Source organism: Tachypleus tridentatus, chromosome 13 (assembly GCF_004210375.1).
Source record: "Tachypleus tridentatus isolate NWPU-2018 chromosome 13, ASM421037v1, whole genome shotgun sequence".
NCBI classification, from domain to species: Eukaryota; Metazoa; Arthropoda; class Merostomata; order Xiphosura; family Limulidae; genus Tachypleus; species Tachypleus tridentatus.
In genome coordinates, this window is record NC_134837.1 from 47019276 (window position 1) to 47091364 (window position 72089).

The window sequence follows — 72089 nt, forward strand, 5'->3', positions numbered from 1 at the left end:
AGTAATTTTATTATAGCGTGCACGAATATCTTTGCTAGAATGATTATAAAATATTAAAACGTATCTTTCAAATAATATATATATATATTGGTAGTACCGTCTAGTTCTATGGAAACAACAACAATCAAAAAAGGTATGCGTGGTAGAAAAATAGTAAATTTAAGAATTGTTGTCTTGTGGTTGACTGACTGAATAGAATTAAGCACAAAGCTACAGATTGGGCGATCTGTATTCTCTCCACCACGGTTATCGAAACCCGGTTTCTAACAGTGTGAGTCTCGCAGACATGCCGCTGTGCCACCGAGGATCTTGTCAGGTGTTATTTATCATTATTATAAAAATAAAAACGATTAAAAATAAATCAATTTTAGCAAATACATGAGTAGTAGAAGGTATATTTTGTGATCAAATTACAGCTTAAATTTCCTCGCATATTTCAAATAGATTGAGCAGAATAAGCTGTCAGTAGTTATCACGCATGAACAATGATGAAATGATGTCATTATGTGAAAGAAATGAAGAAATGATAAAAAGATGTCACTCAGCGGAAGTATTTTTGAGACCAGGAAGCCAGGTTACGTCTTAGTTACACAAAGTGGCGCCAGAGGGAGATTAACTTTAAAGTTTGCGACTTAGGGCAGTTAGTCCCAAATTTTGATACCAGGAGCAAATACCAGTTTTCAAATTTATCACTAGGTTGATTGATGATGAGCTCAAATATCCAGTGCTGGTGGATTCGTACTGTGATCCAGTGCTGGTGGATCCGTACTATGTAACATCTAGTGCTACTTTGTGTAACTGTAATGTCACATGACCTTCAGGGCTCAAGAGATGTTCTCCGCTAGGTTGCACTTTGTGATATTCATTCTCCTCATAAAAAAATTAAAGTTGTGATTAATAATTTTACATTTTGGAAATAAACTTTGCATTATATAAAAGCCCACCCAGAGGATGAATAATCGTAACTTGAATCTTTGAATGCTTTCGACGACTTTGAATATAGAACAAATCTAAGTTTTCGATTTTTCAAGAAATAGTATATGAAGATATTGTATTATATCTTTATAACAACCTACGTTATTTGCTCAATAAAAACAAGTTTAACGTTTCAAAATAACTTGCAAAATAATAATATTAACAGTTTATTCTAAATGGCGTCATACAACTAACCACAGTTGACTAAGAAAATTTAATCTAATCACCATACAATAATAAAAATCTTGGGTAAACGAAAATTATACGCAGTAGCTATCTCACTATTATATACGAGTAAGGTATACCTCTATGAATCGTGACAATGCAATTATGTTTGTTCTATGAAACTAAGCATATACTTAAATACTAGGAACAACTTTAACAGGCTTTTCAATATTTTTCAACAAAAGCAACTTTCTTGGTAAATCAAAAACGGTTTTCATACAAGATATTTATAATTAAACTAAATTGTACATCACATCATATACTAATTATTATTCTAAATGAGGCTATTCTATTCAAAATTATAAATCAATATTGTCATGTACTTAAAAAGTGACTTTAGAAAATTCATCTTTTTATCCACTAAATAAACTGTGCTATATAACCAATCATTTGTATTTTCTATCACAATATTTTGTTAGAATTGTTTACCAAAGCTAAATAAAAATCTAATTTATAACTAATTAGTAACTTTCATATGCCATTTAGTTGTTTTTAGTATCCTTTTTATGTAGTATTTAAGTGAAAACTTTTATTTGTTAAAATTATTATACACACAACAATTAATTTTACACAACGCGACACAGATTTCATCACAAGTACATCTACACTATTATCTACATATTTATTGTTGTTATTGAAATGTTATAAGTAATTGTAATTGTTTGTTTCGTGTTGTTTTCAATTATTCTTATGAACATCTTGAAATCGTAATAATCTTAACTAAACTATCTGACAGCCTATACTACGCAGTAAGATAAACCTCAAGAAGCAAAAATGCATATGTTTAATATTTCTTTATACATGTATAAGTAGTAGAAAATTTAGACTAGAAGCTTAGAGTACCAGTCTGCCTTCTAGCGGTAGATGCTGTTGATTAGTTCTCTCTGTCTGTCAGCATTTCTAAATTAGAGGTGGCTGAAGGCCATGCATGAATTTTGTAACAAGGTATTCCTATATATATGTTGGTTAGTTATTTTTCTCTTAATTATCCTTTTTGTATAATTTAAGTGAAAACGATTGATCCTTAAATATAGGATGACCACAACAATTAATTAGAAACAAAATACCCTATAACTTTATCACAAATATGTGCACACCATGGTATAGATATTTATTGTTCTTGTTGACTCTGAATTGGTTGCTTAGTTCATGTGTCGCATAAGTGTATGTAAATATAATTAATGTTTATATAATCAAGCAAAGTAAAATCAAAGGAACCACTGCTTTAAAAGTACCCAATCCAAACCTGGGATAAATGACGTTTAAATGAAAAGAAAAAAAAAACAACCAAACCGAAACAAAAATTTTGTTTGTTTGTTTTTGAATTTCGCACAAAGCTACTCGAGGGCTATCTGTGCTAGCTTTATGATATATATATATATATATAAACGTATGCTTCACTAGTTACAATATTTAGCTTAAACTACATTCTTATACTAACCTCCACGAGTGTGCTCTGTTTTCATTAGTATTTCTAATATAACAAATGGTTAATAAAGTCGGAAGTAAATCACGTTTCTCTAACTAATTGTGATAAATGAATGACTTACTCATGCCCCCTCTTGTCACAATGGCAAAGCTGCGGACTTACAACACTAGAAACCAAGTTGTGTAGCTTTATTCTCAGCTAAAAAAATAAAACAGATTTAATGTTTAATCAATCAACTTTACTGTAAATTTACTATAAATTATTTAATGTAATAACACCTACCATTTTATTATTTTCTAAAGAACATTTAGCTCAAGTACAAAACATAATATGCACTATACAATTAAAATTCTTAAACTTTGTGGTGTAAGAATACTACTTATAAATTTACTTTCTTTATGCGTAAATCAAACTTCCTGCAAAATGTTTTGTACAAATTTCTAATTCAAACTAATCTGTCTAAGAGTTTGTTTGTTTGTTTGTTTTTGAATTTCGCACAAAGCTACTCGAGGGCTATCTGTGCTAGCCGTCCCTAATTTAGCAGTGTAAGACTAGAGGGAAGGCAACTAGTCATCACCACCCACCGCCAACGCTTGGGCTACTCTTTTACCAACGAATAGTGGGATTGACCGTCACATTATAACGCCCCCACAGCTGAGAGGGCGAGCATGTTTGGCGCGACGCGGGCGTGAACCCGCGATCCTCGAATTACGAATCGCACGCCTTACGCGCTTGGTCATACCAGGCCCGAAGCAAAAATTAAACATAAACAAAATCAAATTAAAGACGTTGCATAAATTAAATAAATCCCCAATGTACAGGGTATAATGTGAGATATAAAATTTACCCTGTATTTTGGAGGTGACTGAGACATAAGTTAGGAGAGCGAGATGTGGGTGCTCAAGCCCAAAACGTCCCACATCTATATCACTCTTCACTGCCTATAAACAGTTATGGGAAGGTGACTGCTCTCTGAAGTAAAATTAAAAAAAAAATGAAATAAGCTAATACCATTCGAGAGCAAGTAAGAAAAACTTATCTCCTGAAGTTGGCATTTCAGCCTCATTATAGCAATAAACGTATTTAACAGCAGAGTAGATAAATTATACTAGTAAAGAGTTATAAAAGTCCAACCCAGTTATCTAAATTACCTAATATAATTTCCAACCATCACCCATTAAGTCCATTGTAACTACCAATTCTCAAGCTTTACATAAGCCTTTATATGCGATAAAGTGTTCATACGAATAAAAGTAGTACCTAGTTATTTAAACAACCTGATTAAAAATTGAAAATTCTTATCAGAAACTTTCAGCAAAATCTCTTTAATTTATATTTATTTATGTTTAGTTACTATACTGTTATAGTTTTCACAAAATATTTTGATAATTTTATTTAGAGTCACTTTATTCAATACTTTTAATATTTAGTTTTCCGTAAATATTTCAACACCAATAATGAAATATTGTAATTTATTACAAATTTCACAAAATTTCAGTAATTGTGCGTCTTTGATTTAATTTTATTTGAACTGGTACTTTTCGTTTAAATATAAAATGTATATATGTGTGTTAAGCTTCACATTTTTCAACAGTCAGCCGGCAATATAATTCAATATAATATTTGTAAGCAAAATGCCTTCAATAGTGTGGCATAAATAAATTTATCTAGCAGTTACATTGTACCACACTAAATACAGATTTGTAGCAGGATCTGACAGATCATTAGCTAGTATAGAAATATTTAATTCTTAATGTTATTAACCATCAAATTACATTATTTATTTCTGTGTTCAGCTGCTGCAGATATTGAAACCCGATCTGTAATGCTATAGGTCTTCAGACTTAACTGATGAGCCATAGAGGGAAGGTATAGAAACGATATGATTATCATAAAATGTGTGGTAACAGTGTATTAAATATAGAAATAACAAAGCATTGAAGCCAATCTTTAGAAGTGCTTGTTTGTTCGTTTTTTGCGGCCCGGCATGGCCAAGCGTGTTAAGGCTTGCGACTTGTAATCTGAGGGTCGCGGGTTCGCATCCCCATTGTGTCAAACATGTTCGCCCTTTCAGCCGTGGGGGCATTATAATGTTACGGTCAATCCCACTATTCGTTGGTAAAAGAATAGCCAAAGAGTTGGCGGTGGGTGGTGATGACTAGCTGCCTTCCCTCTAGTCTTCCACTGCTAAATTAGGGACGGCTAGCACAGATAGCCCTCGAGTAGCTTTGTGCGAAATTTAAAAACAAACATCGTTTTTTGTTTTGAATTTCGCGCAAAAGATACAAGAGGATGCAACAGATTTATGGATTTAAGTGACGTACATAGTTGAATGTGTATTGCACAAATTCCGCCTGTTCTCTCTATTTATAGAAGATTATCGATAGTTAGAATGAACGTTGTATGTTTTGCGAAAACAGTAGCGTTTCTTCGAATATTGTTGAGCGTTCGAGAATCTCTTCTAATTGATATAAAGTTAGCCGAGAAACGGTAATAGAATATTGTTAGGTCGATACAGTGAATGTATTATAAGCTTCGAAAACTATAACTGTGATTAACACTTATTAATCGGAAAACTGCAGAATTTGACCTGAAACGTTTATAGATTTCGAACATTAAAAACCATTTAACTTCAGTAAATTAACTTCGGATGTTAGTATTTCTACGAGGCCACTAGATATTATAGTTGGAGAAAAATTTAAGTGTGCTTCAAGCTAACTTGCTGTCGAGAGAAATGTGCGGATGTGACAACAAAGAATTAATTCGTTCTCCGTGAATGTTTATAAAAGATTCAGTTCCAGATCAGATATAAGACCCGGTATTGCTTGTAATTTTGTAAAACAACAATGTAATTTATTATTACGATTATTACAAACAATGGCTTATTAAAATTTCCGGTTATTTGAAAGCGTAACACGTAACTTACGTAACATAATAAATCGGATATTCGTCTGAGACAAATTATTATTATAATTTGCGTTATCTGCGCTAGCCGTCCCGAATTTAGCAGTGTAATACTGAAGGGAAGGTAGTTAGTAATTACTACCTACCGCCAATTATTTGGCTACTCTTTCACCTACCAATAGTGGGATTGGCTGACACATTGTAACACTCCCACGGCAAAAAGAACGATCATATTTGGTGTGATGAAGATTCTAACGAGAGACCCTTAGATTACGAGTCGATCGCTCTAACCATCTGGTTATGCCGAGTCTGAGGAATGTTTATCTTTTTCTCGTTGTAAGTTGAGTAAAAAAGCAAAAACTAAACAAAATGTATTTTTAATAGGTGTGTGTATAATTTCCATGTTTAAAACATGATAATACAATCAGAAGTTCCTTTGAGATCTCCCTTCCTTTCCCAACGGCACATAAATATCTCTGCGGACTTATACTGTTATAAACCTGGTTTTGATGCCTGTACTGGGTGAAGCAAAAATAGACTTTTGTGTAGCTTTGTGTTTAGTAACAAACAACAACATCCTTTTAGTAAAAAAATGACTCTTGAGAATCACTTGGTCAGCTTTAACGCTTTTAACAGTATTACCAAAAATGATTTGAATTTTTAAAATAAATCATTACTATTGTGCGAAAAAATCATAGTTAATATTTTAGTTTAACTATAAAATAATTCAGTAAAATGTTTTAAGATTATTTTTGCTTGTCATTATCTGTACATATTTGATATTCTAAATTTTTAGAAATTTAAATAGTCTCTTTTAGAATACACAAAAATCTGAGCTCAGACATATCGTGTGATACAAAACAAATCAAGTTTGGTAATTTGACTCTATATTTCTTTTGAAAGTCAGGAGCAAATGATAAACTACATTTGTCAAAGTTTATTTCAAATTTACTTAAATACGTTATTAATAACAAGCTTTAATTAAACATTGTAAAAAGTTGTCAAATGTGCGAAAGGGATATGCCCAAATGCGAAGGGCTATATAAAATGACTTTTGGATAATTTTAAGTAAAGAAAAAAAGGTATTTTTACACCTTCCTAATGTTCTCGCAAGAATGTGAAAGCATAGTACAAGAGGTAAGGAACATAAAATGTCTTAACTTTGAAATACCCTTTCTGAATAACGCCGCTCTTATTTCTCATACTAAAAGTATTTTTTTTATAAAGAACACATTTCTGGAATGGAGGACTGTTGAATATCGATTCCAAAAGAATGTCGCAAAAGTCAAAACTTCAAAGCAAAAGACAATTTATAGGACCAAGAATCTCAAAGGTTCCAAACAGAATATTACGAATAAAACATGAACGCCAGCTTAAGGCAGCAGAAACTAATATATATTCGTAGTTTCTATATTCGGCTTTGAAGTATACATGACGAAAAGAAGTGAAAAGGGATTTTGCAGAAACTTTTTAAGCTAGAACTTCTCTTTTCCGAATACATTTTGCTGTATAATAAACTATACGCAATGACTTATTGACTTATATGGTTAATATTGACAAACTCACCAGGTGTCTCGTTAACTTGTACTCTTCTCACGTGAATCAGTGAAGATCGTAATGAAGTAATGACACTTTAAAATACTTTCTATTTTTTCTTTTTTTAACCCCTTCTAGTTTCTAGTTTAGAATAACTCATATTATTGAAGATTAAGCGTTACATTAATCATTATATTATAGCGTTGCATGCTTTTTCCAAAGTGGAATAAACTTTTGATGAAAAATTCATCAATAAATACTGAATTAAGTATTTCACAATATGATGGGTCTTCAAGTGACTTTATGTAATGTTGTTGTTTATTATTAAGTACAAAGTTAAGCAGAGGTCTACATGTGCTGTGCCCACTACGGGTATCGCAACTTGATTTCTATTAATATAAATTCGTAGACATACCGCTGTGCTAGTAGGGAGTGATTTATGTAGTAATATTCATAACTGAATTATAAGCCCACAAACATATCGCTGTGCCACTGAGAACGGTAATGGTAAATAACAAGTCATAACGTGTTTTAATTTGCTTTTAACATATTCGTATTGAAGAAAACATTACCAATTTAATAAGATGAAAAGTGATAATTTAACGTGACGTCGCTGTACTTTTTATTAAATATTTTACATTCGAAAGAAACAAAACAAAAATAAGAGTATACTAAAAACGATTGTAGATTATTTATAGCTAATGTTTGATGATGATTTTGAATTTATTTGTTTCTCAATAAATACTTAATTAGCTATTCAAATTTTTATTCACTATTAGTAATAGCTTTTTTGAAAGGTTTTACTCATGCCTAAATTTCGATTATCTCGATTATTTATTCTTGTATTAAAATAGAATTACAATATGACGAATTAGTATGCATTCAAGATAGAGCTTACAAATGACGTATAAATTCTGAAAATATCTCATTAAACTAAAATTACCAGGGTAATTACTTTTTTAAACTTTATGGAAGCTATTAACGATAAACCTTGGTTATTTTCGGATCATATTTAAAGTTTTTATACATATTAATAAATCTCGACCAATTGTTCAGGATTATGGTTCAGTTCAGAACCTAAATTACCAGTCATTTTTTTCTGTATATTTTTAAATTTGTTTAAATGTACTTGGTATGTTCATGTCCTTGGTTTTTAGATAATTTGCAAGTATTTAAAATACCAGATAGAGCAAAATTCGTTACAGCACGGATATTTATAAACCTTAAAGTTTACCAGTGAATGTGTTTTAGAAGATTTTTTAATGAAGCTTAAACGAACTGTATAAAATCATTATGCATTTAGGGGAGATAATATTTTTACAGACAGATTGTTAAATAAATGACATAGATTTTCGAAGACGATTTTAGGTGCTTCTCAGGGAAGCAGATAAACCTGACTTGCACAGTTTTGGATTACCAATATGTTACTAAGCTAAGTGTTAGAGGCATCTGTTGAAATTGAAGGAGGTCTGTCTTTAAGGAGTTTAAGTATTACAATACTCCATCTTAGTCATTGGAAAATAACTGTAGTGAGCAGATGTAGCCACTTTTATAAGTTCAGAGAGCCCCCTTTGGTTATGAAACATCATATACAGGTAAAATGTGCTAGATGAGAAAAAAAACGATTCAGTTTAGCGTGAGTTTGAGAAAGGAATATAAATGATAGGAGCTCAAAGAAATAAAAAGAGATACCTTGTGATGTGAAAAAAGAAACGAATAAACCAATAGAGGCGAAGGAAGAAAGTAATATGTTGCCAGTAAGAAGCAATTTATAAATATGTGTTGTTGTTTAGGAGTAACAAACAGCAATTTGTGTTTATGTTGGTAAGGTAGTTTTCTTATAGAGTTAAGTACAATCTAAATAATGTTGATGGATATAAGAAGGAAAAGTGCGAGAAAAGCATGATCGCAACGAAATGAGCTTCGAAATTACATATACCACAAAGTAATCCAAAGGAAATAAAAAAACTATCGTTAGTAAACAAACACAACCTCCAACCAAAAACAAGTCATTGTATATCTCCATGTACCATTAAAATAATAAAGTAAAAATAATGAAATTGTGCATAAATAGCATCGGTTGAAGTTGATGATGTGAAAAAGCGGTCGGCTTTTGGTGGGTTTTTAAATGATTTGGATATTACAACACTCCAAGCCATCAGAAAACTATTGTAGTAGACGACCACCTTTCTTACTCAGTTTGTGTGAGTATTATGAGATAATGTATGATTATTAAACGTTATAACCTGACATATGAGGAACAGGTGTAAGGTAAAAAAAATGGACTTATTTGTCGTGAGTTGAGAAAAAAATACAGGATTTCATCGAATGAAAAAAAAAATGAACACTAGAAGATGTAAGAAAGGACGAACAAACACGATATAAGAAGGTACAAAGTAATATCCTTCTACTAAAAATATAACCTAATTTCAAATCTATGTGTTATCAATTATTGTAATAAACATCAATCTGTTATGCTTGCTTTAATATGAGTCACTTTCTGATAGGTACTACCTAAATTTAAGTTAATGCACGTAAAAGAGACATCGCAAGAACAGCGCGATCATAGCACAGAAAGCAAAGAAGTTTCAACACACGCTTTGAACTTAACTGATATTTTCATAAGAAAGCTGGTCAAATAAGCTGCAACACTGTTATTCCAATAATATAAGTTTCAAAATACCCGTTGTAACTTGTACAGAGGTTTATGCATCTGGTGTGCTTAAACGCGGTATAACTCTAAAAAACGGGTTTCAATACCCGTGGTAGGCGCAACACAGACAACCCATTGTGTACCTTTGTATTAACATCAAACAAACAATCAAAGAGTCAGGTGACTTATATAATTTTTATTAGGAAATATTATTATTTTCAGAGTCATCTTCCTGCTTTTATCTTTATATACGTATAAGCATAAATTTAGCATCTGTGTTATTTTAAGAAACGTTTGAGTATGGTTCAAATTATAGCGTTAAATATTTTAGGTTTCTTTGAACGTTTCGTTTTATAGACTTCCTGGGACAGCGATAAATCTTCGGATTTACATCGTTAAAATCATGGGTTCGATTCCTCTTAGTGGATACAGCAGATATCCTGGTGTGGCTTTGCTATAAGAAAAACAAACACACAAACACACCTTAAGTAGTCTCATAAAATTGCTGTCAGTTTTCATAAGATTATCTCATGTTGAATTAACCGAAATCTGTTCTATTGTGCACATGATGTTATGCATTAGTTATTTTTATACATAAGACTACTAATTTATAAATATAAAATAGACACTCTACAGCATTATGTTACCTCACACATTGATACTGAAACATCATTATTATTTAAAAAAATTGACATGCAATTACAATTCTCTAAAAGCTCTGTGACTAATAAGTAGCTTTGGAATAAAGTAGTACAAAAATGTTTTACTCCTTTATTGATTTTATTAAATTAAATAATAAACAATTCGATTTATAGTCTCCATCTGGTACAGCGGTACGTATACAGATTTACCACGCTAAACTCATGGGTTCAATTCCCTTTGATGGACTCAGCAAATAGCCCGATGTGACTTTGCTACAAAAAAAAAAACACATTATATTTATAAATGCTTACAGATTCAAGAACGTTGTTAATTAGTCTGATAATGTTTTCACTTTACTCTAATTCCTATTACTAGAGATGATTTAAATAACAAACAATTAGATCTCTAAGTGCTTACAAGTACATTCGTCCCTTATTCAAGAATGTTGAGGACCCGCCATGGCTAGGTGGGTTAAGGCGTGCGACTCGTAATCTGAGGGTCGCGGGTTCGAATCCCCGTTGCATTAAACATGCTCGCCTTTTCAGCCGTTTGAGCGTTATAATGTAACGGTCAATCCACTATTCGTTGGTAAAAGAGTAGCCAAAGAGTTGGCGGTGGGTGGTGATGACTAGCTGCCTTCCCTCTAGTCTTACACTGCTAACTTAGGGACAGCTAGCGCAGATAGCCCTACAGTAGCTTTGCGCGAAGTACAAAGAAACAAGAATGTTGGTAATTGATCTGATAATGTTTTCATTTTACTGTGATTCCTATATTTAGACAGGATTTATTCGCAAATCAAAGCATTTTCAGAAAGGTGGAAAAGAAGTAAGAGAAACCTAAAACAGACAAACTATATCAGGCGTACTACTAGCTTTATATTAAAGCAAACCAGAAGTTTATTCTCGTAAATAAATCATATAATGTTTCATGTGCCATATAGTAGATATTTACGATCGCTGTTGACTTGATAAAATATACAGAAAATAGTACAAATAACAATAACACGCATTCACAAGAACGATGACGATTTTTAGAACATTTTGAATTACCGTTGAATTAGAATTTAACTTTATATCAGCCTTTTAATAGAATTTTTTTTGAATTTTTACATCATATATTCGTTGTTGGAAATACATCTTATTTTAAAATTATTTCCGTGCATAGTCTTATCACATTCGTGGTCTAGACATTTGTATGTGTTTGAAGATTTACCAGCATTAGACTTCAGATACTCTCTTATATGCTTTTCTGAACGATGTATGGTGATCTTCCTTAATCTTTTCCACATCGAGAACAAAGATTTCCTACATAATAGTGAATTGCCTGTAAGTGCAGGGCACAGATAGTCTTAAACTTACTTTGCTGTGTTTTCTGAATTTTTGTTCATATGTTTACTTTAAAATTGATTATACAGTCTTGCCCATAGCAAAATCTTACTTTATAGGTGTGTTCATTTTTTGTTGTCTTCGTATGTCTTAGCAAGAAGAATTTGCCCCAAAAGCCCTACATTGGAGTAAGGCATTGTGGTTGCATCGACGTTAAAGAAATTTTATAAAGTAAGCTAAAATATTCCTTTACAAAAATTCAACTGAAGCTGTGACAACAGATTGAAATATTTCTCTTAAAGAAAGTTATTATGTTTATATGCAATATTCCAGATGAACTGATGATTAAACGTGGTCATAACATTCTTCTTTTAAAAAGATATAAGAAGTAAGTTTTCAGAAGTTTTATATACAATCAATGATATTTCAGTAATTTTTTCATAACAATGCAATATGTTCCTTATAATCAGCGTTAATTTTACAATAAATATAACAAAAATCTGTGAAATATACATTTCTTTTACTTTAGATGACTAACATTTTTAAACAATATACATATATTGAAAATTCCAAACATATATTTGCCATTTAATTTAAGAATTTTTTATGCCACAAAAAATATGTTTACTATATTTTTAAACTGTATATTTTCCTTACGTTTAGATTTTAGAATTATTTATAATTTTTTGAAACATAACAACAACTCTTTTTAAAATATTTTTTATATTTTCGCCTTTTCTTTCTACAAAAATACTATCGTCTGGCGCAGATTGCTGAAATTTCATTGTACTTTAATATATGGCGCTTTATAACCTTTTTGTAAGCTGTGTCGATTATTAATAATTAGAAAGAGTCACACACGAAATATATTTGGACACTATGTTAATTATAATGATAAGTTAATTAATACGTAGCTTTTAAATTAATTTACTTTTAATTAACAATTTTTCTAATTAACCATTAGATCGTGAATCTTGACATGATACGTTTTCAAGTTTTTCCTTACATATTTAACATTACTCCCTACTTAAATAATTATCATAGAATTAAATTTATAACTTTGGTACATTAGCAAGTTAAAGCTTGATGCATGCAAATTTCATGACCCAAACCTGCTGAACTAAATCAAGTAATTTTTAATAATAGTTTGAAGTATAAAAAAATCTCATATGCTTAAAAGTGTATCCTACTAACCCTTGAAAGTAGTATTATAAATATAAAGAAAATAAAGTTTCATTTGATAACATATTTCTAAATGTATGTTGACTTTTAATTAAAAAATATTTGATAAATGATAAAAATATTATTTTCATACGTTATTAACTTTTAAAATAAAATTAAAGTATTTAATTATTCTAGTAATCGTCTAATTTGAGTATGAACTCGATTAAAAATCACATAAAGTTAATTATGTTATTTCAAATAAAATATCTTAACGTACTCGAGAGTAACATTTTCTGGATAACATAATATGCTTTCGTTTAGAGCTAATCACGAATTCTACGAGTCTTTGGTCTGTTGTTCGTATAAACGAATTAAATGATTAGAAAGAAAGGAGAGCAAATGGAAAAATAGTCTCCGAACATTGCTATTTCCAAAAGCATCAACTGCAACCTAATTTACACATACAAGTCATTTTCAACTGATTTCTTATTAATAAGAAAAATATTAACCTTATTACAAATTTCACTAGACCAAAACAATAAGAATAATTTCTTTCAATGCTTTAATTATATCATAGATTATTTTAACGATTCAAAATTACCCCATATTTTAATCATATGTCAATTATATCATTATAAAAACATTTTGTCTTTGTTCTTAATTAGTCAAAGTCAGTAACTATCAGATTTTACTTTATAAAGACTGAGATAACTTCAAAGTAAATTGTTTTCGAAAGAATAAATAAAACGAAAAAAGTGTTTGTTAACATCATTTTTCATCAAAGTTTATACTTTTTCCCTTCTAATTACCTGTATTTTTGAACGCCAGCAATAACAAAGCATGAGGCACAAGAGTGCCCGATTCAATTTTACTACTAATCAGAATCTCTACCACCTTACTCTCAAATTGAAATAAATTAATCTATCGGATCTTGGGCGTGTTCAAATGTATCAATGGAAAATGTTTGACCTCCTGATTCCAAAACTGTAGTTGGAGCTAAATTCGGTTAAGAGATGATGGAGCTAGGTGCTAAAAGTTTGTACTTAAAAAAAAGAAAGAAAGAAGGGAAAACAGAGACGTTCTATGAACTGCTATCCCTCTGCTAATAAAGTTGTAATGTTGGCATAATAAGATCCTAGTACTTTTCCTTAAGTTCGTTTATTTTTGTACTTGGTGAAACAAAATCGGAAGAAAAAGCGTTTGATTTAACTCCGAAACTCTCTTAAATATATACTTAATTTTCTTTTCTCCTTACAAATTTATTCTGACAAACGAGTTTATTTGCCGTTTCTAACTTAACAATATTTTATTCTTGCTTCTTGATCTTGACAATTTTTAAAAAAAATTTAATTTAGATATTCGAGAAAGTCCTGTACTAAGAAGAGACGCATTTTCTATTTCCTTGTCTGCAATCCTGGTTAATAACGTATAATTCAATTTATGAAAAGTATTTTAGCTTTAAAATACTTTAAACATTACACAAAGTTATTGCTTCGTTGTATACGTTTCGCGATAATCAATGTCCTTGATCTCTACTATTTTGTTATGTTGAGAGGCAAGTGACCAGAAAAGTTTCTGAAATGGGAAATTGTAAATAATCAGCTTCATTACCTGAATTTATGTTATTCTAATGATACCAAATTACTTAAAGAAACATGACTGGTTATGAAATTCAAAATAAACGTGCACATAATTCATTACACTTATCTGTTGGAATTAAAACTAGTTACAAAGGCATCCGTAACTCTTAAAATATGTGGAGGATCTTCAGTCGGTGTCGATACAATTATGCATGAGATGGGAAATCTGCATTTTACGAGATTACATTAATTTACGAAACGAAATAAAATAATGAAAAATAGAATAAATATTTAATTTATTATCTGTTGGCATTTCACTGCCAAAGACAACAACTTTTGTTCAATGAAAAATGTGCCATTTTATCTTTGGTAACAAAAAAAAATGTAACAGCTATTATGAAAGGGTAAAACCGTCATATTAGACCATATCAATTAAAATTATTTTCACCTGTCGCATAAGTATACGCAAACAAAAAGTAAAACAAGAAGAATTTTTTGCATCACGTGGAACCCAAATTTTCCACATTTCTAACTTAAAATTTTTCAATCACGAACACAAATAAACATGAAGTGTTTATCCACGTCGTTTTAAAATAGTCAGAAATAGCCTCTTACGTTACAAATTTACTGCAGGATGTATTCTTAATCACACTGGTTCTTTTCAAAGAAGTGAAGAATGGATTACAACTTAATGATAGATGTTGATTAATATGCTTACCATCACAGACTCATCACTCATTTATGTTACGTATTATAATTTAACTCAGATCAGTCTCTGATTTACGTTAGTAAGTTACATATTATGATTTCAAATAGCCGGAAATTTTACTTTCAGCTTAGAAGTTAACTAGCTCTCAATATGTGCTAAATTTATGAAATTTGCTTACAAGATTGAAACACAATTTTCTCTCTTAACACAAGCATATTTTAATATACAAAAACAATACAACTTATAATAACGGTTATTACAAATAAGCGGCCCGGCATGGCCAGGTGGGTTAAGGAGTTCGACTCGTAATCTTAGGGTTGCAGGTTCGAATTCACGTCGCTCCAAACATGCTCGCTCTTTCAGCCGTGGAGGCGTTATTATGTGACGGTCAATCCCACTATTTGTTGGTAAAAGAGTAGCCCAAACGTTGACGGTGAGTGATTATGACTAGCTGTCTTCCCTTTAGTCTTTCGCTGCTAAATTAGAGACGGTTAGTGCAGATAGCCCTCGTGTAGCTTTGAGCGAAATTCAAAAACAAAACAAAAAACAAATATTACACATAGTTTTTACAAGTAATAATTTATGTACAAGGGTCTTACAAACTCTTGGTCCTGAACTGACTCTCTTATCGATGTTCACGGAAAGCGTATTAATTCTATGTTGATACGCCTGTACACTTCTCTTGTCGGCTAAGTAGCTTCAAGCGCACGTAAGTTTTCAACGACGACAATATCTGATGCTCTCGAAGAACTGCTAACGTCCGGAGTAAATTCACTGGAGTTAAACGGTTTTTTAATTTTCGAAATCTATAAATGTTCCTGATCAAAATCTGTAGTTTTCTAATTACTAAATGTCAAATACGCTTATCGCTTCCAAAGCTTTTAGTGTACTGACTATAGCGACAAAACGATATTCCCTTAACGTCTTTTGGTGTCTTATGTGGCTTCCTCTTATATAATTATTAGGCAAGATTCTTGAATATTCAACAATATTTGAAGATATGCTAGAGTTTTGTAAAACATATAATGTTGATCCTTACTCTCAAGAATCTTTTACAAATACAAAGAACAGGTGAGACTTGCGCATTAAACATCCAGCAATATACGTGTATAAAAATGTTCAGACAAATTAAAGAAACTAACCCAACTCCACTTTTAACCCTTATGAAGATGGATGTGTCTGAGTAGCACATTAAGCATATAATGCTTTACGAGTTTAAAAAAAACAAAAAACATTAGTGCAGCAGAAACTACACGAAACATTCAAGGTGTTTATGGTGCAGAGCCTCTCAACGAAAGAAAATTTCGAAGGTGGTTTTCAGATCAGGTGACTAGAGCTTAAGTGATGCGCCACGTTCAGGTCGTCCTGTTGAGTTTAATGATGACTTGCTGCTGGCTGCACTTGATGAAGATTGTGTTCACTGTCATCTGCAATAGTTTGGAAAGGTGCCAAAACTTGGAAAATGGGTCCTCCATGATTCTACAGAAGCCAACTTAGAGCAAAAGTAGACATTTGCAGTTCTCTGAACTCTCGTAAACGTAACTCACCTTTTTTGGACAGGTTAGTGATTGGAAATGAAAATTATCTATTTTATAAAAAACGTCAAGCGCCGCAGATAATGACTCAGTGCAGGTAAACTGGCTAAAGCACAGCCCAAAATTGACCTTCACCATAGGAAAGTCTTGTTAAGCGTTTATAGGGATATTGTTAGTGTGATCCACTTTGAGTTGCTGCCATTCAATGTAACGATTACATCCGACTTCTATTGTCAAGAGTTAGAGCTGAAAGTTGCACTGAAAGAAAAGACGCCTGCTTTGATCAATCGTAAAAGTGGTGTGTTACACCAAGATAATGCACAGCCCTATACGGCAAGGATCATATCTACAAAGATTGAAGAGCTAGACTGAGAAACTTCTACATCCTCCTTATTCTCCAGATCTTGCCCCATCTGATTATCATCTGTTCCAAAGTTTGCAGAACTATCTTGATGGGAAAGAGCTTGGAACACATGAAGATGTCAAAAATATCCTCTCTACATTACTTTCCTCCAAACACCAATAACTGTATTGAAATGGCTTTCAGGAGCTTGTGAATCGTTGGCAGGAAGTAATTAATAATAATGGAACATACATTATTGATTAAATGCCATTAAACGCATTTGAAATCCTTTCTCTTTTTTCTTAACCTAAAATCGGATACTACTTAAGGGATGACCTGATACATAAGAAGATACTACATCTAGGATGAAATACAGAGTACCTTAACAATGCAGGAAATAGGTAAACGGTATATAACACTTGACTTGATAATAACTTTAGACATTTTCTATAATCTGCTATGTTCTAAAAAAAATCATGAGACATATTTAAATTTTATAGAGTTGGCATGATGTTTATTAAGCATAATCCTGATTATGCCGGATTGCAAGTGTCTTACCTCATTACATTAGGAATGACAATACTTTGCCTATCATCTAAAGCGAACCAACGTTACTCATAAACTATGCTATTGACTCAAATGAGGAAGCATCAGTAGTTAAAAGTGGATTTATATCTCTGCACTAAAATAAGACAACAAAATTAAGTATAATTCTCATTTAATATGAAGCTACGTTCAACTTATTCTTTCGATTAATCTCAGCTTGGCTATTGATCTTAATAATTTTAGTGAAGATTCACGTAGGGTGCAATACGAAATATTTATCGAAATGTAACAATTTTTCGGTTTTTTTAGCAGCAAAGTTTATGTTGAAAACTGTTATTGAAAGTTTGAAAACGAAATATATACAGTAAAATCTGTCTAAGACGGAATCGCACAGAACCGAGTAAAATTTCGGCTTAGACATAGTGAACATGCATTTTTTTAATTATATATAATTTTTGAACGGAACGTTATACTTGCTTGACTCAAGGGAAGTAAGACGTTTGCGAATAAAGTTATTATACTGTTTATGCTACATTTATTAGAATAAAAACGAAAATAGACACTGAAAATATGCATAAGTACACAAAATCTTAATGAAATTTTTTGAGAAAAGTGTCCAGTTTCAACTGTTTCCTTTCTTAATGAGCTTTCTCATGCGGTTAAAAGAGAAAGCCAATTCTACGGCCTTTTCATGAAGTTCATTTCCCCCTTCATTTTTGCATACAATTTGATAGCGTTAATATAACTTCATACTTGTGATGAAGTAAAAATTTCTATTTTCTCACTACTTTTTAAAATTAGGAAAGATAGGAAATTATTTTTTCGTGATAATTATTTAAATTTCGTGAAAATTATTTTGCGCTTAAAAGACAAATATATTTCTAGAAATCACGAATCTAATTTAACTGCGAAAATAATGATAGCAGAAAAAATAACAGAATATATTTAACCAATACTTATTGTAACGAAATTTCCAAGAATTTATTAATATTTAAAGAAATTATTAATCAGATAAGAAATTAATATTTAATCAAAAACATTTTTTCTGCCTTACTCAGGTTCTAATCCAACTTGTTGATAGATGAAGTTGGTGAAAGATAGTTATCCGTCCATGTTACGCATGTTACGCTATATAGGAGGCCTTTTATAAGAGAAATCTAAAGATAATGCCAGAAAATTTTGATGCAGCATTCGTGACAGAAAGAAATTTGTTACTGATCTCAGTATGAGATAAACGACCATGTACCAAACGACAGAAAAGTGTCCAGATCTACAAGTATCAAGAAACTTTAATGAAAATAGAATATTTGGCTGTGTAGCAGTTTAAAAAACACATTTACTTCAATCTCCAAATATTGTCAAGAGACGGAACGTTGCTAATAAATGCAAGACCTGGGCTGTTGACTATTGGAAAAGGGTGTTATGGACGGATGATATTTGTTCAAAGCGGAATAAAGTTTAAAAATATTTACCTCAATGCATAGTACTTATCTTAAAACATAGAGGAGGTAGTGTGATGGTTTGAGGGGGTTTCTGTTGAGGCGAAAGGAGGTATTTACAAAATACATAAAATAATGAACCATCTGATACTGATCCGTCATATTATACCCAGTGGTTTAAATATTATTGGTAAAAATTACCGAACTGAGGAAGAAGCTGATGGAGTCATTCATATGATGCAATGGTCTCCACAAAACCCCGATCTCAACCCAAGTGACCAAAGCTGGGATTTATAGATTAAAAACTTGACAAATTAAAAGTTATTTTCGAAGAAAATTTATGGGCGTGTATTAAGATTAGGGACATTTGGAGTAAAATCTAGAATGAAACTTTGATTAAGTATATTGCAACAATGTCTGGAAGACTGTCTGCAGTTATTAAAACAACAGGGGAACACACAAAATATTATCTGTTTGCTAAACTCAAACACTTCCACTGAATTTCTGTTGTACCAAATATGGATATTACTAAAATGTTGATTTTTTACCTCTGTTTTACCTTACATTGTTCTTTGAAAGTAGCCTGAAATCCAAATTCTGACTTTCTGTATTTTTTTCCACAGCACTATACGTTTATCTTTATACTAGTACCTCGAATAAAAAAAATATCAATGATATTAAATTCATGTTGCTCATAAAAAATAAGTTTTCTTCAAGTTTAAAACTTACTTTATATTATACTAATTCAATGCCATGTCGTATGAAATACTGCCCTAGAATAGCAAAATTATACGCCATTTTGTCAACTAGAAATTTTATGTACGATTGTGACTTTAGGTCATCTATATGTATCATAACTTCGATATCAAAAGATCTTTTATCTAACCAGAAAGGGAAAGAAAATGATTTGTTGAAGCTAATGGCTTGAGATATCGTTATTTGTTGTATCTTATTTGTTTATTTTAGTTTAAAACGAAATCTAGCTATTGAAACACGTAGCTACTGAGAATAAACTATTTATTTACATTTTCTGTTCCATCAGAAAGTGAAATATGGCGGAAGCCCAATGATGTGTGCAGTGCTTGTGTCCATTACAGTTGATTTGTTCACGAGAGAATTCAATTTCCAAGGAGCATAGTAGCCATTCAGAAATAGCTTCTACTGTACAACAACTCCATTGAACAAGTATTTGGAGGAATATTAGCACATGTGCAGTCCAAGGAAGATCTTAACCTCTGAATCAAGCTTACTGTTCACATAAATAATGGACTATCTAATCACTAGCGGATTTCAGTAGTTTCGTTGGTCAGTTACATGTGCCAAGGCTCTTCTGTAAAGTTACAGAACACACAATGTTTCACTTTTGACTTTTACTCTACTTTCCGATCGAATGACAACGATTAGAATATATAAACACAATTTCAGTGCGTACGTGGATACTGTATCTACTTTAAAGCTGTTAACTTGTACATTTAATCGGTTCCTATCGTTACTGGACAGTTACAAAGAATATAATGAGAAATACCGACTTCATTTATCAGACCTTCAAAACATGGTGAAAAAGTAGGTTTTTGTTTTGTGAAGCAATCTACCTTCCATTTGTTCCAAATTAATACTTTTGATACTTATTTGGTTTTAGAAAAAAATTAACATAGTTAATAGCCTAAGGAAAACATCACATGGGAAACAGAAGAAATAAGTTAAATTTAAATAGGCCCGGCATGGCCAAGCGTGTTAAGGCGTACGACTTGTCATCCGAGGGTCGCGGGTTCGAATCCCGGTCGCACCAAACATGCTTGCTCTTTCAGGCTTTGGGGCGTTATAAGTGACGGTCAATCCCACTTGGTAAAAAAAGTAGCCAAAGAGTTGGTGGTGGGTGGTGATGGCTAGCTGCCTTTCCTCTAATCTTACACTGCTAAATTAGGGACGGCTAGCACAGATAGTCCTCGAGTAGCTTTGTGTTTTAACTGGACTTGTAACTTGTATTTGTGACTCAACTCTGATTGACTAGTTGAACGACAGTTGAACAGGAAAAATAAATAATATATACTTCAATGGTTAAACAAGAATTAATTACAAATATTTAATTTTCAAAATAAATTTATTAATTAAAAGTTTATTCTGTTCTTGTTTTCGAGTTTTTTTTTGAAGAAGATATGAAGAAAATCCTGTACAGTCTGGTTGAAACCATGTTTTTAAATTCGTACGTTAAAAACATAAACATAAGTAATTGCTTGTTTTATTTTGCCTCTTGTGAAATCGTGTTTATACAGTTAATTGATTCAATTTAGCAATCCATCACAAACTGATTATTTAGGGTGATGATAAACATTGTTTTCGAAGTATTTATATCATAATTTTAGTCATTAAAACGTTGTTGTTTTGAATGATAAAGTTTCTAAAAAAAATGGATCAACATATACACCTTCTTAATAATTATTTGAAAGTAATGGTTTTGTCTGCTTTAATTTTGGTAATTATATTGTAGTTATTGATTTAAAATAAATGTTAAATGCATCTCCATGCTCGTGCTACGTACCAGAAAGAAAGAAAAAAGCTATATTTGTAGTACTCTCAACAATTTATTAGCAGTGATAATTTACGGTGATTATAATATATGTAATTAAGATTTTAAATTGAATGAAGCAAAAATTTAAAAACATTAATTTAGAAAACGTCTAATTTGGTTTTAACAAGACAGTTCATCTGAAAGTAAATCAAAATACTAGTAAGTATCAATATGATAAGGAATAATATAAGGAGCCTTTTCCACAGTTCTTTTGAAGATTAATAAAAATGTTGAATAAATTAATCTATACATATCAAATATAAAACAGCTATCTTTTCTAAGCAATAGGTAAGTGAAATTAATTTATTCAATAAGGGAGTGAATAATGCATTTTATCTTGGCAAATACGTATAATGTCATTAATATTTTGTTTTAGTACAAAAATCACCCTTAACAAAAACATCTTCAACTAAACCCGATGGTTTATTTAAAATTATATATATATTACAAACTATCCGCACCTTCATAGTCATTGTAAGGAAAAAAATATTTTAGATTCTTTCTATGTCTGCTTGAGAAGAAACTCAAATAACATAGCAGTAACATATAATTTTATAAATAAAACAACAGAAATAATACAGAACACGATTTTGCTTCCAAAACCGAATTATTTGATATTTGACATGTCAAAATGGAGCAAACCGTACACGACACATGACCTCACTGGCCAGATCAAAAACACCAATATCTAGACAGCTTTTCTAATTCAAAAATAATGACTATAAAGAGGATAATGAATAACCAGCGCCCACCGTCTAAATGTTGCTTTTTACCGAATAACTCAAATGACTGTCATTTCTAAAATATCTCAAAACTGAAAGATTTGTGGATGTTCAACTGAATTTCTCAAACCGGGTTATAAGACATTTCTTGAACACGTCAGTGAAAGTAGAAACAGAAGAAGCGATTTTCATAGGTAGGATTACATTATTATGATTATAAAAATTCAAAATGATAAGCAAGACCAACATGCTAGCAATGCAATGCGCTTTCAAAATAAATTATATTTTTATTTATTTTAAGGTGTATTCGCCTTCTGTAAAACGTAACCCTCCGCCAAAGACGTTGAAGTCTGTCAATTTGCTGCTGTCCTCGGACACATGACGCTCTTTTTCTCTATGATGGATTCATAATATCTTTTGTATCGTTTACCTCTTGATCTCTTCCCTATGAGAGGCTGCTATTCTGTGTTTCTTTTCGTCTAACTGCTGTCTTGTAATCGAGCGATATGTCCAACTCATTTCCATTTAGATTTTGCAATATACTTAGAGATGTCTGTTACCCTGGCATTTTTTTCTGATCTCTAGAGAGCACAGATGTTCATTATATTCTTTAATGGGAATTTGACCTATCGTAAACGCGCTGGCCGAGCATGTTGTTGGTGGGTTTCTTGGTAGGATTGTCTTTTTTTGTAAAGTGGGGGTATAAATAAATAAATATAGATTTTAGAGCGCCCCTAACTCGCCTCTAAAGTCCCTTCTCTTGAAATGAGGACATTTTATCAGGACATATACTCTACTAGAATGACCCATTTCGTTCTATATGATTTTACTATATTTGGTTCACGACTGATTATTCTAACAAGCCCTTATTCCAAGCTAACCTCATGAAAGGTTGTCCTAGTATCTGTCACCTTCTGGATGCGCTTGACAGGAAATACAAAAAAATTACGAGAGAAACGTGTGTGTGCAATATAACCGCTATTTGACATAAGGCAGTTAAAATATATTGGAAAACAATAGATCTTTACTTATTACTTTTATCATAAATACTTGTAAAATAGTAGTTGATTGAAATGCAGAATACACAGAATATCTCAGTTACAGAATAGTGATTCACACTAAAATCTTTTATTTATTAGTTTGTTCAGTATTAAAAATAACATCCAAAATTATATTTGTAATCCATAATAATTTAAACTCCACTTCTCAAAATAAGTACGTTTCATTGCAGTTTTATACATCAAAATCCAATGCTTTCAGAGATATAATGCCACTATTTCTGAGAAACCTCTTTATACTTATTTTTTTAGTTTCAATATCAAAATGACTCAGAAATATAAAAGTGATTTTTTTCTATTAAAGCAAATATGATTTACACTATCTTATTAACTTATTAATCAATTGGACATTCATCAGTACTTCTGCCCCTAAGGACATAATTTCATATATTATGCCTTTGAAACATTTTAAGGATCATGGTTTATAAAAGATAACAACAGAAATTGGCTACTCAATACTCTACCCTTCTTGTCTTGTACATGCTTATTAACCCTTAAACGGCGTCCATCATCAATTTTTGTTGCTAACTACAACATTCCCACTGTTTAATTGTGTCAAATACCATAGAGGATAAAATACCAGAGCCTTGATTAATACACTACTTTTATGGCATAATCGCCTCAAAATGAAAATAATTTATGCCTGAAATTCTTATGCATACAGACAAAACTTAAAATTTAACAAAATTAAAAAAAACTTTTATTATACACTGCAACTTGATTTGGTTCTCAAAATACAAACCGTTTTTAACAGCAGCTTTCCTAAAGAATCATGAAATTCGTAAATACTTTTCGTTACTTTACATATCCGACTTTCTTGACCTATTACAAAATTAATTCCATAAACAAAATTTTGTTATTAAAATAAATTATAATAATAAGTTTGGGAGAGGATTTTGCATTATTTCTATTGAGTCATGAAAATGGCTAAAAGTAGTGAAATAAAATAAACGAATTACTATTTAACGTAGTCTTTAGAGTTGTTTTTTTATAAATCGCAAGTTTGTATTATATTTGTAATTATTTCAATTTTAGAAATGTTGTTTAAAGGTTATTGAGTGAAGGTGTTTGAAAAATATTTGAAATTATACATTTAAATAACTAGATGAAAAATGAGAAATGTAGCTAGAAGTTGTCATCTGTAGAATTACTACATAGTTGAGACGATTTGTTATTGATTTAATTGTCTCACAGCTCAACATAAAATAATTTTGTAAATTTAATGTTTAAAACAAGATTTATATTACAGATTTATGAGATTCCTACTTTTCTTTGTACCTTTTTTGTAGACAATAACATCATGTTTCTATATTTATTCTTTCTTTGATTTTTTGCTATTTTAGAAGGCTTTATAGTTCGATTAGATATTTGATATTATATTTCAAATGCTTAAAAGCAGACATATTTCTATATCGTTTAAGAGCTCCAGAATCAAACTTAACGATTATTAGCTCAATATCAGTAATACAAGTTTAACTATATCTATTTGTATGATATGTCAATATGATATGCAATTGAGTATTGATGAGGTGTTTATATATATATATATATATATATGTACATATTTCCTTTTACATGTATAACCTTTTGTAAATCACATCTGTGATGTATTTCATCATTATGAAAATTCATATCACTGAGTAAAAATGAATAACCTATTTTAAAATTATTTAGATCACATTGCAAAACTGTATGAATAAAAACGTATTGTGGCATCATATTGTTATAATGCTATCACTGTTATTCATCTGCATCACAGCCTTTTACTATAAATTTTGAAAAAAAGAACAATGCACGAAATTAATTATATGAAATTGTGTACAAAAATGTTAACCCAATTAGTGTAGGTACAACTAAACATGTAGGTAATGTGGATAGATTTCCTGGAGGCACGCTTCCAGTTAGGATCCTAAATATTCAATCAAACTTTCTTTGTACTAATGCTAGAAACAAATTAAATCTCACGGCTCAGTTCTTTGTTCATAAGTCACGTTTCGTTTAATATTTCACTTAGTTGGCTCACTATATGTGCTCAAAATCTTCAGAAAATGAATTTCTGCAACTTTAATTAGATATTATAATACCATCTTGTCAAATATATATAAACCTTTCGTGAATTCGCTGATCTAAAATATGGAGAAAATCAGATTAAGAAAAAAAGCCTGACTATATCAGTGTGATTTTCAAATGGAATACTACTTTACATGTATAAAGCATTTTTATTAGAATAAGTAATTCATATTTATAAATCTTTCCTTGGAACACAAGAAATTGTCCGAGAAAATCAAGATCCTGCTGGAAACCTTTTGACTTCTTCATCAAATATTGACTACAGGAACTAAATTACTGTGTTATCGTTCTCGATATTTTTAATGGTCGTAAAGCAGTTTATATACATTAATTAATTGTGTATTATATTTATTTCACAGTCCTTTGCTGGATATTATTGTCAAATAAATATATAAAATATATTGTCTGTCCATTGAAACTAACATGTTTATGTAACCTTCACTAGTATATTTCGTATTTAATAAATTTATGAAATGATTGTTGTCAGCGTACAAAGAAGTTCATTCTGAAAAAATAACTAACTGATTGCTAAATTGATACATTTTTTATTAAGTTTGCTATTAATATCGCTGAATTCTCTATTGTATGTTCACAAACAGAATATGTCAAAAACACTTTACGTCAGCAATTTAATTACAATGCATATTAAAAGCCACTGCATCTACACAACTAACATATTATTTATGTTCTTTAAAAATAATGCAGTTTAGTTATACTTTTATTCAAATGCTTAAAAGTTAATTAGTTTTTGTCAAGAAATGTTAGACGATGACTTGCTGGTTTCTAAAACTTCACATTCCTCATGTTTAAAACTTCGATACTGATAAATTTTGTCTCACTTATTTGTGTCAAAAATACATTTATGATGTATGAATGATTATGGTACTTAAACAACCCCAAGGTTTACTATCAAGGCAGTCTTAAGTCGATTCTGTATTAAAGACCTCCTAAGCATACATATAAAGGTAACAAAAGTGTTAAGTTTAATGCAGTATTTTTAATGTAGTGTTTATATTGTTTTAGAAACATTTCTACTAGAAATATTACACATATTATCTAAATTTTTCAAGATAATGATACTTTAAACTAATATTCGCCATGAAAACTTCCACATTTTATCACAACAAATGTTTTATTTATTGTTTGAATTCCAGTTTTTGTAACGAATAAGTTATTTGTGGTGAATAATGTGAAGAACGGTTATTATAAGATATCTTTACACATTTTCACCAAGACTTAAAATATACTAGATGTACTTTAGCAGAGTTCCCGATAGGATTCAATTTCAAGAAAAAATAAAACCAAAGTTAAGAGTAATAAATATGTTTTTTTTTTTGAAGTTCATATGTCACGCCGTGTTGTAGCCTACAGTGTGGAAAATTATTCTCGCAATTTATGGTATGTGAGTTTATCGAACGTCACACAATATAAATTGCAGCGTTAAGCGTCACTTATGTGACGTCATTTTATAATATAATGACTGACTGACAGAAAACACTGTTTTTTGAATTTGGCGCAAAACTACACGAGGACTATCTGCCATAGCCGTCCCTAATTTAGCAGTGTAAGACTAGAGGAAAGGCAGCTAGTCATCACCACCCGCCGCCAACTCTTGGACTATTATTTTGTCAACGAATAGTGGGATCGATCGCTGAAAAGGCGAGTATGTTTATTGTGACAGGGATTCGAACCCGCGACCCTTAGATTATGAGTCGAGTGCCTTAACGAACTGGCCATGTCAGGCCCTTCTAAATATGTACATTTCATAAAATATTTTGTTCAGATTAAACATTTAGAAACCATTTCAACTACAATGCTGACAAAATTAAATAAAATAGATTTACTACTACACCAAAACGTCTACATAACTGGCAGAAAATGTTGGTCAATAAATTTCAGAAATTCGGGGTAATTTTAAACAGGTTGGATTCAACTCTTTGACAATATCTGTTGGACCAGTAAGATCCAAGAGTAAAACGGCGCTAATCACACGTTAATGATCACTTATTTGCAGATACATCCAGAATACACTGTATAGATTATTCATAGATGCAATTACAGTCACGCAAATCATACTTGCCTGAGTCATTATACACGTTACAGGTATTGAACGGGAAACATGCTTCATTCCCTCCTCCCCTTCAAAGCAATGTTACTTCTCTGTTTCTAGAACTTATTTACTTATGCTGAAAGAATCTAATATTATTTAACATTGTTATGAAGTGCTAAGGTTTGGTTTAACTTGTTTAAAATTTCGCGCTGAGTTACACAAAAGGCTATCCGCGCTAGCAGTCCCTAATTCAGCAATGAAAAAGTAAAGTAAAGGCAGGTACTCAATAATACCCATTGTCAACTCTTGGCCTTTTCTTTTACCAACGAATAATGGAAATGATCGACACATTAAAACGACGACACGGCTGAAATGGTGAGCACGTTCGGTAGAAATTTAGGGTTTCACTAAGAAATTTCCAAACAAATATGTTTGATCAATGAAAGTAAGAAAGAAGGTGGTATTGAAAAAAAAATCAGACCGATAAATATGGACTGTGTAGATTACTTATGAACATGCACATTGTTTTTAATAAAATGGTTGTAACGTTCTCTTATTCTATGATGTCCCTTACACACTAACAAAATCGCTATTTATATATATATATATATATATATACAATAATTCACTTCTGTAATCTTAACTCTTCTGGTTGGAAGTTCCAAACTTAATATTTCATATTTCCTAGTTTCTCTTGCGTTCTTCTTATTTTCGCCTTATATTACTTTTGAGTTTATTTTGTAATATTAGAGGTTTTCTCTATTTTGTTATTCTATCTAAACGTTCATACTTTAAGCGTTGTTTTGTTTTCAATTTCGCTCAAAGCTACACTAGGGAAAGGCAACTAGACATAACCACCCATCGCCAATTCTTGGGTACTCTTTCACCGACGAATAGTAGTATTAACTATCACATTATAATGCCCCCTCGGCTGAGAAGGAGAGCATGTTTGGTGCAATGGGGATTCGAGCCCGCGACCTTCAGATTATGAGTCGAGTGTCTTAACCATTCTTTAAGAAACACTGCACGTATTTTATAAAACAATTTTGTAGGTGGTTATTGTCGTGCACTTGAATAAGTTGACAGTTTTTAATACATAATACTAGTATTTTATATGGTGCAAGTCATTTGACTATTTCATGCATACCCGTATTAAATCTGTTTTGAAATATTTCAGAGAAGGTAATACAAAAGAAAAATGTAAAGGTAACGAATGATATTTTTTATTCGGTTTCCAAGTGTTTGAGTCAAATAACACAAATTCAGTTTCTTTATTTTAAATACTTAAGCGAAATACACTTTAAAACAAAATAACACATGCTTATTTCAATTCTACTTTGTTAATTGTTTCACCGTGCAGAACCAAAACTAACTACAATATCTAAATACATCAGGAATGGTCGTGTAATTTAGTGGCAATTACAACAGAAGCTGAATACTAGAAACATGTACAAGTTATTGTTCACTTGTTTGTTTTAGCACAAAACTACACAATAGGACATCTGTGCCATGTCAGACAAAGAGAATCTAACCCCGAAAAATTTAAATAAAAGCGTTGCTATCTCATATTCATATTCTATTCTCTCTATTATAGATCAAATAAAGAGAACAAACGACTTCTATATTTACAGGTAAGTTATTTCGTTATTACATGAAAAAGTTCTTTATATAACATTGCTTGCTACCGAGTAAGAACAAATTGCAGTTTAACCTAAAGCCTTTACCGTAATCATTATTTCTCGAACAATACACTTGCAATTCCTCTAATTGTCACGAGTCGTTCTTAGAAGAAAACAGAGCCAAATCACCTGTATACAATTCTCAGAAGAATGCTACTTTGCTGGTAATGTAACGATACACAACACGCAAAAACATAAATCTTTTACCTTGTTAGTGGCCTAACTCTCCCAAAGAATAAATAAATCATGTGAACGTAATTGAGTTTTCATTTCTGATGTAAAAGGCTACTCTCTCATCAATGCAAATAAACTTAAATTTAAGAGATATTATTTGGAAATTTGAAATTTTACTTCATCATTAAATTGATATTTTTTATTACGTTTGTAATATAACTCGTTGGGTTCTCTGTGGTTCACCATATTCTCAATGACAGAATAAGTCAAAAAACATCTTGACGTCATAATCATAAATTTAGTTATAATTAATATCAAAAGCCACTGCATCCACAAAGCTAACGCACTTTTTATGCTCAATAGGCTTATTTCTTTAAAAATAATGCAATTTAGTTATTCATTTATTCATATACTTAAAAGTGAATTAATCTTTGTCAACAAATGTTAGACGATGATTTACTGGCTTTTAAAACATTTCTTATGTTTAGAAACTTCGATATTAATAAATTATGTTTCATTTATTCGTACCAAAAATTCATTTATGATGTATGAATGGTTATGGAAAGGTTTACTATCAAGGCAGTCTTAAGTTATCTATCCTGTTTGAAGGAATAACAGAGCATACATTCAAATGTAACATTTACAAGAGGACAACATTTCTTCATCAACTTTAGAGTGTAACGTTTATATTGCATTGGAAACATTTCTTCTATAATTTTACATATATCATCAAAGTTTTTCAACTTGACGACACATTAAGTTATTTTTCACTTTGAAACTTCCACGTTTGATTACAACAAATGTTTTATGTGTTGTTTGAATCCACATTTTTGAAGAAATAAGTTATTTATTGTAAACAAAATGAAACCAGGATTAATAAATAAGATGACATTTTTGCGCATCTTCATCTGGATATGTCAAATATAGTTTATATATGAGGAAATATTTAAAGTGGTATAATATAAATCAGTTGACAAAACTTTTAAAAACCTCTACTTTTTATGTTACTTGTTATTCCATTTCACTTGGATTATTCAGTGAATCAATGACACAACAACTTTGTTGATCCACGGTATAGTTCTGCATCAGTGATATATTTGTCAAAGCTCAAGTTTGAGAATATAAAATTATCTATTAACATGGTAAAGTTTCACGGTTATGCCTCTCTTTTAAAAGAAAGCAACATAAACACTTGTTAAAATGTTGTGAAGAGGAAAAATAGACACTTCAGATTCCTTTTTAAGAGATAAAAAGCCAAAACCATTAATTTAGATCAGATAAAGAATAAACTATATGTTATGAAGAAATATGCCACATAATTATTAATATATTAAAATGGTTAAAATTTTCAATTTGGGAAGAAAAATTACAAATTTACATCTAAAAATTCCTATGATTTTTGAATATAGAATAGTATCAATATTTAGTTAAAACATTGACGCATGAAAGTTCTATACATATGTACTTGTTTGATAGTGGTTTACATGAAATATGAATTTTAAATTTACCTCCTTAATTTCACAGTCTTATTTATATATATGTATATCATTGAAGCATTCCAGAAACGTCCATACGCAATTATTCGAGAAATAATCTCCGTCTCTCTTCTGTTCTACTTCACTGTTCTAGGCTGGAAATCGTAAGTTCATATATTCTTGGTCTTTATTCATTTATGCAACCAGACATTTAAGCACAATACCATGACTCTTATGTTCGTATCTATATATATCACATATTAGTTTTAACCAGAGGGGGTTACAGGCTGATCGTAATAACGCAAAAGCATAGGGACATCTGAGTTTCGATGACCACTCACTAATTTATGAAATACTGTAAATTTAACTCATGTTGGATCTTAAGGGCTATTTGCGCTAACCGTCCCTTATTTAGCAGTAATACAGCAGAAGGAAAGCACTTGTTTGCTAATTCTTGAGTTAATTTTGTACCATTGAATAATGGTTCTGACAACACATTATAATGCCTTTACAGCTGAAAGGGCGAGCATGTTCAGTGACAGGGATTCGATCCCGCGAATCTTTTAGATTATGAGTCGATCTCTTTAACCATCAGGTTATGTTAGGACTGAAACATGAGTAAAATTACATCTCTTCATATTTTACTTTACTTACATGATAACAGGACATATTTACCTTACCGCTAAGTTAGTTTTGGGTGTTGAGTCTAGTTGACCTTTGTCTGAAAGTGATCATGTATGTTGTCTAGGCTTTGTCTCTATACCAACATGTTTTAATAAGTCTAATGAATGTATAATAATTCTACCACAGAATAAAACATCATTTTTTTAGCTTAGAGGACTTTTAATCATGTAAAAACCATAAAAGACAATATGATATCACAATCAACAAAATGCTCCTGTATCACTCACTATCTTTAACATGGCATTAATTGTCCCATTGGCTCTCTCACTCATCCAATTTTTTTGTTTCTAGTTTTATTTATTTTTAATCCTGTTGTATTCGATAATTGTATATTATTTAACAGCTGAAAACTGATAGTTAAACCCAACAAGAAATCTTCGGGAAATCTGTTCCTTGATAACATTACGAACCATTTTCGAAATATATATTTTCCTTTGCTCTGTTACTGGAGGTTTAGTGCTTTCTTTTCTGTCTCTTCTTACAGCTACCTTACAGTTCTTTACATAAGACTCTATATCTTTAAACATACGCCGCCACTAGTAGTAGTATTTTACTGATCTTGTCTTTTACTTAAGCTATGCCCAAATGTTCAGCCCACATTACCTCATACACGAACTCTAATACTGTCTGTCTACATTTCCTTAAGAGGACGAGTTGAATCCTGGTCTCTATTGTATTACTCCTGTAACGGATGTACCCTTATACGTTTGTTTCAGTATAATATTTTTTTATGCATGTGACATACAGTCACGTGAAAAATTTAGGACACCCTATGAAAGCTTGTGTATTTATGTGACATTTTTGGATATACAGATATTTAATCTCAATTTCAACAATACTGGAAGATTATAGGAATATTACTAAACAATTAAAATTGAAGAAAAGACTTCTCAAGATCTTCTGTAAATGTATTTCTACAAAAAAATACATATTCTAACTGAGGAAAAAGTTAAGACATCCTACCCTCTAATAGCTAGTGTTACCCGGTTTGGTTGACATAACTGCAGTGAAACGCTTCTTGTAGCCATCTACCAGTCTCTGACATCGGTCAGAAGAAAGTTTGCCCCACTCCTCAATGCAGAATTCTGTCAGCTGTGAGATGTTTGAGAGGTTTCTTGCATGTACAGCCCATTTTAAGTCACCCCACAGCATCTTAATGGGATTAAGATCTGGGCTTTGACTCGGCCATTTCAGGATACTCCATTTCTTAGTTTTCAGCCAGCTCTTGGTGGATTTACTGGTACGTTTTGGGTCATTGTCGTGTTGCAGGATCAGTTCCGCTTCAGCTTTAATTTTCTTACAAGTGGTCTCACATGATCCTCAAGCACCCTCTGATACACAGTAGAATTCATGGTGGATTCTATGATTGTGAGTTGTCCAGGTCCTACTGCAGCAAAGCAGCTTCAAACCATGACACTTCCACCTCCATGCTTCACCGTTGGTATGGGGTTCTTTTCCTGGAATGCTGTATTTGATTTACGCCAAACATGTCCTCTGTTCTCGGGTCCAAATAATTCAATTTTGGACTCATCTGTCAAAGAACATTATTCCAGAAGTCCTGGTCTTTGTCTACATTCTCTCTGGCAAACTTCAGTCTGGCCTTGATGTTTCTCTTAGAGAGCAAAGGTTTCCTCCTTGCACACCTCCCATGCAAGTTAAACTTGTGCAGTCTCTTTCCGATTGTAGAGGCATTCACTTTCACATCAACAGCAGCAAGAGCCTGCTGTAGGTCCGGCGATGACATTTTAGGGTTTTTGGAGAACTCTTTTAGCATCTTGCGGTCTGCTCTGGGGGTGAACTTGCTTGGACGACTAGACCTGGGTATGTTGGCGGTTGTTTTGAAAGCCCTCCACTTGTTGACTGTTTTCCGAACAATGGAATGGCTGATTTCAAAATCTTTTGGGATTTTGTTAAATCCTTTACCAGACTCATAAGCTGCTACAATTTTTTTTCTGAAAGCCTCAGAGAGCTCTTTTGTTTTCACCATAGTGCTCACTCTCACTACAACAGTCAGGAAAACAACAAACTAAATGTCTGAGGTTTAAATATGGCAAGCCTCATTCAAAATGCTGAGTAACGATCTTCTAATCATGTGCACCTGGTGTGATGCACCTGTGTGTGAGTTGAGCCATTTTAAGTGGAAATAAATGTGGGGGGTGTCCTAACTTTTTCCTCAGTTACAATATCCATTTTTGTATTACATTAAGAGAAGATCTTGAAAAGTCTTTTCTTCAGTTTTAATTGTTTAAATATATTCCTATAACCTCTCAGTATTGTTAAAATTGAGATTAAATATCTATATATACAAAAATGTTACAAAAATACACAGGTTTTTATAGGGTGTCTTAACTTTTTTACATGACTGTATATTGTTGAATGTGTATTGCGCAAGTCTTGACTGTTTTATAAGTTTGTAGAACATTCTCGAGAGTAACAATCAAAAATATTTGTTTTACGAAAACGTTAGCGTGTTTTCGAACATTGTTGAAAGTTCGAGAATCTCGCGTGATTGGTATATGAAACCGACGCGCCGAGAGACAGTTATTATTATTGTTCAGCTGCAGTCATTATATTATAAGCCTCAAAAGGTTTAGTTGTGATAAACACTTATTAATCAGAAACATTCTTCTAAATATTCATTTGAAATTTTCTCTCTCTCTTCATTCCTAAACATTTTATTGGATTTTGTAATTTATAATTTTCTTTCACAAAATTATTTCACAAAATAATAATACCCACTATTTCCTCGCCACTATATATTTATCTTCTATTGCTACTGTCTTATGCGCCTTTGCTAGCTTTCTATTTTCTAACATATTAATAACTGTGTTGGTAATACTGTCATAATTTACTCTTGCAACATAAAACAGCAATCATGTCAGCGTCTCCATGACAATTAAATCTTTCAAGCTATTTAAATAGTATCTTATACAGCATTGTTTTATATTCTACAAATGTTCCATGTATCATTATTTCTCTGATTTTTTTGTGTTCACGGTATTACTTTATCCTGGTTAACTCTTTCCAGACAGTGCATAAAATAGTGTCCTCTACATATCCTGTGGCTGCCATTGATTTGCTCTCCTTAATTTTCAAAATAAGGTTATGTTGCTTTTACAGAATTTAGGGTAGCGCGTTAAGACGTGCGCTTCGTAATCTGAGGGTCGCGGGTTCGCGCCCGAATCGCGCCAAACATGCTCGCCCTCCCAGCCGTGGGGGCGTTATAATGTGACAGTCAATCCCACTATTTGTTGGTAAAAGAGTAGCCCAAGAGTTGGCGGTGGGTGGTGATGACTAGTTGCCTTCCCTCTGGTCTTACACTGCTAAATCAGGGACAGATAGCCCTCGAGTAGCTTTGTGCGAAATTTCAAAAACAAAACAAACAAACAGAATTTAGGCAACTACACATGGTCGCTTCTTCATGTCTGCCTGTCCTATCACCTTCCATTTATCATCAAGTTAAACTTTATTTGCTTGTACCTATCTTTTAACTCTAGCTTAAATGATTTTTATAACTTCTGTTTTTTAGCATTTATGACTCAGGTTCTACGTCAAAACATTTCATTTCTATCTCAGTCTTAGTAAGTTGTAAATTGTTACCGTGATAACCTTTGGAAACACCAATCGCAATTTCAGCATTTTCAAAAAACTCAAGGTTAGAAAAATTAAAATTTCACGAACTTCATTCTTTTCCCAATTACTGTTACACGTCATACCTAATTTTCTATATTTATTTTACCAACTGACTTTTTGTCAGTCATTTATAAATCTCATCTATGTTAGTATTATTTCTTTGCTCTTAAATAATGAACTACATAATCTATAACGAGTCAAATTAATTAAACTGGGTCAAAACCAAACCAGACAGAATAACAACAAAATAAACAGAAGGCATATAGCCCATTGTATAGCTTTTGCGTTAAAACAACAAAATGAAATAATGTGTTATCTAATTAAATTCACAATAAGAGTCTTGCCTGAAAATATTAACAGTTTTATATCCTGAACACTAAAACTTCATTTTGTTCTTTATTCTAAACTATCATATAAAGTCTGAAGATAATATCGCAAAAAATTAGGTTTCGATATCCAAGAGAAGCACTACACAGATAAAACCTTTGTGCCTATCAACAAAACAAACACATGACAAATATATCTGTTTAATTGCTACAAAAACTTTGCGAAATTGAACTTGTAGTTCATATGTAAATTATACATTATGTTACAAAATATGACAGTGTACGGCTATAAAGTAAGTTTATAGTGTTAAAACATACACGTTTCACCTTAAATTACCCATCTACGGCTTGGCCCTGTTATTAACTTTCCGTACTGTGAATCTGAGGTTCTGTGGTTTGCATTCAATAAGTTCTAAAAACAAATAAAAATTGCTTTCCATACTTTGTGTCTGTGTGTGCACTATAAGAGTGACGGTCAAATCCCACACTCTAGCCTGAGATGACTAGCCCAAGAACTGGTGATGGGTATTGTTTATTAACTGTCTTTTTCTTAGCTTATCGCTTCAGATGTGTGGATGGCTAGCGCTGAAAGTCCTCGACTAGTTTTGAAAAAAAAAAATAATTCAAAGAGATCTATTTACTGAAATAGAAAATGTTAAGCCTAAATATGCCCATTTTAAGTTTTGATTTCGTGTGTAAGGCTTAGTTTTTGTTACACTTCATGATAAAATACGAGACATACATTTTCATTTAGTTTCTTTGGAACAATTATGTGAAAACATATGAAGTATATAGATTTGCCTGTGAATGATTAATTTTGATGTATATGCAGGTACATACATAAAAAAATATTTAAGGTATTTCTACAATTTTACGAAATTTAAACAGAGATTAAAATGATACTTTGTGAAACGCCTATCAAGATGTAGCGTATGCATAATGAACACACTCAACTAGGAATATAATTAGTAGTTTGTGGTGACTATCTTTCGTGTGTGTGTTCTTTTTTATAAGAAAACTACTTCGGGCTATCTTGCTGAGTCAACGAAGAGGAATCGAACCGCTGATTTTTGCGTTGTAAATCTGTAGACTTACCGCTATACTAGCGAAGGATTATTGTTTTGTATTCTATGTTTCCAGTGATAATGACTTAACATTGAAAGTAGAGACGTACTTTTAAGATTATTTTCTAACGTCTGTGTTTTAACGTTAAGTGATTTTGAAGTGTTAGACTAGAAGGGAAAAGGCAGCTAATAAACAGCCTAAAACTTCACGTCTTTGCTACGTTTCTCTGAGTGAATAGTGTAATTTGATATTACAGTCATAACTCAGCCTTGACCCCACGAGCTAGAGAGAGTTTTGTTTATGTGAGTAGTGAGAAACGAACTGGGTCAACAGATCCACAGTTCGGCACGTTATCATTGGGACGCTCTAGATTCGTCAGTGATGAAAGATTTGAATCAAACTGTGCGTTTTACTTGACAGAATATCAGTCGTTTATACCCCTATGTGTAATTTTGATTTATTTCATCATTATTAACTTTTCTGGTTTTGATATGTTGATTTGAATTTAAACACCTTGGACTATATTACTCACATACCACGTTGTATATTTTAGCTAATGCAGAATGTTTGACTCGTATCATGATACAAATACATTTGTAAATTATTTATGCAGAAAGCTCTATGGACTACAAACAAGCTCAAAAAATTAATATGATTCTGAAAAATAAACAGCAATGTGTTTGTTTCTCAAAATAATGTTTATTAGATCTTATTCAAAAAAACCTCATAATCCTATGAAGTACAAACCAAACTGTTTATAAATTACTTTGTTTCATTATTTTATACAGGTTATTTAAGAATTTTCTCAATAGAAAGAAAAATGAAAAACAGAAAAATGAGTTCCAACAAACAGTTTTCTGAACATATGTTCATATTTCCAAAAAATAATGAGCAAAAAAAACGATATCAAGAATGAAAATCAGACAAATCTCTCACTAATAAGACAACTCTTATGCTTAAATAAGTATCTATACGTAGTGATTTACTTAAACAATTATATTTTCTTTCTGTGTAATACGAGACCAAGTAAAGTAGATCTCGGAAGAGGTTCATTTGTGTATGCGTGGGTTTATCCAACGAAAGCAAATGCGCTCAGTAATATTTTGTGTGTTTATAAAAGATGATTGTTTTGTTTGTTTGTGTTTTAAAAATCGTGCAAAACTACACGAGGGTTATCTGCTCTAGGTGTCCCTGAGTTAGCGGTGTAAGACTAAAGGGAAGGCAGACCGACATCACCACCCACCGCCCACTCTTTTATCAAAGAATAGTGAGTTTGACCATCACATTATAACGCCCCTACGGCTAAAAAGAAGAGCATGTTTGGTGTGATTCGAACCCACGACCTTTAGATTACAAATCGAGTGTAATAACCATTTGACGATGCCGCATCACATGAAGAAAATTTGTTTGTTTGTTTTGGAATTTCGCGCAAAGCTACTCGAGGGCTATCTGCGCTAGCCGTCCCTAATTTAGCAGTGTAAGACTAGAGGGAAGGCAGCTAGTCATCACCACCCACCGCAAACTCTTGGGCTACTCTTTTACCAACGAATAGTGGAATTAACAGTCATATTATTACGCCCCACGGCTGAAAGGGCGAGCATGTTTGGTGTGATGGGGATTCAAACCCGCCACCCTCGGATTACAAGTCGCACGCCTTAACCCACCTGGCCATGCCGGGCCTACATGAAAAAGAGAGAGAAAAATAAAGGAAAATTTAGTATTTTCAATACGAGTGTAACAGAATAAATGTATATCGTAGTATAAAAATTAATATAATATGTAAATTAAATTTCATTAGTAATAACAAATCAAAAGTTTTACAAGTACAGTATTGTACAAACGATTAGCACATCTAATTTTCATACCAAATAAGATAACCTACATCAGATGGCAGCGAAATTCTACATATTCAATATACAAGACGTCATGACGAGGTTCGGTCGTAAAGATGTCACAATTTCACAACGTTTGTTACGTACAAATAATTAACTAGTTACACATTAATAGAACAATTTTATTCTTACATGCATTTTTCCAACACCCAAATCTTGTTCAACAAATTGTTCACATGACATGAATAAAAATTTTAAGATCAAATAAAAATGATATTCTCCAAAGTTCTGCTTCAACATAATATACTGTGTTCTGTGTTTGTGTGCTGTTGTTTTTTTCTTATAGCAAAGCCACATCAGGCTATCTGCTGAGTTCACCGTATTGCGTTCTAATAGAGCACGTGTTATTGCATTTTTTGCATGTTATTCAAATTCATGGTACAGCTTTTCATTTTATTTAGTAACAATAAACTCAATAATTTTATTTTTATTTGAAACAAAACATATTAAAGATAGTTATAAAAGCTAGATATATATTTTCGATTTTCATAATAATATGTTACGTGGAAACAAGATAAAATGTCGATGTCAAAACATAAAACCGTGTATAAACAGGAATTATAAAAATTACATTCAACTTATCTTACTCTACAGTTGACCGTTGCAAGTTCTTAAACCAAAATTTAGAATGATGGCGCAGTTTCTTTAAAATGTTGACTTGTTCTAGCAGCTACTTGTTTCTTATGGATGTTGTTATCATGCTTAGCTTACCGTCTCAACCACTGTAGTGAAGGGCTTACTCTCTTGATTGCTAAGACTGAAGGTATTGGTTATGGGCGTGTCTGGTAACAAGGGAAAAATAATGCGCTTGACAATGAAAACTTAGATAAGCTTAGAGTAAAATCATGATTTTTTTTTATTTTAAGTAGTGTTTAAAGCTACAATAACTCCAGTAATTATTTTTATCTTTATGTTATGTACAATGTGTTATATTTCTTTTATACAAATGAAAATTACTCTTTCATAGTAAGATATTGAAAAGCGCCATGACAGCAGTTCAGTTTGGTTTGTTTTGAATTTCGAGGAAAGCTACACGACGGCTATATGCGATGCCCTTTCCTAATTTAGCAGTGTAAGACTATAGGGAATGCAGCTAGTCATCACCACCCACCGCCAAAATTAGGTCTACTCTTTTACCAACGAATAGTGGGATTGACCGTTACATTATAAAGCCCCCATAGCTGAAAGGGCAAACATGTTAGGGGTGACGGGGATTCAAACCCTCGACCCACAAATTATGAGTCGAGTGCCTTAACCACCTGGCCATACTTGGCTGAAGGGATTGGGTGAAAAGTTTTACTTTTGTGGAAACCTCGAAACTTTTCATTTGTGGCATCACTCAGAAGTCCGTGCAGCCAACAGCTTAGAAAGAGTTACACGACACATACACAGACATCGAATCTTATTATGTAGATTATCTTTCATCTGATACAACATTTCTATATGTTAGAGACTACGTTTAGAAAGATATCTCGAAAACCTATCATATTTAATGTTTTTCATAAATCATGATTTGTTTTAAATACACATGTTCATTTATTCCAAATCAAATTTGATAAAAAAGTATAATATTGCACTAATCTTATTTATAATACTATGTAACACAAATTTTGTTCCTGAATAGTATGTGTTATTTCATAATTGCTCATGTTCTAAAAGTACTGAAAATGGCCATTATTCCCTTCAAACTTTGCTTTTGTGACCTAGATAATGAAATTTAGAAATTAATCTATTTTCTATGTAAAAACGGGCAAATTTTCACACTTTCATTTACATAAGATCTGAATAAAACAACATGTCAATCAAGATTTACATGTATTTTATACTAAATTTATACAAAAATGAACAAAAATGTTTAGAGGTGACTTGCGACTTACACTCCTTCATCTAACAAATCACACTCCTTCAGCTTAGTTGTCAAGAGCTCGACATTCGACTTTGTTAGACCAAGATCTCTGATCAAGTCATTAAGGTCTCTTTAGTTGGGGTAGTATTGCCAGCTGCACCTCTGAAATTGTAACCTGGATTTTCAACGTCTACCTCCTCTTCTGATTTGCTGCTCTCTTCTGAGAATGGCTGCTTTCTCTCTGGCGGAGTAGGTACAGGGAGCTCAGGGCAGTGTGGCACTGGGGCGATGAATGATGGAAGGTCAGGATACATGATAGTAGATGCATTCTTACCAGCCCGACTTTTGGAAGAGTCCATCATGCAGAAGTAGCAATTGCTTGAATGGTCAGTGGGTTCACTCCAAATACTTGAAATAAGGAACTTAATGACTCTCTTTTCCCCTCTGTACCATCCTGCAAAAGAGCAAAATAAAATTGTTATTATGATGAATAAATTTATTTCATCCACAACTAATGTGTAAGAGGTTCAAAGAAAAAATTTATATATGTGACATTTTTCTATACTATTGGAAATTAAAATAAAATAAATTGAAATATATTTAAATTTTAAAATGTCTAAAATTTGTATAATATAAAATCTTATTATTCAAACAAGCAAAAATTGTTCGTCTTACCTTCTAGAGTTTGTTTTTCAGTGTTCGCAGGTAAAATGAGGTGCCCAGAGTTTGTCTTGATCCCTGATAGTCATGACGAAATATGCCTTGTAGGCTTCACACATTTCAGCAGATGCTGCCACAGAGTACTTTTTCGCTTTTGTCTTGATAAACTAGCCACGTACATAGCAGAATGCGTCTGGAGAATACTTGCAGCTTCTTGACGCCATCACTGATAAAACAGATAGGTCTATATGTTTACTTAATCAGCCAGAACTAAACCGAAGCAAGGAGTGGAAAGCCCCTGTACATATATCACTATCACTATGGAAAGTTCTAGAAAATTATAAAAGGTTATTGAAAATTCTCGTAAGTTCCACAGCATTCTGGGAAATTCTTGTAAGTTCTAAAACATTCTAGAAAATTCTTGTAAATTCGAGGAAATTCTCTATCAGCTACTCAGCACTGAATCTACCCGGAATGTTTTGGAAAATAGGTAAATTTCAAAATTTCATTACCCAGGTCACAAAAGCAAAGTTTGAAGAAAAATAGGTCTTTTCCATTTACTTTAAGCATAAGCAATTGGGAAATAACACTTTTTGCCCAGGAACAAAAAAAAAGTAAAAATGTCGTTACATAGTGTAATTTATATGTATAAATTACATTTCATCACGTCTGATGCGCCTTTTTACATTTTGTGTACTTCACTTCGGTTTGTGAGAAATTTTTTTTATCTTTTACTTTTTAACTTAAACGTGTTTCAATTCAAGTACCAATCGTCATAGTTTAAGACTCAGCAAATATGTTAATTCAATTTTTTGTACGGTATAAATTTTTTTGATGTAAATTGTTTTGTGATTTTTATTCTTGTTAAAAAAAACTTCATTTTTAAGCCCGGGCTCGGCTAAGGCACTCGACTCGTAATATAAGAGTCGCAGGCTAGAATGCTTGCCCTTTCAGCCGTGGGGGCGTTATAATATTACGATCAATCCCACTATTCGTTGGTAAAAGAGTAGCTCAAGGGTCGGGTGGAGGGTGGTAATGACTAACTGCTTACACTGCTGAATTAAGTACAGCTAGCGCAGATAGTCCTTGTGTAGCTTTGCGTGAAATTAAAAGAAAATCATTTGCAAGCCAGAAAATAAGGAGAGAAGCATATTACAACTCATGGTATGAGTTAGAACCCTCAGCATACATGTTACTTCTTTAGTACAGTTTGAAAGGCTATCACTTCGTAGTTATCAATTATTATCGTTATTCCTTGCTACCATGTAACACATTATTACGTTAAGATACTACTCAATACGCTTCTTTTCTGACCAGATGGTATTCTTACCTTATCTCGCTAATAAAGTATTATTACAATACAATAAATCGTTGTGTAGTTATATAATAAAATTAATATATATATATATATATATTCAAAATTTATATTAGTTAGCATTTGATGCTGGGAAATAAAGTATGTTTGTTGCTATTTCTCTTGAGTGAAATTAAATATCTGACAATGTGTGTGTTTTCTTATAGCAAAGCCACATCGGACTACCTGCTGAGACCACCGAGAGAAATCGAACCCCTGATTTTAGCGTTGTAAATCCGTAGACTTACCGCTATACTAGCGGAGGCAAATATCTGAAAAACCACTTAAATAAAATCATCATATTTTTTGCTTGCCGTTATATCATAACATGGTATTATAGAAAAATATACTTTGTTAAAGAAGAACGTGCGTATGCGACGATTTAGCGAGAGAGACAATGTATCTTAATAAATGAAAATAATGACTATGTAAATTAATAATCATGCAAACAAAATTTCTCAATGAGGAAAGGTTAACTATTGTTTAAAACCACTGAACAACTGGTACTGATCGATTAAACTAAATAATAAAATTTCTTTAAACATCTTGTCTGGGTTAAGTTGAATATATTACGTATAAATATCTGATTTTAGTGTAATTAATTAACTATTATTCTTGTGTTAACGAGATAGACCTTCACCTACACAAGTTCCGACCTTATTAAACTTAGTTTCTCTCATTTCTAAGTGTCTCAAATTAAAATTTGAATATCAATGGCAAAAATATATATGTGTTTTCCTAAATTATTTTTATCGAGTATTTTTCCAACAATTCTTTTCATATGAGGTCGAAAATACAAACGATCGGGAAGCAAAATTTTATTTTAGCCTAAAATAACGACGCTTGAGCTTAGAGAAGAACGTTACTAAACGTTGCACAATTTCGTCTTTAAGTTTTGAGCTAATCTCACATGAAATTGAGTACACTTGGAACTTGTGAAATTTAATTTATATGGAGCTTTTGGCAAATAGATCTACATTTCACTTGACGAAACATTAAATTAGATCAACTAATTTTCGTTTCGTGGTACGTCAAAACTACTTTTTTTTCTTTTCAAATATGGAAATATTTCAAGTGAGGAAACAAAAACGAAGGAAGTGTAGAGAAAAGTAGTTTCAATTCCAAACCCACATTTATCAGAGTGATTATTTATCTGTTCTGAACGTTACAGATAATTTAGAATGATTCACTTTGTCCACCTCATGTGGATGCTCCGTATAGACTTTGATGATATTGGTAATGAATACCTAGTCACGTATCTTGAAGATTTGTCATGGGTATACACATCAGAGTGGGTGAATCCTCCTACTTAGTCAGAAAAAAGTAGTTTTATTTTATTAATGCAAGGAATCGAAAGTTTTATACAACCTAGATCTCCCTCACCGTAAAATACGTCAGGTTATTTAAATATTTTAGTGTGTTGGGATTTATTTCAGATTTTAAGACCTTTGTAAATTAGCTCTGTTTCTACTAAGAACGAAGAAAAAGAGAACTTCAGATATTCTATAAGTGGAGTAGCTTGATTCTGAAAGTAGCAATGTTTTACTTACCAAAGTATGTGGAAGCTCTCTGTGAAAATAAAACAGGGAAGAAACAGATGTGCGGCTTAGAAGATTGAATTAGTGGAGAGAAAAACTTTTTGATTTACCAAATAATCAAGAATCCAATTGATCATTGTCGTGCGAGAGACAGCAGTTCTTAGTAGCCAAGAACCAAACATTGTATTGTTAGTAAGGCGCTGATTAATATGTATAAAATGCAATCAAAGAAAATCTATTCTATCTCACCACCAAATGTATTTGGTAATACATTTAAACAGCATTTAGTGAAGTGTACTTAATATTGCTTTATTTCATTTTAGCTATATTTATTTATTTCATATGAAATCTAAAAATATACATATTTGCGGTTATTTTGCTAATTTAGGTGAGTTAGTGCTAACGTATTGAGTATTCATTTATTACAATGAAAACAGCCCCCCGTTCATCAAGGTTAAGTTTGAGAGCTTGTAACGTCAACAATTTGGTTTTGACACCCGTGGTTCCAATTGTGTGCCTTTGGGCTTAATAATAATCAAACAAACTGATTAATGTGTACCTTTTCAAAGCGACTGCTGATTTTCTAGTACATTGCATGAAATTACAGATCAAAGTTACTTAAAAAGTTTGGTTTGTTCTGAATTTCGCGCATAGCTACACAAGAGCTATCTGCGCTAACCGTCCCTAATTTAGCACTGTAAGATTAGAGGGAAGGCAGCTAGACATTACCACCCACCGCCAACTCTTGGGCTACTCTTTTGCCAACGAATTGTGGGATTGACCGTCACATTATAACGCATCCACGGCTAAAAAGATGAGCGTGTTTGCTGTGACGGGGATTCAAACCCGTGACCCTCAAATTGTAATTCGAACGCTCTAAGAAAAACATACATACAAAATACTGCGAAAATATTAACTCAAGTACGTGATTTCAAGAAAAAACGTTTTCTAATGTTTATTTCCGTATTTAATGTTAGCCTTGAATATGACAAGTTGTTTAGTTCCATTCTTCAGCAGCACCACCAACACCAACAAAAAAGCACGAAAAAAACGGAGGTTGCGCTGTGTCTAACATGACCAGGTTATGAATCTAATGATTTATGGTTCGCAATCCGTTGCTGCAAAAATGAGTTGTTAACTTTCCGAGCGCAGACGTGCTATATAAATGACGAAGAAATACCAATGTTCGGAAACACAATAGAAGCTGAAGTTTTGGTGGTAGGTGGTGTGTTTCTCTTAATCTATCAGCTCAAAACCAAAGATTTCTCCACTCAAATGACTCTTGAAAAGCTTCGCATGAAATTTAAAACAGACACACAATAACATATATGTATAACTTCACAGTAGTTACAATCTTTCCTCAACGTTTTTCTCGATTATCTCATTTCTGTCCCCCTCCCCCAGTGATACAGCAGTATATCGATACCCGTAGTGGGCAGAACACAAATAGCCCATTATGTAGCTTTGTTCTTAATTCCGACCAAATCTTATCTCATCCAATCAAACAAGTTTTCCTACGTAGTGCTTTCAGTTTCATATTACTATACAAGAGGCTGAAAACATTCCGAATATGCCATTTGTCCTAAAGATGTATACAACGGTAAAACACAGATTATTTTATGCATAAAATAAGATGTTTAGGTCTAAACGTTAGTTTTCGATAGATATATTAACGTGTACGTGTTTTTCTTATAGGAAAGCCATAACTGAATTTCTTCTGCGTCTACTGAGGGAATCGAACCTCTGATTTTAACTTTATAAATCCGAAGACTTATTGCTGTCCCAAGGGACGAATTTATTGATTAGTATAACGATATTTTTCTAAAAAATGTTAACGTCCTTGAAATTATCTTATTTTACAATCAATTTGATTTAGATTAGTTATTAATATCTTCTGATAAAAAGTAACCTAACTGTATAGATCAGAACATTCAAAATATCAATTATTTTTATAAAAATTAACTAGAAGAACGTATTCTAACAAATCAATTCAGAAAAGAACTAAAGCCTATAATGGTTTAAATGCTTTGAGTCACAAATGCGGTATTAATTTTCTTAACGATATTTAAGGTGTAAACCCAATAACAACCTATGAAGTTTGGACACCTAAATATATTTAAATTATTTCTAAATCGTAAACTAATTTAACATGTTAAAATATTTGAGCTTTCCAATGAACTTTAAAAAATATAATATATATTTTGGAAGAACTACTTTAAAAATTAACTTCGGTAGAATAGATAACATTGATTGTTAAACAGGTTTCATTTCAATATGTAAAACAATGAGAAGTGTTAACATGTTTACATGTGAAAATTATTGGGAAAATGTTTTTTTTTGTTTTATTATATAGAAGAAAAAAGATAAATAGTTACAAGTGTGATAGGCATATATCAAAACAGTGAATATAGATGTATATTTTACTAAAATAACTATATAAAATAGCTATACAAGTTATTTAGCAGTATTCATTATCTACTTCTTAAAAAAGAGCGATTTATTCCTTATATTTTATTAAACTGCGTTATGAGGCTTCCTGGCTTGCTACTGGAATGATTTTGTTATTATGTCTCACCAATATCAGGAAGTTTCATTTATATTTACCAACATATGGCTGACGGAAGATAAGCTGTCATTGAACACCATAGTAGCTCACTGACTATTATTTCTTCAGTAAATATTTCCGTTTGATTAGTTGTTGACATAGCTACAATAATAATACGTGTGCTTATTTCCTTTTTGAGCTGTGAGAGATAGAATGCTTAAGCGTTTTTGATGATAATAAAAGAGAAACAAAAATTTTATCACACGTAAAAATTAACTTTAACTTTTGCTTTAAAATAAAAGAGGTATCGATCAAAAATTTAAAATTGTACTTGAACAAAAACAAGCAAACGGAATAATTTAAAACAAAAGGTTTTCTGATACCCAAGATGTCTGATAAAATCCAATGTTTCTTTTCATTGGGCCTGGCATGGCCAAGCGCGTAAGGCATGCGCTTCGTAATCTGAGGGTCGCGGGTTCGCGCCCGAGTCGCGCCAAACATGCTCGCCCTCCCAGCCGTGGGGGCGTTATAATGTGACGGTCAATCCCACTATTCGTTGGTAAAAGAGTAGCCCAAGAGGTGGCGGTGGGTGGTGATGACTAGCTGCCTTCCCTCTAGTCTTACACTGCTAAATTAGGGACGGCTAGCACAGATAGCCCTCGAGTAGCTTTGTACGAAATTCCAAAACAAACAAATTATTTTCATTATTACTTTGGTCAGTAAAATAGAGTTTTTGCTAGATTAGACATTATTAATTTTTTACCTGTTGTCTGACTTGGTTGTTAGGGTACTAGACTCGAAATCTGAGGAAAGTCTGTTTGAATCCCCATCACACTAAACATGCTCGCCCTTTCAGCCATCGGAACATCATAATTTGACGGTCAATCCACGAATTGGTGGTGGGTGGTGATGAATAGCTGCCTTCACTCTAGGCTTACATTGCTTAATTAGGGATGGATAGGGCAGGTAGTCCTAGTATAGCTTTGTGCGAGAATTCAAAACAAACAAACAAATCACCTGTTGTGCAAAGATTAATTCACTCGACTAAGGTATCTCTAATAAGAAAAAAACACGAAATTAAAGTGAACCTCGTGCATTTACTTATCGATGTCTCCCGCTGGAACAACAGTAAGTCTTTGGATTTATAACGCTAAAATCTGTGGTTCGATTCCAGTCGGTGGACACAGCAGATAGCTCGGTGTGGCTTTGCTATAAGAAAAACACACATAAACACAGACACTCAGTATTGATTAAATTTAGAAAAGACTTAATTGATGTTTTCTTGGTTGGTTTTTCAAGTAATAATCTAACTTCCTTCAAGAAGAGGCCCGGCATGGCCAGGTGGTTAAAGAAGTCAACTCGTACTCCAAGGGTCGCGAGTTCAAATATCCGTCACGCCAAACATGCTTGCCCTTTCAGCTGTGGGGGCGTTATAATGTTACGGTTTTTTCCACTATTCGTTGGTAACAGAGTTGCCCAAGAGTTAGCGGTGAGTAGTGCCTCTCATCTAGTCTTACATTGCTAAATTAGGGACGGCTAGCGCAGGTAGCCTTCGTGTAGCTATGCGCGAAATTAAACAAAACAAAAAACAATTCTTTATGAAGAGTTAAAATACTTAAATATGTTACTTTCTCATTTTGAACATGTGAGCACACATGAGCAAGGACCTTCCTCCTTGTCGTTGAATTACTGTACCATATTGGGTTAAATTTATATAATTCTGGTATATCTATAAACTATTTATTCGTTATCGTAAATGTTGTTTATTCTACGTTGGACAGATCAAAGGTTTAAATTCCAATACCTCTTTGGTCTGTTAAAAATAAATCACGAAATAACATACATAGGTATATATGAATAATAAATGAGTGATTAAAGAGGTTTTTAAAATGTTCATAGTTTTGTTTGAATTCGAACTCAGTACTCTAAAATATTAACGTATTTTTAGCATTGTAGGAATCATTTAGATAAAAATATAAATAAATTGACATATCACAATGAGAATGCTTCAAAGGACTACGTCAAAAAATGTAATCTAAATGACATTACTAAACATTTGCTTCTGGAAATGGTTTAATGTTTTGTGAACATTGCATTTTGGACTGGATTTTAAGCCCGCGGAATAACAATAAGTAAACAATGAAATATTGCTTGCGATATCTAATTCCCTGTTATTTTGTGATGTAAAACTTTCATATTAAATTCCACAAACTTTACGAACAATTTCTGCGTTTCATCGTTATTCATTTATCCAAAGCTGGATATGCAAAATGGTTTAAGCAGAATTTCTAAACATTCAGAAATAAGTTAATACCCAGATTAATTTGTTCAAGCCTTGCTCAATAATAACAATTTATCATTCAGAATAGTTTTTATTTTTGCAAAATAGATTATTTAACATGTCTTGTATGAATAATAGAGTATTCAAACAAGTTACAATGGGTGACTTTTTCATGAGAAGGAAGTAAAAGCTTTAACTTATCTGAATACTATAACAATTTTAAGTAGAAGAAATGTAAGTCGATGAAATTAAACTACAAAAACGTTCGTGAAACAAACAAGTATAATGTAATCTAAAACAAGAGACAATTATATACTTTCTATTATTATTAAGAAGTGTCACAAAAATTGTTGAAAAGTTAAAACTCTTCAAGTAAGTACTAAATGAGATACTAAATTTAGTGAAGAAAAATATACAAAAATACTGCTGTAAACTTTAGATCTTTGTTAGTAAGTTATCCTACCCTCTTTCTAATTTTGAAATCAGTTGTGATTCTGTTTCTTAAAAGATTAAATGTAGCTCTAAATCCTTAAATAATTAAGAATGTTTAACGTAATATAAAACGAACAATTATTTTTAGTTAAGTACAAAATGTTGAAAGCACTACATCATGTATGAGAAAAGAAGAAAAGGATGGTCCATTGAAATAAAAATCTACCATTACTATCCCTAAACATTATGTTCTAAATGTATTACAGAATCGTTACTTACGAAAATGCGCTTTATTTTAACGTCGTGAAAAACTTTTGAGGCTCACCATAGTTACGTAAGAAAACTAAAATAAAGCTAAATTAAATTACTTCTGTGCGCCATAGTGAACTAATGCTGATCGAGCCACTTCTGGCTGTTTTCTTCTAATGCTGAGTAGAACACATAAGTATTTGTAGGTAAAGAAGATATGATTCTTATATTGTTTTGCTATGTTATACTGATAAGTGTATAAAAAGTATGCTGGAACTTTATTACTAGCTTTAAGATTCATCATAAAAGGCGACTGCTATGTTTCTGAATTTCAGAATTCTCGTTAGTTATTTTGATCTTAGTAATTTATTACGTTTTACTTGGAATTGCGTGATGTATTGAATGTACACCTCTCCAACCATAGAAGTGTTCTTTTACTTCTAAATTAAAATCAGTTTCCTTTTACTCGCGTACGCTGTTTTAAGAGATTGGGCTACTTATAAGTTACGTAACTATCTCGATATTATTTAAGTTAACAGGTAATAGTTATAACAGACATCGAATGTTTTATAGCCCATTGATTGTAAGCTTTTTTATCTCATGTACCACATGGTCAAAACCAGAAATCGGTATGCATCAATGGGAGAAATACTAACATATTAAAACTAATGGGATTTACAAGGCGTTTGTTTCAAGCATTTTAAAGATATATTTTTTTTTGTTTTCTTAATCGTCCTGTGTACTATATACAACATCCTGATGCAACATCAGTTTAAAATCATTGTTCTATATTATTAATGTTTACAAATATGAAGTTCTGATTTATGTTAATAATTTTATGTTGATAAAGTTATTTTACTATGATTAAACTTTATTAAAGTAGTCTAGTACTCAACACTGTAATACAAATAATACTATAATCGAAAGCATTTGTATAGTGTGGATATCATCTAAAATAATGTAAACATCATAACAATTTAAATGTAATTCAAATTAAAATGTTGTGAAATACGCAATTCGTGAGTTATTACACTATCTTACTGGATTCGTTGCTCTTCGGTAGGTTGAGCAGATAGCCCTTTGTGGCTTTGCTATAAGAAAAACACACACACACCGTTGCTCTTTGACAGGAACATAAATATAATATGCAAAATTATCAATCAGCCATGTCTTTGATTAAAAATATAACATAAAATAATTGTATACAATTAATCAATGAATAAGTTGTGGCTATCATAGAAAAAATTAAGATAATGAATATAAGATCTAGTAATACTCAATTAATTAAATAATGGGTAAAAACACCAACTATACCAATTTTGCTCTAACATGCGACTATTTCTCGCATACGTAATGCTTTTGTATGTCAACGAAAGTATAATATGATAAATCTGTACTATAAAACTTATCGTGGACTCAGCAGATGGTCCAATGTGGGTTTGCTATAAGAAAACACACACAGATAAAACTTTTGTTGAATACTGAAATTATACGTTTGAGAAAATAAGATAGTAAAATTAATTTTAAATTATAGCTCAGGTTAGAACTAAGAAATCTCGTGGCTATAAAATAAAAACTATACTGTGATACTTTTTTGCACTTACTAAAAATCGTATTTAATTTATTAGTGTAATTACAAAAAATATTTATATGGATTGACGTGTATAATTTACGGGTACAAGACAGTTACAGATGTGTAAGATGGTAAGAAGCATTACAATTGCTAACATAAAATAAGTAACCATTTAAAGTAATATGTTCATGGAAGATGATAATGTGATATGAAATGGTAAAAAATTTGGAAGTACAACACATTGGAATGTTATATATTTGACACTGTTCTGTGTACATTTTCCATTATATGCGTTAGTTTTTACACCCTTAATTTTGAGACATTGACGAATCTGTGATGTGCGAAGAATAATTAAATATTTCAATAAAATTTCAACATCGAGATTCTTATATACGTGAAGACATTCAAAACTGTGTCGCTCTTTCTGAATGTGTTTATGAAAAAAGATAAACAGCCAATTGGAGGACGTATTGTAGAAATAATAGCCTTACATTTTAATTCTGTTCAAGAAACATGATCACCATAGAAATAGAATAATGACACTTTCCTTTCCTGAAACTAATTTCTTCCCTTTGCTCTCGACATCAGACTTTTCTTATTTATACATAATCATAGAAATGAAAGCAACGAAACAATAACTACAAAAGTTTCCTTTTGTGTAGAAGAAAGATAAATCGATTAGATATGGAAGCAAATAAGGTTATTCAACGAGAATAGTACCATAGCTAGCTTCACAACCACTAGTCGATTTATAGCTTTTTAGCTTTATCTCCCCATTGACCCCAATATGTCTGTCTCGGCGGATATCGTTTCATCATTAAAACTTCCAAATGGCTTCACTTTCTTTTATGGGGCGTTAAAATGAAAAGTACGAGATGTTTCAGAGTGTTCGATAATTCTTCCTTAAACCTGAAACTGGTAAGCTGTGATTGTAGTCACAACGATCCTACTGGTGCGGTAGTTGCTTACACCACACTTGTGTGGCACAGAGAAGGGAGCTTCGGATCATCATTAGCGGGGCTTAGTCACAACGTCCCGAAATACATATACAAAGACACACATTACTATAGAAGAATTGGTCATACATATCGCTTGTTCAGATTTGGCTATTACAGTCAAGTTAGGTTGTTGTTAGTGCACTTAATTTACCAATTCGTAAGGGTAAAAAATAGTGACGCTTATTGGATCGTTAATCTTCACTATAAATCTGAGTTCTCTGAGTGTCTGCAGTTACTGTCAATAGAGTTTGTAGCGAATGGACAAATAGTTTATGAAAAAAATATTGATGTCACATTTGTTTTTTTTAAAAACTGTTTATTATTGTTAGGCATCAACAGACAGATAGATGATAATGTATACAGTATACCGATATTTTTAATAGGACTTACTCTCTGATGCTATTCATAAACTTTTCAAACAGCACAAGTTAAAATAAGTTGTTACATAAAACAGCTTCAGCTCTTGGATATCTGCTGGTGTTCATTTTAACATCAGTGGTTAATATTCATGACAACATTACGCCCATCATTTGCTTTATCACTACATCTTCTCTCGCTTTTAGCTATCTATATCAAACTGAGAGGAAAAATGGTTTGTCCATAGCTATTTTAGTAACTGCCAACTTACGTGTTAAGAAAATAACATTTAATATAGGTCATCATTTTTAAATATATTTATAGAAAGTACATTACAAACAACTTTTTCAAGTGTATGTAAAAAGGTAAAAAAGGTATCCGAACATAAATTAAAAAGCTATTTAAGGTTTAAAAAGGTAAGATAAATGAACAAATATTGTAACAAAAAACAAACACTTTTTGAAGGTAGGTTTTTACCTTTTGAGGTAATATTCGTCAATTTGTTGAGGTATTGGTGAACCGAGGATCACACAGTTTACTATGAGTTGTGTTTGAATAAGGATAAAAGAAATAAAAATGTATATATTGTGTTGAGCATGTAGCTAGTAAATGTAGTTTCATATATCTTGTATTTTTTTAAAACACTATAAAAATAAATCTCATAATTGGCAATTTACAGATAATGTTGCGTTACTTATTGATGGCACTCAAAATTCTTACAGGGTTGCAAAAAACTAAAAATCGTACTGAAATGTACGTTGACACAATAACTTTTATCTAGTATAACTGCATAATTTGTACTTAAAAATTCGATCCGATAATTGCAACTTCTGTATGAAGTAACCAAAGACTTGAATAGAAGCTACTCACCAAACAGGTCTTAATATCATAGCTTAAACGAATGTGTCAAAAACACTCTCGTTTTGAGCATTTATATACGACCAGGGCATTATTTCCTACGTTTGATCAAATCATTATTTCAGAATTAAAATAAAATACAGTTACTGTACTGTTAACTCCCTTTCTTGTATCACAGCCTAAACATTTAGACTTTATTAAGACATCAAATTACGATAGAATGCTGAAAACTATTACATTAACTGTATTATGTTAGCCAAACAGAAGCCAATTTAATGCTACCTGGCAACAACAGCAGTGTGTATTATGTAAGGTGTGCTATGTTAAATACTATATGCTAATGTTGATGAAGCAAGTTACTTCGATACAGCAATGCCGCGAAAGTTTACATAATTTCTCTGAAAACAATCTTGTGAACAATTGAAACAAATGTTTATCAAATGGCATTACTAATAAAGGTTTTACTCGAGAATATGGAAGTTTAACTGTTGTAAAATAAACTATAGTATAATTTGTTAGATTGTTTTTAAATCAGAGCCACATTTTAGTTAAAAAATGCATCGTGCTATTTTTAAGCTTTAATTAGTGATAACAACACAGTCTTGTTTCGACAGTTTCATAAGGCCCGGTATAGCTATGTGGTTAGGGCGCTCGACAAGCAATCTGTCTACCGTAGGAGCATTATAATGTGTCGGTTAATCCGATTATTCGTTGGTTAAAGAGTAGCTCAAGAGTTGGTGGTGAGTGGTGATGAATATCCGCCTTTCCTCTTGTTTTAACCGCCAGACTAGGGATGGCTAGCGCAGATATCCCTCGTGTAGGTTTGTGCTCAATTTAAAACAAACCGATGGATTTTATATATTTTTTCGTATTTTGTTTTAACTAGAGATAACTTTTGGTGAGTTATAAAACACATTATTACAAGTCTCTCAGTAGCTGAAGTGCTTTTGAAAGTAAGACCGACATTATTATCGGAATAGTTGTGAAAAAAATGTGTAAAGTCAACATAATATACATATATATATCTATATATACGCTATTACACAAAACATTTTTAATATTCTCATTTCTTCTATGACGAGATCCTGTAATAATTGAAAATTAGCTTAGATTACTGTGTTAACTATATACTCGAAAAAAGTACCTCTTTTAGATTATGTTAGTAGATATGAAATACAAACAAGTAGATTTGGTGTGAAGTTGTTTTATAGAATTGCCAGGAAGATAAAATATAACTTGTAAATAAGTACAAAATTAAAAAGAAAAGTTAGAATATATCTAAAATGAGATAATTAAATTTATTTTCAAATATTAATTAAAAAATTATGCATTAAAAACATTTAGTTTTTAATATCGAAATAGTCCATATTAATTTACAACAAACCCATTAAACACTTATGTATATTACAAACAGTAACATTATTTCATTTTCTTATGAAATGATTATCTAATATTTAATGTTGACTTAAGTAGTTGCTTAAATTTACTTCAATTTCTGACTACTGTTTGAGTATTCCATCATACGACGTGTTTTTATGGACTATAAATTAAAACATGACCTTTTGTCACTGCTTGCAGTACGTCGGTATGCATAGCAGAGATAGCCAATTTACTCGAAAGAATTCACTACAATGTGTTGGATGCGAAGAATGAGGGCTCGAAACATGTGTAACGTATCAGAAGCTCTATCGAAAACGTGATTCCAGTGAGGCATGTAATCATTCAAACTTAGCTCCCAGCTTCCAGGATGAGTCGTCTAAAGACTCGTGGTAGGAATCCCATATCTAGGCCTCGGGAACTCTCAATGGATTTCTTTTTCTAAAGGAAACCAATGAGTTGTGTATACAAGTAAAGAATATTTATTTGTAGATTTAAACTTGCTAATAGAACATCTTATCACAAGATAAGAGGAGAATCACAGACGGCAGATTAAGATGTAACTCTTATGTTATTAAACTAGGTCTGTTTGACTGGCAAGTTATCAACCCTGATGGCCTTGTAACATAAAAAAAAAGTTCAACTAGAGAATGTAATTTTGTGGACACAGTTGAAATAATACAACTCTTTTGGAATTGTTTTTATCAAAGTGTTAGGTACGTTCTGAAACAAAAAACAAATTAATATCAGCTCGCCATCACAACAAGCTATTTACTTAGATCATAAAATAAAAGTGAATTTGGTAATGAGTTTAGATAATTAAAAATATATTTTATCGATTTGACTTATAAAATTTAGAATTCATCGCTTCATCATTTCAGCACTCTAGGTTTTAAGAATATTTTCGGCTGTAAACCTACCAAAATTGTATGATGTTCGGCTAGCTTAGGAAAATTAGGCTAGTCCTAAACGTATATTCTAAATTAAAATCCACAATAATCTCTGTAATAAAAGTATAATGACATAAAATAAAAATAATAAAACTAGATATATATTCTGACCAACACTGTTACAAGTGAAATGCAAAGATATAAGGTAGTTTAATAAAATAAGATTTGTTACGTAATACAACAATACAAATTTGAATTTTGACGAAAACATGCACAAATTCCCCCAATTCATTAACAAACGATTAATCCCGATTTTAATAACAAAGGTGTACAGTGATAATCTATTTAATCGTTTCTAAATTAGTTGAGTTAAAACAATCTTCACAATGTTAGCCACACGACATGGCCATGTGGTTAAGGCACTTCACTAATAATCCCCGTCCCATCAAACATGCTCGACCTTTCAGCCGTGAGGTCTTTACAATGTGATGGCCAATTCCACTATTCGTTGTTAAGAACTATCCCAAAAATTGGCGGTGGGTGGTGATGACTAGCTACCATCCCTCTAGTCTAACAGTGCTAAATTAGGGACAACTGGCGCAGATAGGTTTCATGTAGCTTTACACGAAATTCGAAAGAAACAAAATGTGTCTAACGCGTGTAAGATATATTAGTAGTAATACAAGAAATCAAATTTTGCTATTACTCCCTTGATTGAAAGACGTCGAAGCAAAACTTAATCAAACTTATTTTGCTCCTTCCACCGTGTATTTCACTATAATTCGTTTCTTAAAGTGTGACCAATATTTTTACAACAAAACTATATTATGTTTCTTGTACATTTTAAAAATAAAATTACGAATAACACTAATTTTAGGAACAATATTAACGTGTTCATACAACTCTTTATCAATTTTATAATAATAAATTATAAAAACATATGTATTTTAGCTATATAGTCTGATAAAAGTGTGATGAATTTTCATATAATTCCACCTTTCCTAATCACTCAGCGATAAATCTGAGGGCTTGTAACTCAAAAAATTGGGTTTCGATACTCAACAAATTGTTTGGTTTGGTATGTTTTGAATTTTGCACAAAGCTACACGAGGGCTATCTGTGCTAGCCGTCCCTAATTTAGCAGTGTAAGACTAGAGGGAAGGCAGCTAGTCATCACCACCCACTCTCGGGCTACTCTTTTGCCAACGAATAGTTGGATTGACTGCGACGTTATAACTCCCTCACGGCTGAAAGAGCGAGTATGTTTGGTGGGACAAAGATTCGAACCCGCGACCCTCAGATTACGAGTCGAGTGCCCTAACTATGCCGGGGGAACTCTAAGAGATATTGTTCTAAGTGAACACAAGGTTCTGAAACATATGTTTCATTATCTCATGCACACACATAGCTGCCTAATTAACATCTCAACTAAACCTTTTAAGTTATCAATCTCTCGATATTCTAAAAGTGTCACTGCTTCATTAGTTTTGATTATAATGTTAGCAGCTCTTAGAGAATTTTTTCAAACTTACAAGAATTTTCAAAAACTTTCTAGAATGTTTCAGAACTTACAAGAATTTTCAAGAACCTTTTAGCATTTTTTAGAACTTTCTATAGTAATATATATATAGAGGCCCACAACTCACCTCTTCAGTTTTTTCTACTTGCTTAAGTAAACACATAGACCTATCTGATTTTATCAGAGATGGCATCAAGAAGCTGCAAGCATTCTCCAGACACATTGTGCTATGTACATGGAGAGTTTATCAAGACAAGAGCGAAAAAGTGCTCTGTGACAGCATCTGCCTTGAAGTATGATGAGTATGACTAGGAGGTTATCGGAGACTTCAAAATGGTGGCATTTCTGATGGGTCTTTAAGGAGGCTTTCCCAAGTTTCCCTGTTATCTTTGTCTTTAGGACAGCAGGGACACCACAGCGAACTACAACAGGAAGCACCGATCACAACGGACCGAGTTCTCTGTGGGGAGGCACAATGTCAAGTGTGAGCCACTAGTATACCACCAGAAGGTATTGTTTCCACCATTGCACATATAATTTGGTCTTATGAAACAATTTCTTGCAGCTCTTGATAAGGAGTCTGCAGCCTTCAAGTACCTTCGACACTTCTTCCCCAAGCTATCTGAGGCATAGGTCAAAGCTGGTGTCTTCGTTGGACCACAAATAAAGAAGATCCTGGAGTGCACAAAATTCCCCAAGAAGCTCAGTAGGGAAAAAAGGGCAATTTTGCCGTAGTGGTTCGGGGCTTTTTGGGCAATCATTACAAGGCCGAAAATTATGTGAAACTGGTTGAGGCTCTGGTGAAGAACTACGGCAAAATGGGCTGCAGGATGTCTCTAAAAGTCCATATCCTTAACGTTCATCTTGATAAATTCAAGGAGAACATGGAAGCATACTCAGAGGAGCAAGGGGAGTGCTTTTACCAAGGTATAATAGACTTTTAACGCCGCTACCAAGAAGCGTATACGAAAACATGATGGGAGACTATATTTGGGGCTGATATGTGAAAGTGATTTACACTACGGTCGCTAATTTCAAAAAACTACTAACTTCTAGACATTTTTGTTCATTTTTGTATAACGTTAATATAAATACATGTAAATCTTGGTTCATATGTTATTTATTTAGACGTTATGTTAATGAAAATAGGTTAATTTCTAAATTTCATTATCCAGGTCGCAAAAGCAAAGTTTGAAGGGAATAATGGCCATTTCCTGTACTTTTACAACATAAGCAATTAAGAAATAACACATACTATCCAGGAACAAAATTTGTGTTACATAGTGTTATGATTACTTATAAATCACTTTTTCTCACCTGCTTCAGAACCTTCGAAATCACGCTAATAACAAAAAAAGAAGTGAGGTTAGCTACTAAGTTAAAAATATATTTTAAAAAATGTTATCTTTCTCGGATTTTTGTTCCTGGAGTTACATTCTCAGAAAGCTACTGGAAACTGAACGTTAAACTATAAACGTATTGACTGTTTTCTATATAAACTAGCTGATATAATTTTATAAAATGGAATTGATACTTGCGACATAAAAACACCTTATGACATTATACAAAAATGATCTTAAAATTATCAGTTTTTCTGTGGTGAATTCCTGTGATAATTAAAAAATACGTTTAGGTTACTGTCTTAGCTATGTACTCGTTGAAAAACTGCACCTATTTGCTGTGTTCAAGTTTAAACTATGCAGCTAAAAACATTCATTTCACAATTATAAGACAGTTTTAAATCATAACAAGTATATTTTATCATTAAAGACCAATAAATATTTATGTTTAAATAAATAAATATGCTAAATTCCATTGATACTTAGTTGATATTTGACCTTTTAGTTTTCTGTATAAGACTATGCAGCCATAATAATGTTAGTATCAATAATTTTTCATATCAAACCATGGTTGCAAGTGTTCATCGGTCCTTTGCTCTCCAGGTGTTGTTTAACTACATTTTCTGCATGGTTTTGATCACTCTCTTGCTAAAGATAAACTCATAACAACAGGTTTCGGTCATGGCAAACTGACATGATAGATAATAACCTGCTTTTATCCGTGACCAATAATGGTGTTATCAATTTCATTTAACCATTGACAGAGATGCAGCCCGCGTGTGCGTTGGGTCTACATAATGCTTCAATGTCGATGAATACATGACACGGTTCTCTTCTCTTTAACTGAACAAATTATGACTTATCGATGTGAAATAATCCCACCTTGGATTCATTTGTAAATACTACTCTGTTCCGCTATTTGACATCCCATTGTTCAAATTGTGATAAGTGGTTTGGTTATCTCTTCTAAACAGTGGTTTTTAAGCAACTACACATCGACTCTATTCACTTCCTGCTAACGTACATTTTACTGTTTGGTTATTTATTCTAAACAGTGGTTTTAAGCAACTACATATCAACTCCGTACACTTCCTGCTACCGAGCATCTTACTGTTTGGTTATTTCTTCTAAATGGTAGTTTTTAAGCAACTACACATCAAATCTGTCCATTTCCTGTTAACGTGCATCTTACTGTTTGTCTATTTCTACTAAACAGTGGTTTTAAGCAACTACAGATCAACTCTATACACTTCCTGCTACCGAGCATCTTACTGTTTGGTTATTTCTTCTAAACGATAGTTTTTAAACAATTACACATCAAATCTGTCCACTTCCTGCTAACGTGCATCTTACTGTTCTTTAGGTATCATTCACAGATATAACTCATTGGGAAGAGTATGGCCTGAGTTAAGTAACATCCCTTTTTGAGAATTTGGTTTTCTACTTTGTCAAAATATATTATCATCATTACAAGTTCCAGGTAACCTCTTCATATTACCCCAACAAATCTGAGCTGAACGTGAAATAGTGTTTTGCGCACTCTGGCTGTGAATTCCAAATTTTGGTTCATTTCTAGAAAAACATGCTCCGCACTTTGTGATAGCGGTACAAGAAAAACAATCAATTTTCATTATTCATTCAAATAATAGTATTAGAAGAGTTGGCGGTGAGTTCTGTTTAGTGGCCGTAATATTTCTCGTCTATTAGCTCAAAAATTGGACTAGTATACATAATTAGCTCTGTTTTTGTACATGAAACAAACAATTAAACCTTAAAGTTCCTAAGAAAACATAAAATTTTTCGCTTACTTTTTTCTTTTAGAGTAGCTTTCACTAACCAAACACTTGATTTATAACTGTACGTTGGCTATCTGACATTTCTGTCCTGGGAGTTATGAGGTGCAAGCACTAAACCATTGTAGGGATATTGTTACTCCTAATTTGAATATGGGAGAATCATGTGTCATGTAGACCTCTTTCTGCCTGCTGTAGAAAATAGTAAGCCTTTAGGTTTTTTGTAGTTACTACTGGTCCTGTCTGAATGGTTGGATGACAATCAATATCAATTTAAACTATGAAAAATTTACAATAATGTTGAAATTAACAATCACACAAATATTTCCACACTTATTGTGTTTCATAAGTTTTAATGTCTTACATTTTATAAATAATACACAATAATTGTTGTACATAATAAAATCTGTTATCATCTAAACAAATTTTGACATATATGTAGAACAAAATAGAAATAAGTATAACAAACCAACTAGTAGATTCTGTCTCTTATACTCAGCTAAAACTGTAGTTCTTCAAATATTACTCCTTTTAGATTAATTATCATATTATGACACTCTAATTTTTTCTCATTAATCTAGCAATTGCTTTTTCCATCTAAAAACTAATTAGCCTAAAGTAGTCTTATTTTTTTACATTTTATTAGCAAAAATTATTTTAAGAGAAAATCACTCTTGAAAATGAATTAATTTACAATTAAGCCTATATTTGTACGAGAGATGGCTCCTTGGGAATATTATGATCCCATATTTCGTTGTTTTATTGTGGGTGTGAACTTTATAGTAAGTATTAAATGGTAAAAGCAGTAAACACAGAATATTTTTGCTCAACATCACAAACCGGTTTGTACTAAAATTTAATATCATATTACATGATGCTTACGTTCAATTTGCTTATTAAAGTCTGGAATATTTTTATAGTATGCAAACTTTGTTGAAAGTATTACAATCCTAAATAGCGTCAGATAATCAAATTAAACATCTTTTTATTGAAAAAAACAAGGAAATAATATATGTGTATATTCCGAACCCTAAGTTCTTTTTAGTTTAGTTCGTCAAGAACTCTCTTTAATCCAAACTAATATGCTGTCAAAACACATTTTCTGTACAGACTTTGAAAAGCTAGAAAGTTGTATTGAGTTGTTGCTGTCTACTGTGCCAAAATTTTTTAAGTAATCTAAACGCTATATTTAGTATAACGTAGAATATAAAATGGTCATACGAAGAAACATGTACACGCTAATATTTCTAACAAATTTTACTTATGTATAATTCAAGAATATTCAGTGCCTGAATAATTACAGGAATCACACAGAATAACTTCCTTTCCTAAATTTGTGATATTTAAGGTTTTGATGTTATATATTTTACATCCTACAGCTATGATTTATGTCTCTGAGGATATTGTTGCAAGAATTGATGAAGGAAGTACCATGGATTTGGTTTACCTTGATTTTTAATAAGCGTTTGATAAAGTATCTTACATAAGACTTTTTGTAAAAATTAAACTTGTGGGCATGAGTGAAATGTTATTAAATTGGATAGAAAAATGGTTGGAGAGTAGAACGCACAGAAGTGTAATACATTGAACAAGATATGACTGGATCACAGTTATAAGCTATGCGACTCAGGGTTATGTGCTGGATCCTCTGCTTTTCGTGAATTTATATTAATTATATTGACTCTGGAATGAATAACAAAATTTTGAAGTTTAGAGATGACATTAAAATTTTTCGGGTGACTAACTGTAGCAAATATCTCACACACTAGCACGGATGTTTGGATTACTTGAAGATGCTCTGGACCAATACATGGTAGATAGTGTCTATCTATAATAAATGTAATGTGATATATGTAAATTTTCACAATGCAAATCATTCTTTGAATTTAAATGGGAATACATTAAACACTGTCGTTGATAAAAATATCTTGTTGTTGTGACAGAAAAATCATTTAAATAATCTAAACAATATATTGCAGTTACGGTAAAACTAATAAGATTCTAGGTAGCATCTACAGAAGCGACAAATACATGCGATGTTATTGTTTCACTGTACAGGTCACTTGTAAAGCTTCATTTAAAGTACTGTGTACAGTTTCAGGCTCCTTTCCTCAAATAGGACATTGAATTCTTGGAAGAGATTCAGAGAAGAGTCAGTAAGATGTTATCTGGAATGGTAGGATTGTTTTACGAGAAAAGATTAAAATCTCTAAATTTCTTTACTCTGAAGAAGAGAAGGATCAGAGGGTGTGTTATGGAGGTGTTTAAGATTATTAAGTGTATTAATAATATAGATCCATGAAACGTTTTGTGTTTAGCAGTAAAAACAATAAAACAAGAGGTCATAAACTGAAATTGTTGCAACGTAGGAGTTTTCTGTAGTCTAAAATTTATTAGTTTTTCAAACAGATTGTTTGGCTTTTGGAATGAGCTGCCTTCAAGAGTGGTGGAGAAAGAAAAGTTAACTGATTTCAAGAGAAATATTGGATGAGTAACAAGGGGTAGCTAAAGTTAGGAGCTGAAAGGGATATTCTTATTGGGCTAATAAGCTCTTTTTTATCCGTTTAAAAGTTCATAAAATTGTGAAATTAATAGTTGTGCTGGAAAGAAAAAAATGTTTAGTTTAACATGCTTTATCCCTTTACTTCTTATATAAGTCCGGCATGGCAAAGGATGTTAAGGCATGCGACTAGTAATCTGAGGGTCGCGGGTTTCTCATCCCTGTTGCGCTTTTCAGCCGTGGGGGCGTTATAATGTGACGGTCAATCCCACTATTCGTTGGTAAAAGAGTAGCCCAAGAGTTGGCGGTGGGTGGTGATGACTAGCTGGCTTCCCTCTAGTCTTACACTGCTAAATTGGGGACGGCTAGCACAGATAGCCCTCGAGTGGCTTTGTGCGAAAAAATAAACAAAAACAAACAGACTTCTTATATAAATATATATGTTATTAATCTATTAGATGTTTTGCAGATTTTTATTTGAGTTGCTTGTTTTCACTTATTGATTTCTTCTCTGTGATAAAATTACTTACACACTAGACAATATATCGACTTGATCAAAACAAAAATAAAAGACGTTTCCACTATTCGGTAACAGTACATGATTTATTGTTTCGGGGGTAATTGGAAAACAGTTATTTCACTATTCTCAGTTTTGTAGGATCTGTCAATTGCAAGAGATTGTACAGGTACAAAAGATGTTTAGCAACAAATAAAGTTTATTTAAACCTTAATTTGATGAGTGCATTTCATTCAAATGTGGTTTAGCAACATCAACTTCACTTTGTCATCCAAAACATCGGAAAATAAATAATGCATTAAAGGAATGTTAGAAGAATGAACAATAGAAAAGAAAATGAAACAAAAATTTAGTTTTTAAATAACGTGTGGTTAAAAATAAATTACGAATTTTTCAATCATGACAAGTTGACTAATTTTATAAAGGGAAATTGTGAAATGATTAAGTACATATAATTACAAATTTTAACCATTAAGGCGAACGTTATTTCAATTTTATTTTTCATTCGTTCTTCTGAAGGTCAGTAAACTTTCACATTTAAATTTTTACTTTTTTACTGAATGAAATTCTTTCAATACTTTCCTATTTCAGTCTTCTACTTAAAGTAATATCTTGTAATGACGCTGTTTCAAATGATGTAGAAGTAATGCTCACTTTGTCGCGATTTGGAGATCGATGATAAGATTAAAAATGTCATTGATGCTTAAAGAGAAGATGCTAAGAAGAGCAATGTGATGCAAAAACATTTTATGTGATAGTTCTTTGAATTTTGATGTAAATAGTTTCTAATATCTTATTTCACGTATAATTTTCTTACCTATTCAACATTTTGTTTTCAAATATACTTGCTTTTTATAATTTTGACAACTTCTGACTTATGCATACATCTTTTTATCAAGTGTCACTGTTAAATTGTATTATACTTATAAGCTTCCTGCAGTGGTAATGAACAAATATTGTTGGTTTTTAATTTCAGCTTATAATGCTTTTGTTTGTTTTTTTGCAAAAAGCTAAATGAGAGTTATCTGCTTTACCTGTCTAACTCACCGACAACTCTTTGGCTTCTTTGTTATCAATAATTAGTGAGATAAACGGTCACAATATAACGCCTTCAAGGCTGAAAGAGCGAGCATGTTTGGTGTGACAAGGATTAAAATCTGTGGAATATTTAAAACTTGTTTTATTGTTTGTTATTTTTTCCTAAATAACTACTTGTATTGATGGAACAGTATATTCGTTCTATTGTTTAAAGGATTATGAAATGAAAATAAACTTCGTTAAATTATAGGTTTTTATCTAATAACATAAAAATCGTCTATTGTCACATAACTTTATTTTGAACAGAAAGAAGTTCTTTAAATAACATTTTACATTAATTTTATGTTTAAACATCAGATCACACAACTATATACCTCTTTAGATTAGTTATCTTATAATTATACATAATAAAGTCTGTTAGTAGTAGCCAGTAGAAATATTGCATATTGAAGACTTGTGTAACGTTAAAATTGTAATATTAGCCTAAGAGGCGTTACTCTGAGCATATTGTAACCAAATCAATACATATTTCATTTTACTTTTATGTTCTCATTTTATGTTGTAATTAGCCCAAACCCCATATGCTCGTATTTATTGAGCTTAAGCCTGTAATTATCAAGGTTTTACTCGCTGTGTGATATTCCACAATAACTGCAGTATAAAAGTGTTACTGATTTTTTATTTTGTTGATCAATAGTGCGTATGTTATTAAAGTTTAATATATTATTGTTTATTAATAAATTTAAAACCAAATCAAAATGCAGTCTAATTGAATCTGAAATAAAATAAGTTTTAATTTTCCATTGTTGCATAATTAATATCCAAATTTAATTAAGTAACAATTGGCTTGAGTTGAATTTAGGAAATAAAACTAAGTTGTATTTCAAAGATGTAGCTACCTTATGAACAAAACATGATTACATTTTTTTACATATTAAAACATATTTTACATATCATCTTGAGGGTCATAGCACTGGGAAATTATATTCAAAATATAAAGTGATAAAAACCTTATAATTTGAGTGTATTCGAAAAGTAAACCTTTTTTTTCTTCTTCATGAATAAACTGGGAATCCGAAGAAGAAAGGTCAACCTTTTGAAAGAGCTCGGGTTATGAGGATTTTATCCTTTCATATTAATATATCCCAGACCTACGCATTTTTCTGGTATCGTGAATATTTCAAGGGTATGTGAACCACGTAAATAAATTTTTGATTCTTCAAAATGCAATGTATTCAAATAAAATACACTGTAGAGTGGAAAAGCGGCCCGATATGGTCAAGTGGTTATGGCATTAGTCTTGCAATCTAAGGGTCGCGGGTTTGAAACCCCGTCCCACTAAACATTCTCGCCCTCTCAGTCGTGGGGTCGTTATAATGTGACTATCAATTCAACTAGTCGTTGGTAAAAGAGTAGCTCAAGAACTGGAAGTGGGTGGTAATGACTAGCTTCCTTCTCTCTTGTGTTACACTGCTAAATTAGATATGGCTTGCGCAGATAGCTTTCGTATAGCATTGCGCATAATTAAACAAATAAGCTATACAGAAAAAAAGTTAACGTTTTTTTGAAAACCATTAATATCAGTAATATCCTTTTAACAATATTTTGACACTGGCATTCACAGCCTTTTTTAGTATTATATTTTGTTTTATTTTGATAATTTGTAAAATCTCTTTCTGGTTACTGAATAACTCATTGGAGTTTTATCCTTTTCACCAAGAAATAGTACTCTAATATTATAATTATTTTATTTTATCATTGTATATAAATTACGAAAGAAAATCTCATACACACACACATACATTTATATATATCTTTATCTTTTTAGTAATTGAAAATTATAAAAAATGAATACATAAGTTATACATATATATATGTTTATAAAGTTCTAAAAAATAAATTAATGTTATTGTCTATTTTTGACCAATTTAATATGCACGAGAAGTAACAAGTGATTTATTTTAAAATTGTTAATAATTTAACCTCTTTTACTGTGAATGTAATTTAGAGTATATGGTTTAAATGTTCATATCATATAGTGAACAGTGTAACAGATTTACTATCTTGTGTCTATTTTAATTTTAATGTATGTTTAAGTGAAATTTGTACTTAGATGTATACAAAACGTTTCATGTTAACTCTGGATTGTAAAATCTCCGCCTATTCACTAAAATTATAGAGGATTATCGATTGTAGGAATCAACAATATATGTGTATATGTCAATACTTGTATGTTATTTATATGTTCCGTAAACCGAAATATCCAAAATCTCTCCTGTCGACTATAAATGTAACTAACGTGACGTACCAAGAGGCAGCATATATATATATATATTAGTTTGTTATAATTCGTAAACTATAAGTCTCGGAAACTATAATTGTGATTAACGCTTATCAATCTGGAACATCAGTTTTTTCACCAGGAACATTTATAGGTTCCGAACATTACAAACCATTTAACTTCAGCGGATTTACATCGGACATTAGTATTTTTACGAATACATTATATAACTTTAGCGGCGAGAACTTCTACGTGTGATCAGTGAAAAATGAACTCTGAGCAGGCTATTTTTTTGTTAACCTAACTGTATTTATATCAACTCAAAATTAATTTGATCGTCGTGAACCCTCGATAAGACACTGAGGAAGTTCAAGACTAGAAAGAAAACCAAGTATTGCTTTATAAGTTTGTAAAACTTCTCTTAAATAGAACATTATATGTAATAACCGTTATTTTAAATTGTATTATTGGTTGTATATTAAAATATATTTATATTAAAAATAAAACTGTGCGTGTCACTTTTATTGTGAAGTAAATTACTCAGTTTTAGGCTATTTTAAATTGTATTACGTAACAACAGGCTGAAAGAAGAATGTGAAATTAAGGAAAACAAATTATTGTGAAGACTTGACTTCGAAATAACTAAAACTCTGATGAAATAGTTTTTATGGGAAATAATTAACATTAATTCTGATAAGGAAGTTGTATTTCACTTAGAAAGTTATACGTTTTTTTCATATGCATCCACTCTTTTCTTATATTTTTGGTGCAGAAACCTCAATTATAACATAGAGACTTTTTTCAAGAATGAATATTTTATGTACTTATTCTTATTGCTGATAATAGGTAAATGTGTATGTGTGTGTTTTCTTACAGCAAAGCCACACCGAGCTATCTGGTGAGTCCACTGAAGGGAATATAATCCCTGATTTTATCGTTATAAATCCGTAGACTTACCCCTGTACAAATAGATAAATGCACAATCCCATGTGAAGTGATTCACAATAAAGTTCAAATACACCCTAACGGAATAATTTATATTGATAATAGTTTGAATATTTTACATGTTCCCTTGAAACCACCGTTTTTTTGTACATGGAATAAATGCTAATTTTCATAATTATTTTGTGTTACTAGCGCCATAATTGATCTGTTTTACTAGGATTTAGCTTGATAAACATTACAGTTTTGAATTTCACTGGGAGAATTGTAGTGCTGAGTTTTTATATATATTTTTCATCATTACTATATAATTCTGAGTTTATCACCTATATATTGACTTATTATATGTGGGTGTATATATATATATTAAAGTAAATATTAGCAGCACTAAATATTGTTCATCATCAAGAAACAAATGAAACAAAATACGCAATGCTTTAAATCATATATTATAAAAATTTCTTAACATTGCACAAAATGTTTGCATATTGTCACGATCATATTCAACATGGAAGTGGATTAACTTTGTTGATGCGCTAACATAACTTTGATACAGTCTTTTATGATAATACAACTTTATGATTTAAGAACTGTAACTAAATGTAACTTTTCATTTTTAATGTTAATGTTTAAGGAAATTTAAGACCAGAATTTCGATGTTACGAATAATAAAATAAAAACTTTACTCATCACCTAGACCTGTTTAGTTTCACACATCTCAATCTCCTTTATTTGTGAGTGAATACTTGTAACAAAATAAAACTGTACGAAAATAAATAAAATGTTAATGGCAAGAGAACTTACATGTGATTTTAGAAATCTCTAGAGGGACAGGCAAGCACAAACAAAGAATGCGATTTCAGATTGTTTGGCTCATTTCGGGTCATTTGTCACGCACAAAAGCAGATTGATTTTGTGGGGATTCTTCGTAAACTGAAAGAAAATGCCATCGTTTGATTTCAACCTAGTGACACGCCATCGCTGAAAGTGAACATTATAAAGCTACGTTTAGAAAGTTACTTGTATGTGTGGATTAAAATATTCGCGCTATCCAATGTGCCTTTCCACAGCATTCGAAATCGAAGTTTCAAGAAACTTTTCCGGACGAGAAAATGCTTTTAGTGTCATATTTTTTGGGAGCTTTGAGTGACTATCACTGTCAATCATGCAGAACAAACGTTTGCTCAAACACTTTTATTATAGTTGTTGAAATAACATCAGTTATAAATTTTCTTCATCGTATACTATGGGAAAAGCAGAAATACTATTTTATGTTAACTTAGATGGGTCAAATGTTGTTGTTCACATACAACAGGCTTATTGAAAGAATAATTTAGAAATGTAGGATATGAAAAGCAACGTATTTATAAATGTATGTGATAACATTATTACTATTAATACAAGATAAAGAATAGACTAACCAATAAGATTTACACCTATTATGACCATTGATTTTTTTTCTCTCAAATTAGTGGAAGGTTTTACCGTGTAATGTTTCAATGAAATATTTTATTTGCAAATTTCTCTCTCAAACGTTATCCACAGAACCTTCTGCACCTCAGATATGTATGTTCTAACAGAAATACTTTACTTGTGTTTTTTTATTATCGTACTATCCTTTAAATCAGTGTATATATCAAATTCTTTAAGGCTGACGGTTATAATAGTTCACTAAAAATTTTCACTCATGAATCAATGATAAAATAGACAGTGTATTTTGACAATCTTTGATGTATTTATACAATTAGCAAGGAAGTATCTCGTGTTATTAAACAATTACAAGTTATAACTGTCCAGTCTGAAGGTGTATTTATAGTTGGCTTTGTGTATAAAATGTTGGACATTCTTTCGTCTTATGTCGTGAAAGGGTACATGATACAATTTATCCGTCCTTTCTTTCCCTGAAACGTATCAAGTTTACTTGAACAAGTCTACATTCAGTGATTTGTCTTTCTGTTACAATAACCATCGAAAACTTTTTAATATTTTTTACTGCCTAATGCTAAAGCATACACAATATTTCATATAGCTTCAAAGCAGAAAATATACAGGTCTCTGTTTGCTAACAATCTTCTTTATCGTCGACTGAGTGGGATCATTTCTCGTTACCACCAAAACAAGGAAAGCTCCATTCATATTTTGAGTCGTGGTTACATTTTAATAGTAGTGGTCAAATTCTACTATATGGTAACACAAGATTAGCTCAAATGTTGGCGGTGGATGTTGTTCGTTAGCTATCATTCTTCTGATTTATTGGCCCGGCATAACCAGGTGCTAAAGGCACTCGACTTGTAACCTACTACATATGTTCGAATACCCGTCAGACCAAATATACTCGCTCTTTCACCCGTGAGAGCGTTATAATGTTTCAGACAATTCCACAATTTGTTGGTAAAAAAGTAGCCCAAGAGTTGGCGGTGGTTGATGATGACTAGCTGCATTCCCTCTAGTTTTACACTGCTAAATTAGGGACGGCTGGCACACATAGCTCTCGTGTAGCTTTGCGAGAAATGAAAAAGACATAAACAAAACAAACAAATATTCTGGTTTATGAGCTAAACATTAAGACTTGACGTTAACAGAGTTTTAATTACGTAGAAACACAACCAGTAGTAAAAAACAACAACAACCAGACATTAAGTTAGAAATTGCATTATTTCGCACGCCATGAATGTGTTTCAGAATATAAGTATCACAAAAAACGTCAGCAGGTTCTAAAAATTCAGAAAGCGTCAGAGTGTCTGTGTCTTTTGTAATCTAAATATTATAAACAATCAATGTAGACTTCCGTTTACTTTTAAGTTTCTTATCATGAAAATAATTTTCAATTCTCATTTTCTTTGTGTTATGCAACTCTAAACGAATATTTTATTAAATATACACTAACAATTTTTCTCTAGATTATTCAACTTCGCCCATTAGACTTTTTATATTGTGAGCTTCCAGTATTATACAACTTAATGTCAACTTATTATACAACTAAGATTTATTACTATAATTTTGTTATGAGCAGAAAGTTGATAATTTAAGCGTTGTTTAGTGTAATATTTGGCATGCAATCTGTAAAAAAAGATACTAAAGTACAAGAATATCACTTGACGTATGGTACATTATTGTCATTAAAGCTTCTGTATTTAAATAGCTTTAACGTTTTTCATTTCACTGTTAAGAGTTTCTCAGTGTATTTTATTATACGTTTTTAATTATTCAGCCTATACTGTTTTTGATGGTTTGTATTAAATGGTTTATACCACAAATATACAATTTATACGAACTGCCGTGATCGCGCAAAGTTACACGAGGGCTATCTGCGCTAGCCGTCCCTAATTTTGCAGTGTAAGACTAAAGGGAAGACAGCTAGTCATTACCACCCACCGCCAACTCTTGGGCTTCTCTTTTACCAACGAATAGTGGAACTGACCGTAACATAATAACGCCTCCACGGCTGAAAGGGCGAACATGTTTAGTGCGACGGGGATCCGAACCCGCGACCCTCAGATTACGAGTCGAACGCCTTGACACACCTGGCCATGCCGGGCCTTGCCGTGCTCTTCTTCTCGGAGTTGATTAGCTAATGAAGGTTATTTTCACAGTCACACCAGGAAATTCATTTTATATTCTTATTGAGACAAACATTTTATTTATAAAATATCAAATATAGTTTATGGTTTGTTGTTTTATCTTGTTATGCCAATTTATCGAACAATGTTTTACTTATTTTATAAAAGAAAAAGAAATAGCCGCGGCACCATTTTATTTAGCTTTAAATCTACTGTAAAGTCGATATGTTTGCATTGTCAAAACTTTATATAAGGTGAAGCCATCAAATATTAAGAGTTCAATGTAACTCCTGACATATTTGTTTTCCCAAATTCTAAAAACGTATTGCATGTAGGGTTTGTTGTACAACCTGATTATATTCCCGAATTTTTTGCTATATTCTCTTTATGTGGAAACGAATAGTTTGATGTCGAAGTGAAATCGCACAAAGTAAGAAATCAATATTCTTATACTACCAGAAAAAGCACCTAATCAGAATACAAATGAAAGATGGCATTGTTTTATACGGTAGTTAAAGGTCTCGATTCTAAAGCAGAATGTTTAAATGTAGAAGAAAAAGAAGAAAGAAAAATATAAAATTACACAAATTAGTTTTATTATACTTTTCTGTAAATTGAAATGAAATAATTTACTGGTGCAATGAATGATACACATTGTAACACAATGTTTAAATAAATAAGTTCATGAAGTTATTAAATCATAAACTGAATGATAACGACCTTTGAGTTGGGTTGACAATTAGAGTGGAAGTATATTTAAAACTCTCATGTAAGATTAGTTGTGGCGAAAATATAATTTATCTAGATTATTTTAAGAAACATTACAAAAACATCGACAGAAAACAGCTGCAAAAAATTCTAACTTTTACAAAATACCAAAATAAAGTTGTTTTAAGGGGATTTATTCTAGCGTAATAATATTCATTACCTGTATTATTTTAACGTATGATACATAGCAATAAGTTCCAAAATTGTACAACATTTCATATTGGAAGTGACAACTGATATTTTAGCTAATTTTTGTTTATAAATTATTATTACCAATCAAATGATTCTTGAATTACATTAAGGATAAGTTACTTTAAGACAGCAAATTTCTTAATGCAACTAAGGATGAAAGATTTGGTGTTTTAGGTCGCAAATCAACTGAGCTATCTGCGCAAAATGAAAGAACGTCACATAAGTTACAGACTAAAAAATTAAATTTACACACTTTCAGATAAAATACTAGACATTTCG

At 31.8% G+C, this 72089-nt stretch overlaps 1 long non-coding RNA gene across 2 annotated transcripts; it reads right to left on the reverse strand.

Moving 5' to 3' along the window:
- Nucleotides 1-20047: 20047 nt before the first annotated feature.
- Nucleotides 20048-41233, reverse strand: LOC143239220 (uncharacterized). Of its 2 annotated transcripts, XR_013021066.1 has the most exons (3): nucleotides 40924-41233; nucleotides 40280-40702; nucleotides 20048-20335 (listed from the first exon to the last, which is right to left on the reverse strand). It is a non-coding gene; the product is annotated as an uncharacterized LOC143239220 (long non-coding RNA). The 2 variants fall into 2 exon arrangements; XR_013021065.1 differs by lacking the exon at nucleotides 20048-20335 and having other exon boundaries at nucleotides 38509-40702; nucleotides 40924-41232.
- Between the last annotated feature and the right edge of the window lie 30856 nt (nucleotides 41234-72089).